General features: G+C 37.6%; 4 protein-coding genes across 4 annotated transcripts; 3 read left to right on the top strand and 1 right to left on the bottom strand.

Moving 5' to 3' along the window:
- Positions 1–16,672: 16,672 nt before the first annotated feature.
- LOC104212270 (formin-like protein 1) lies at positions 16,673–20,726 on the top strand. The gene is made up of 4 exons (XM_009761489.2): positions 16,673–18,041; positions 18,118–18,317; positions 19,120–19,364; positions 19,843–20,726. Exons 1-4 carry the CDS (start codon positions 16,732–16,734, stop codon positions 20,530–20,532), a joined length of 2,445 nt encoding a protein of 814 aa, XP_009759791.1. The 5' UTR covers positions 16,673–16,731; the 3' UTR covers positions 20,533–20,726.
- A 6,117-nt stretch (positions 20,727–26,843) lies between these two features.
- On the bottom strand, positions 26,844–28,060 carry LOC104231722 (mitogen-activated protein kinase kinase kinase 20-like). The gene has a single exon (XM_009784772.2). The coding sequence runs from the start codon at positions 28,021–28,023 to the stop codon at positions 27,022–27,024; it is 1,002 nt and encodes a 333-aa protein (XP_009783074.1). The 5' UTR covers positions 28,024–28,060; the 3' UTR covers positions 26,844–27,021.
- Positions 28,061–30,349: 2,289 nt separating this feature from the next.
- Positions 30,350–31,201, top strand: LOC138882904 (uncharacterized). Its single transcript, XM_070163546.1, has one exon. The coding sequence runs from the start codon at positions 30,350–30,352 to the stop codon at positions 31,199–31,201; it is 852 nt and encodes a 283-aa protein (XP_070019647.1).
- A 3,031-nt stretch (positions 31,202–34,232) lies between these two features.
- On the top strand, positions 34,233–34,667 carry LOC138882903 (uncharacterized). Its single transcript, XM_070163545.1, has one exon. It carries the CDS (start codon positions 34,233–34,235, stop codon positions 34,665–34,667), a length of 435 nt encoding a protein of 144 aa, XP_070019646.1.
- The last annotated feature ends 37,422 nt before the right edge of the window (positions 34,668–72,089 follow it).

The raw sequence follows: 72,089 nt of genomic DNA, 5'->3' as shown, positions 1-72,089 counted from the left end.
TTCTGTTCCACAGCAGAAAGGACTCTAATCTCCAGCAGAAAGAGTCATACCGGCGACACTCCAAATCCCCAGCTGGAAAGTGATAGAAATGAGAGAGTCTTATCGGTGAAAACCTTCACAGGCACCATAAGGTGATGAAAGCTGAGAGAAGAACCCAAAAATGAGAGAGACTTGATAGTGAAAACCCTTCGGGCACTGCAAGTCGAATAAGATTAAGAATCAGATGGGGAATCACCAATTGAAGATCTTGAAAGATGATTGACGGTAAAGGATAGGCCACATACGCATGTCATGGCCATTAGAGTCGGTATCTGCATTTGATATATTTTTATTTATAGTTTCTTTTGTAAAAGAGTCATCGTTTCCTTTGTCTTTTATTTTGTTTTCTTTTATCTTTCTCCTTTCATAGAAAAAAATTCCCCAATAAAGTCTGTCGGGCCAGAACAAGTATGAAATGACTTCAAATATGCCATCAGCTTTTCAAGATGAGATCTGACTAGTACATCCAAATGGTATAGTCAGCAAGGAACAAGCGCGAGGCTAGTGTCAATAAAGATATCCCCAGCAAAAGGGAATTGACAAAAGGATTGACGAGCGTCAAGAGGGATATCCTTGACAAAACCAAGGTTATAAACCTCAAAGACAAGACTCGTGAACAAAGCAAGGAGAGCAGTGAGCATGATTTGGCGAAATCCATACTAGACTAAAAGGTCGGGGAAATGCCAGTTTCCAAGCTATGCCACAAAAGAAGAGGGATATCCCCCAGCAGGAAGGGATTATCCCCAGCACATAATATCATCCCCAACAAGTTGTTGAACGCAGAGCAAGGAAGGAGAAAGGGAAAGCCATCCCAGTAGGAGTATCACAACCAACCACCATGTTTTAAACTAACAAATTTTGTTTGATTTGAAACAGGTAAAGGAAATGGCATTGATGCAGAAACGCATGCCACAAGGGATATTATCAAACTGGGGCAGAAAATTTTCCTTCCATTTAGAAAATTTTCTGGAAGTCAGGTACCCTCAGCTGATAACATTTTACCCCCAACAGGTAAGTAAATAATTCCTCAACAGTGTTATCCCTAGCAGTTGCGAGGGGTCCAACACAAGGTTGGAAAGTCGGTATCCTCAGCGGTTCCTTTCGGGGAAAGGCAAAACGACTCTCAAGGGAGGTAGTATTTGAAGGAAGAAGCTATGCAAAAAAAAAGAAAGAAAAAAGAAGAATAATAATAAAAAAAAAGAATAAAAAGATAATAATGAAAAAAAGGGGTAAAAAGTCATCCCCATCTAAATAATCCCCAACAGTTTCGAGGGAGGACAACACAGGTAAGTAAATAATTCAAAAAAAAAAAAGAAAGCGAAGGTTTCATTAATAGGAGACGCACTTCCTAGTTTGAAATCATTAGAGTTCTACCCATAGGAGATGCATTTCCTCCTAAGTTTAAGTTTTACCCATAGGAGACGCATTTCCTCCTAAGTTTAAGTTTTACCCATAGGAGACACATTTCCTCCTAAGTTTTAGTTTTACCCATATGAGATGCATTTCCTCCTAGGTTTGTTTTAGTTTCACCCATAGGAGACGCATTTCCTCCTAGGTTTGTTTCAGTTTCACCCATAGGAGACGCATTTCCTCCTAAGTTTAAGTTTTACCCATAGGAGACGCATTTCCTCCTAAGTTTAAGTTTCACCCATAGGAGATGCATTTCCTCCTAAGTTTGTTTTTACCCATAGGAGACGCATTTCCTCCTAAGTTTATGTTTTACCCATAGGAGATGCATTTCCTCCTAAGTGGTTGTTAAAGATATAAAAAAACAAAAAAAAAACAAGACCTAGTCTGATGAACCTTCTCCTAGGATCAAAATCTTAGTCTGACGAATTTTTCTCCTAAGATAGAGACCTAGTCTGACGAACCTTCTCCTAGGATCAAAATCTTAGTCTGACGAATTTTTCTCCTAAGATAGAGACCTAGTCTGACGAACCTTCTCCTAGGATCAAAATCTTAGTCTGATGAATCTTTCTCCTAAGATAACAAAAAGAAAAGACCTAGTCTGATGAACCTTCTCCTAGGATCAAAATCTTAGTCTGACGAATTTTTCTCCTAAGATAGAGACCTAGTCTGACGAACCTTCTCCTAGGATCAAAATCTTAGTCTGATGAATCTTTCTCCTAAGATAACAAAAAAAAAGACCTAGTCTGATGAACCTTCTCCTAGGATCAAAAGCTTAGTCTGACGAATTTTTCTCCTAAGATAGAGACCTAGTCTGACGAACCTTCTCCTAGGATCAAAATCTTAGTCTGACGAATTTTTCTCCTAAGATAGAGACCTAGTCTGATGAACCTTCTCCTAGGATCAAAATCTTAGTCTGATGAATCTTTCTCCTAAGATACCAAAAAGAAAAGACCTAGTCTGATGAACCTTCTCCTAGGATCAAAATCTTAGTCTGACGAATTTTTCTCCTAAGATAGAGACCTAGTCTGATGAACCTTCTCCTAGGATCAAAATCTTAGTCTGATGAATCTTTCTCCTAAGATACCAAAAAGAAAAGACCTAGTCTGATGAACCTTCTCCTAGGATCAAAATCTTAGTCTGACGAATTTTTCTCCTAAGATAGAGACCTAGTCTGATGAACCTTCTCCTAGGATCAAAATCTTAGTCTGATGAATCTTTCTCCTAAGATACCAAAAAGAAAAGACCTAGTCTGATGAACCTTCTCCTAGGATCAAAATCTTAGTCTGACGAATTTTTCTCCTAAGATAGAGACCTAGTCTGACGAACCTTCTCCTAGGATCAAAATCTTAGTCTGATGAATCTTTCTCCTAAGATACCAAAAAAACACCTGAATAACGAGAGGAATACATTTCAGTATTTGCATTTCATGTACCAGGCGCCCACCTGTATAACGAGAGGAATACATTTCAGTATTTGCATTCCTAAAACCAGGCACCCACCTGTATAACGAGAGGAATACATTTCAGTTTTACTTTCAAGTGTTGAAATTGGGAGCCCGCCCATAATAACAGAGGCATACATTCAGTTTTTATTTTCAAGTGTTGAAATTGGGAGCCCGCCCATAATAACAGAGGAATACATTCAGTCTTTACTTTCAAGTGTTGAAATTGGGAGCCCGCCCATAGAACAGAGGCATACATTCCAGTCTTTAAATTTCTTGTCAGGCGCCCACCTACATAACGAGTGGAATACTTTTCAGTCTTTAAATTTCTTTTCAGGTGCCCACCTGTATAACAAGAGGAATACCTTTTAGTCTTATACTGCAGATTTTGGAAATCAGTAACCCCACCGGAAGGTAGAAGGTTACAACGGGAATCCCCAGCTCCGGGGAGCAGAAGGCTACAACAAAAATCCCCAGCATTCAACCAAGTTATAAATAGCAGAATCTCGCCTCAAGAATGCGAGTCAACATCTGAGATGGTCGACAGAAGATGGACACAACATAAAAGAAAAAAAAAAGAGAAAAAGAAGAAGAACAAGAAAGGAGAAAAACAAAAAAAAAAGGAGAAAAATACGGAAGTGGAGAACAGATGTGATCTGTTCAAGAACTAGCGCCTACAACTAGCAAGTATCAAGATTCAAATCCAAAGTCTGTATGAAGCACCATTCAAGACTCAAGACCAAGTTTCAGAAGACTTAAAGATAGGAATCCTTGTAACAAGTAGCTGATAGGTTTAGTTAGTCTTTTTCAGTTTTCATTTTGTTGTAATGACAGGACCGCGGACCGGAACCTCAACGGAACGGCACCTCGATCGGCTCTTCACCTCGGTACACTTCACTATCTCTCTCATCCCGAACTACACGTGGCCTGATTCCTGTATAACCAAGGATATGTAGGCAGCTCAGATACCAGGGCTCGGTCACATTCCCTCCCTTTCCTTAAGTGTAGTCCGTCCAAGTAATGGTCGGGTCAAAAACACGTCTAGTCGTTCTTTGTCGGAAAACTCTTCGTGTTTCCAGTCAAAGAGGGGCAGCTGTAAGCACGTGATTTTTGACCCTCCCCGAGAATTTTCACATTTTTAGCGTGAATATGTGAAATTGGGTCTAGTATAGCTATTTTAACTATTTTTACTTTATTTCGTTGCAAAAAGAAAAATTTCAAAAAATATATATATAAATTTTAGTTTATGTATCTCTCATAAACTTGAAAAATACAAAAATTGCACTTTATTTTTGTACTTTATATAATTTCGAAAATTACAAAAAATATAGTTCTATTAAGGTTTTATAGTCATTTTTAACTTTGAAAAATACAAAAATATTACCTCATATTTTATCTTAATATTTAAAAAAACGAAAATTACAAAAAAATAGTTTTATTAATATTTTGTAGCTATTTTAAATCTTGAAAAATATTAAGAAAATAATAATATAGTTTTGTTTTAAATTAGTCTTATTTTAGTAGCTATTTTGCTTATATAGGACTAGTTAAGCAACGTCGTGTTCCTATTTCTCGGGTCCGGGCAAAAGAATAATATTCGGGTTCAAACTACCCGGTTTTAGGCCTAATTTCGGACCTAACCCATAATAAACCGTGTCCAGGACACATGGGGAACCCCACCACGCGTGGGGGACATAAGTCTCGAACCCCACCACGCGTGGGGCTCATTTTTCTGGGCAAACCCATTACAAAACACGGATGAAAACATTTGGACGGGGGACTTTTGAATTTTTGGAAAATTCGATACTGTTCATCATCTTCTTCTTCTTCAAAAGAAGAAGAAGCGAACCCTAGCGGAAAATGGACCACCCTCCTCCTCCCAGCTCCACCATCATCACTACCCAGCCCGACGAGTAGCAGCAGCGTCGTCACCTCCACTGTCCAAACACCACCCCGTCACCTTCCCCCAGCTCCCTCTCCGCCTCACGACCACCACCAAACGTCACCTTCCCGGTCGAAACCCCTACTCCATCGTCGACCACGTCCAAACACCAAGCAAAACCCAGCAGCCATCGTCGACCACTACCCACGACGACCCCCGTTGTCACTGTACTCCAAAACCACTGCCCAAACAGCCCGTCGCACCCCCCCGTCGCCATAACCACCACCCCTCGACGAAAAAAACCAGTCGCTACCAGCCCCTTCACATCCATCGTCCACTCCCCCACGTCCGGTGACCACAACCAGTCTCCCTCGCTGTTCCCTCGTCGTCCAGTCCTGGTCGATCAAACAGTCCCCCCTCGTCGTCATTGCCCATTGTCAACGGCAACTGCCCAAACGACCCTCCATAGCCTCCTTCCTCACATCCAAACGACCCCTTTGTTGCATTTTCTCGCACCAACCTGCTGCGTCGAGAAAAATCCAGCAGCAGGCAACATCTCGTGCGTTGGCAGTTTGGGACGAGCTTTCAGTTTCCATTGAGGTCATCGTTGCTCGTTGAGGTCCGGTTTGTCGAGTTTGTTCCGAGGTTTCATCATTGTTCCTCGTTTAGTGAGGTCCGGCTTGAGTTTCCGTCGGGGTCATGTTTGTCGTTCTGAGGTTGTCAAGGTTCAAAGGTTAGTAAACCTCGATGTATTAGATAAAGAAACTTTACGTTAAATGTTCGAAGAGGCAATATATAAATTGATATGATAATTTTCGACTTATGTTTTCATCGAATGCATTTTGCTCATTTTGCATTATGTGATTCTTGTTTATTCGATGTCATCCAATTAAGTTGGACTAGTTGTTTTATGACACAAGTTTGACGTTAATTTGTTCGTCCTTTCCTTCGCTTAGTTCATTCAAAAAATTTATTATTAGTACATGTTATTATTACTTCCGAAACACCCATTCACTAGACTCATTTTATTAAATTTTGACAAGTTATGAGATTTTAGTTGTAAAGAAGTTGTAAGGTTTAGTATTGTTAAAGGCGTAAAAATGGCATCCTTTTGAAAAATATAAAAAATAAAAAATAAATAATAATAATAAAAAACGAGGCAAGCTTCGCCAAAAAATAAAAATGCACAGATTGCGGAGCCCTCACAAAATATATGTATTAAATACTTAGTTTCCGGGACGGGCCGTTTAGCAAATTTTACGGCCTTCCCCAAAATAACAATACGTTAGTTGCTTTAGGCGCGTCTTAATAATTTATTTTTCTTAATTCGGGTGCACATTTATGTGACCCAAATCCAAATCTCAACCGAGTCGAGATATGTCAATAACCACGGGTGCATTGATGTAACGTGGTTCGAGGTATATTTTCACGACGTTGCAATTCTCGTAAAAAATAATAATAATAGCGGTCAAGAGTTTAAAACTTGCACATAGGTTTAACATGTATAAAATCAGATAATCAAGCCAAATATAACAGTTGAGAGACCGTGCTAGAACCACGGAACTCGGGAATGCCTAACACCTTCTCCCGGGTTAACAGAATTCCTTATCCGAATTTCTGGTACGCAGACTATAATATGGAGTCATTCATTTCCTCGATTCGGGATTAAAATTGGTGACTTGGGACACCCTAAATCTCCCAAGTGGCGACTCTGAAATAAATAAACAAATCCCGTTTCGATTGTCCTTTAATTGGAAAAAACTCCCTTGCGCCCTCGCGGGTGCGGAAAAAGGAGGTGTGACAATATTTAGATTATAAAATCCCAACACACCCCAATCAATTCATACCAAAAACGACGACTATAGTAGTGTCCAACACCCCGAAAATATTACAAAGAATGACTAATCCATTATTTTTCTATTACGTGGTGTTTCTCCACACCATTTATCCTCCAAAAACTACATTAAATAGCAGCAAAATATACAGCCCAAAAGGTACACGAAACAACCCAAAAACAACCCATAACAAGTCGAATAATTCGAACTCACGGCTTCCGATCACCGTTATGTGAGTTCTAGCTATTATGAAATATATTTATCAACCTTTCTTCATATTTGAAAGATTAAATACAGAAATAAGGCATTTTCTTAAATATTAAATATCTTCCAAAACTCAAGCTACAAAGAATAAGAGAGGCAATATAGTGATACTTAAGTCGTAGGGATCATTTTAATGTTATCGCTACTTGATTTCGTGCCCCGGATGATAATCTTATTGGAAACCCTTGTGGAGAGCTTGAGGGGAAGGTTAGGGGTATTATTTGGTCGTGCTCTCTGGAAAAATGGGGAAAGAGACGAGATAAGGGATGTAAATATCCCATTTTGTTGAAAAGTCAAACAGGTGCTACTTGGCACCATCTCATTGGCCCATTTTCAAACACTTGTATCTTTTTATTCGGATGTCGTATGAGAGAACGATTAAGAGTGTTGGAAACTACATTCCAAGAACTTCAATTTTGTATATAATATGTCCCAAAAAGTTCTCATATAGTACACAAAATTTATTACTCAAAAAGCTCCATTACAAGGCAAATCCTTAGTTGGTTTTTCCGCAACTTAAATCCGATTTTTCTCAAACTTATACTTCATATACAAACATCATATATAGTCATATCATGGCTTTAAACTCATTTAAATCATGATTAACAAGTCTCATATTAATCTTAACTTGCTTAACACTTCGGCAAACCTTTCTTGTCCTTGTAGAAGGATTTCATCTTTTTTGAGCTTACATCAATTGACTCACGATGTACTTTCAGGTACAAAAATATGGGTTATAACATTATTCCCCCCCTTGGAACATTCATCCTCGAATGTTGAGGGATGCGCTTCTTTTTCTCATACCATATGGCTCTTATGAATACTTTAATATTGTCCTTTGTCATCTAGGCAATTGTTCTGTGAATAAATTTAAAAACTAGGGCATTCCCCCCTTTAGGCCTATTCTCACCTCGCGAATTATGGCCGGAGTTCTTCCAATCTCGTAACTTTGACTACCTTCTATGATGTATCCTATATGACTATGTCCTTTTATGCACGACTCTTCTCTCCTTTTTCCTCTAGCTTTTTGCCAATCTCTTGGCTTCACTTTGTGAATACATGTATAGAACTACGACATGATGTCCCTCTGGGCATATATAGGTATATTTAAGCTCTTCGCTTGGTACTTTGCTGAATGTACGACTATTGCTATATTTCGTTTTATAGCCTTGGTATTATTACCGAGGTGTGCTACACAATTCTAGGTTACTTTCTCATTTCTTGTCCTATAACCTGCCGGCACAACCCTGCCATATTAGGAACATATAATCGACCTTAATATCTGAGGACTTCATCTCACCCTGCCACATTAGGAACATATAATCAACCTCGATATCTGAGGACTCCATCTCTTGTATTCTCAAATAGTATCTTCTTCTTTTGAGGGGTTGTTCTATATAATGATCTAGCACATGATCTTCATACTGGCATTCCTTCACTTCAGTTACTAAAGAGGAGGTTTCCATGTCCTAAGTAGTAACTCTGGTACCACCTGCATCTAATAATCGAATTCCAAGATTAGCTAGCAGATGAATCTCACAAGCTATCTCACTCTTCTATGCCTATAAATAAGATAGGCTACACATAGATCTACGATTGAGGGTGTTGACTACTATATTCGCCTTCCCTGGATGATATAAAATATAAACATCATAGTCTTTCACTAACTCCAACCATCGCCTCGGATGTAATACATTGTCACTAAGGCTCACGTCTCATCGGGGAACATCTGAAGTGATTTTCTTGATGCACCTGGGGACGATATTATACTTCAATAACTGCATTTTCATAACATCCCAACGTATTCATCTTACGGGGGCATTCTAATACCGTACCATCCATGAAATCCCTTTTCTTTAAATCATTACTCAATCGAAGGCCCAAACGTCATTCTCTTAACTATCACAATTACACCCTTATTCTACTACTATGATAGTATTCCATCTCTTCTAATTGCTCATGTTCTTAGACTCCTCTGAGTTTATTCAGAGTGTACCGAGCTTTCTATAGCTCATGGAAAGCATCAGCTCTCTTGTTTTGATGAGTTTAATCATTAGACCTTGAATATTATTGTCACCTTCTCACTCACATTTACCATACTTACCTTTAAATCTCGCACCGTATCTTCTATCGATTTCATAACCTCCATTCTACATTGGTGGAATTCACATCCATACCTTAAAGCTCTACTGTAATACTTGCAACCCTGGTGCATACACAATCTGGTGGGAGCTTCGTATTAACGTCTTATGAGGCTGGTACTCTTCTAATTGCTTTATCGTAGAGCTTTTATAGAATATGATTGTTGTACTATCTCTTTTATACCTCTGCTATTAAAAGTGTTCCTGCTATGGTTTGAGTCACGATTTCTATAATCATCTGGGTCTAACAATCAGACTCATGATGTAACTTTCGAGCTTCCTCTTCCTTCTCAGACTTTAATTAAGCTTAGGCTATCTTCCAATCTTCAGCTTAGGGTATTAGCTATTACATTAGCCTTTCATGGACTCTATGTAGCATCCATGGTATAATCTTCTAACAATTCAAGCCTTTATAGGTGACGTGGACTTAATTCTTTCTTTTAACTTATACCAGAGTCTCCTATAGCTGTATGAATGTCAACATATATGCTGCATGGATATAACTCTGAAGTCTTAAGTGCATTCACAACGTAATTAACTATGGATCATTGATTGAATAATTCCTTTCGTGCCTTCTCAATGTTCTTTAAATGTAAGGAATCACTTTTCCTGGTCGTTATGCCACTTGTTGCATGAATACTTGGCTTATCTTATTGCCCACCAATACTTGAATTTTCTATAACTCATATGATCTCAAATATCACTTTTGACTTCCCGTTCATTAGTCACGATATGTGCCACTTTCTTATGGAGTGTATACCATATTATAGTGAGACTATTGTTACAAGACCATTTCTTCTTTATATCGTTATGCTTAAGTTGAAGCCTTCTTCCTTATTTCCTCAGCTAGTCTTTCTTTGTAGTACTTAAGGAGACCTTCTGGATCTTGTAAAGTTACGATCTTGTTATACTGTTACCCGAAGGAATTTTCGATGTTCTTACTCGCCTACAAACATCCTTAGTTACATACCTTCGTGCCCTTGTGCTCGTACGGTTACTTCTAAACTCAGATTTTGATTGTCTCCTTGGTGGCACTCTCCATTATTTTCATAACACTTATACGGTACCTTTAGTAACCCAACTCCTAGCTAAATATTTCTCAAGGTTACGACATCATATCTGCGAGACTAAAGTTACTTGATTAGGATTCACTACGTTTATCTTGCATTATCTGCTGATTTGCTTATAACCCCTTGTATAGCCATAACTCGGCTCTTCCTAAATCAACTACAAACCACTCATTGGTCCATTCTCATATCTATATTCTGTGTAATCTCTCTTTAGTTATTTATTTTGTCTTAAGTTACCTCTCGCACTGGCTCCTTATGTATCAAGTGTTCAGTTGCACTTATTTATCAATATCATCGGGTGCGTATCCCTTACCGCTTCTCTCCAGCGTCATGCTTGCATAATGTTCAGGAGTCATATCATATCTATAGGATCTGAATAGATGCAATCTCATTCCTTTCACCCTTTTACCGGTTCCTCATTTACTATTCCATAGTTACCTCTTCATCTTGGTATTTTTTCACATCTTCACTAACATCTTACTCGTCTTGCGGTAACCTCTCTATACCAGGGATAATTGAATTTATTACGCACAAGGGTGACACTTAATGTAACTGGCACACTTAGTCCCTTAAGCTTAACTTTGCTCCGCATGCTTGCTTTAGGGAAGCATCTTCCTAAATGAACCTTAAAGGTTATTCTTTTATTGTCCATTACATTAATGTCGGAATGTTATCTCTGAAATTCACATGATATCAATTATTATAAAATCCTTCAGTCACTAATTCATGTTTAGTTTATCTTGTTCACCAGCCCATACTAATTTCTACTACTCTGGGGTCTAACCTTTCCTCCTGGTAATCACATTGAAGTCACCAACTCATTCTCGAAATAAGGATATGACTTTATGGCCTATACTCATTTATTGTCTCAAGACCTGTCACCTCTTGTATTTTCCTCCACTCGACTATAGACTCTATCATCGTGTCATATTTTGATTTACTGTTATCACCCATATATCATATCTTACTCATGATGCTTCATTTACTCTCTTCTTATTCTCCGGATATTATTTTTGTCTATCACTTTATTCTGAAACTTGAACAAAATGTTCTTTCACTTTTAGCTCCCCTTGCTTTATCTCACTGGATCTTCGGATCTTCCCTTTTTTTACTCGGGGCTGGAGTCATACTAAGGGAAATATTTTTCCCTTCTAGGATCCCACTACCTATCTTCTGAAATTTATGAATATTCTAGTATTCATATCTGATTGTACTATTCTAAAGTTCACCATCTAGGTGTCTCACAAGGAGATCCATTACCATATTTGCACTATCCTTTGGATACATTAGTTAATGATAACAATCCATCCATAATTTTTGGTTACTCTAACCCGAATTGAATCTTGATATCACCTTCTTCTTTTAAACTATATTTGTTAGCTCCCATAGGGCACAACTGAGATGGGTGTGGTCAATTGCATATATCACCGTTAATATTGAAGGTAACACCAATACTTATATTTCTCTGTCTGAATTGTAAATACTGATAATCTTCATTAACTAGGTACCTCTTACACTTCGTCATCTTGCTTGTTTTACTCGCTGAAACTTGTGTCTACTTTCCGATTCTCTTATTCCTTTTTTCCATACGAGTGGATATATATTCTTGCCTTATGACTCCTTATCAAGAAGCTTACACATCTTAATACACACATGATCAGTTGAAGACCCCACATTTGCTCATCATAAGCATGATGCAAAATCGAGTTCCTCTGACTCAACTCTTCCACAACCACATTCAATCTCATACCAACTATCTATTTGAATGAGGTATCGTTGTATTAAGAATACAATAGAATTTAGAAGTTTGAATTCTTACAATTGAGCTCTACAATACGATCTAGAGTAAGAAGAAAGAGTGATAGTCCTAAATGCCTTGTAGCCTCTTGCTTATAAGTGTGGTGCACAACACACCCATAAACAAGATTCTACTAGACACGACTTGTAGACTCCCTAGGACAGAACTGATCTGATACCACTTCTGTCACGACCCAAATCGAAGGGCAACGACGGGCACCCAGTGCCTTACTCAACCGAGTACCAGCATAACATATCTTTCTTATTATACTATCTTGAGTAAATGAGCCAGAAACCCATCATGAGATAACAAGAATAAAACGTAAGGGAATACTTAACATATGACGACCCAACATGATATACAAACTTATACATGTGACATACGGGCCTACAAGGCCGGCATGACCATTTGTAAACTCAACACATAGGCCAACAAGACTATACAAGTATCCATAAACCTGACATCTATCTACAAGTCTCTAAGAGTACATAAAATCATAAAGGTCGGGACATGGCTCTGCCATACCAATCAATACATATCCAAAGCATACTGACCAAATAGGCAACTCCGGAGCAAGTGGAGTGCACCAACACTTCCGCTGAGCTGATAGCCTACTCGGAGGAATGTCATCCTATCAACTGGGACCTGCGGGCATGAAACGCAGTGTCCCCAGGCAAAAGGGACGTCAGTACAAATAAAGTACCGAGTATGTAAAGCAGGAAAGCATAAACAAGAACAGTAATATAAAGAGAGATAGAGGAGATACAACCTGTAATATCTGCGTGCCTCTGGGGGCTACTGACATGAAATGCATAATACATATATATACATAAACTTTTAAAGACATACGCCTCTGTAGGCATCATCATCATCATCATCATATCATTCCCGACCTCAAAGAGGGCTCAATAAAAATGTACCCGACCATCATAAGGCTTAATAGAATCGTACCTGGCCACGTGGAGCTCGGTAAATCCAACTGATCAGTGGTTGCATAATAGGTGTCGTACCCGGCCTACTATAGCGCGACTCGGTAGAGTAAAATAGATGCTATATATAATGCATGTTAGACTCATGGAATCACGTTCTAAATTTTTTGGAGTGACTTAAGGTCGTTGCACCTTCGATTAACATTATGGATATCATACCATCAATATGAGCTTCTATAGGATTCAAGGATCATACATACTTGCTTAGAATAACTTTATAAGGAAAGAACAACATGGGCAACCTTAGTTTCTAGGAGTAGATCCGTTATGAAATAGCGTATTCATTTCACTTTAGATCATGCCAAAAGAAAGAGAGAAGTGCCTTAACATACCTTAACCACGTTGAGTCCTTAATACCTCCCAAGCAACTCTTCAAACAACTCAATTCAATCTAACACTGCATAAGGAGATTCAAAATCAATATTGAGTAAAGGCTAAGTCTGCAACATAAACTTGTAGCTCGTTTATATAAATTCGGGCAGTATCTCCCTTGTAACACGAGCCTACACCAATACCATATACCAACAACAATTACTAGAGAAATCTAGCAATACATAATTATCAATAACAAGACACCATAAAACAACAACAAGTCACAACTATTTTACGACGAGCGACAAGCTCCAATTGGAATTCGTATACCCCATATCATCCCTTATAGAATTTTTACTCTAACTTAATAGTATCATTAACATGATAATGAAGTCATTCATCAATAATTCCATCCTTATACCATATATCCATAACAAAGAAAATGATCCACAACTCCAATTATTTTTAATTAACAACTTTATACTCTAGTTCATGTCTAGTTCATCCATTTAACTTAACCAATGCCAAGATAACCTTAAGAGCTTGTAGGAACACAATATAATTACCTCCTACAGTGGATGCAAGTCGAAATCCATGTTATATTTAGATTACAACAGCCCAACACACCCCAATCAATTCATACCAAAAACGACGACTATAGTAGTGTCCAACACCCCGAAAATATTACAAAGAATGACTAATCCATCATTTTGACATTACGTGGTGTTTCTCCACACCATTTATCCTCCAAAAATTCCATTAAATAGCAGAAAAATATACAGTCCAAGAGCTACACGAAACATCCCAAAAATAGCCCACAACAAGGCGAATAATTCGAACTCACGGCTTCCGATCACCGTCCCGTGAGTTCTAGCTATTACGAAATGTATTTATCAACCTTCCTTCATATTTGAAAGCTTAAATAAAGAAATAAGGCATTTTCTTAGATATTAAATATCTTCCAAAACTCAAACTACAAAGAAAAAGAGAGACATTATAGCGATACTTACGTCGTAGGGATCGTTTTAATGTTATCGCTACTTGATTTCGTGCCCCGGATAATAATCTTATTGGAAACCCTTGTGGAGAGCTTGAGGGGAAGGTTAGGGGTGTTATTTGGTCGTGCTCTCCGGAAAAATGGGGAAAAAGACGAGATAAGGGATGTAAATATCCCATTTTGTTGAAAAGTCAAACAGGTGCTACTTGGCACCATCTCATTGGCCCTTTTTCAAACGCTTATATCTTTTCATTCGGATGTCGTATGAGCGAAAAATTAAGAGCGTTGGAAACTACATTCCAAGAACTTCAATTTGGTATATAATATGTCCAAAAAAGATTTCATATAGTACACGAAATTTATTACTCAAAAAGCTCCATTACAAGGCAAATATTTAGTCGGTTTTTCCGCAACTTAAATCCGATTTTTCTTAAACTTTATACTTCATATACAAACACATATATAGTCATATCATGGTTTTAAACTCATTTAAATCATGATTAACAAGTCTCATATTTATCTTAACTTGCTTAACACTTCGGCAAACCTTTCTTTTCCTTGTAGAAGGATTTCATCCTTTTTGAGCTTACATCAATTGACTCACGTTGTAAAACATGGGTTGTAACAAAAACCTAATCAATAGATTTTTTTTTTGAAAAATTTGTAAATGAATCAATTAGTCATACTAAAGTAAGAATAAATAAATTAAAGAGCCAATCTCATCTGTACTATTTAAAACCACTTTATTATCATGTAAAAGAAAAATATTCATATAAATTTGCCCCTATTTTTTATCCTTTAAAATTAGATTTTATATTTTAAAAAATTATCATTTAATTGTTTTTTTGTTATTTAATATTTTAAAAAATAACTCAATTTATTTGAATTAGGTAGTAGCTCCTAATATTTAGGTAAAAGATACTAACTTAATTTAGTTTTAGCTTTATGTGAAATAAACAAAAATTAAGACTTTAAAGGATAGTAAGAATTTTCAACTCTGTAAAATGTTATAGATATTTTCAGAATGTAGTCCTAACATTTTCTTTTAGTACGTGCGTATATTTTAGTACATTCCTTATTATAAAAGAAGTGTAATTAAGAATAACGATTCTTTGAAAGAAAATTGTGGACACACTTTTTTAATTCAAATAGGACCAACGTTGTAGGATCGGGTATATGTATAGTTTAATCGAAAAAGAATTCTATCATTAGATAATTTACCATTAGATCCTTAAATTATACAAATATTTAATGGCATAAAAGTCGATCAATATTCGGGGATATTTTAGTCGTTTAAAATTTAGCATAAATTATTCGTGCTTTTATAATAATATAGATATAGATAGATAGATAATATAGTATAGATAGATATAGATATATAGATTATTTGATGTTCTTAGACCATTTGTGTTTAGCTGCGTATATATTCAATTGTTATTTATTTTAAGGGTAAACAATTAGATTTGTAATTAAATTTCTAATACAATGCATGATGTAAGCAAAAGTTATTGAGTTGGTGACCCAAACTTAATATTGTAGTTTCGCCCTTATTTGGATCTAGCAATTCTTTCCTTGCTTTCTCCATTCCCACCATATTGTACAACCTTCCTTGTCTGCAGGAACATTCTCTTCTCATTCATGGCTTGTACCTTTTACATTTCTTTCACTGGCCTACCTCTAAACCACGAAGACCATTCACCCTCTCCTGACCCCCACTCCTTGTGCATGTAATGTTGAAAAGTAGCCATCAAATGTACAAACTTTCTACTTAATGAGCAAACCAAGGACAAGTCTGCTGCTATTCATATGATCAAGACTTTGTTTAAGTAGTTGCCTCTCCTCAAAGTAATAACCCCAGCCCAACCCCTACTATCCCCCACCCCCACTTACTTCTACTCTTTAAGAACTTAAATTCCCTACCAATTTAGAGGCGGAACTAGAGTATAGAGAGTGAGTTCAATTGAAAATATTATTTTTAGTCAAAGCGTAGATATCGGTGCGTTAAGCAGCGTGAAGGAGACCGAACCTCCTTTGCTGAAAAATTATACTATATAAATAGGATAAATATGATTTTTTGGTTATATTGAAATGTTAAATCTCCTTGACATGAAAAAAATTCAAGTACTATAGTGAAGGGGGTTCTAAAGTTGCTTTAAGACAGGTTTAAATCCCAAGTGTGGCTCCTAAAAGTTTTTTGAATCCCTTGTGTAAATTTTTGGTTCCACCATTATGTATATACGCACACATGTATTTGTGCCTGAGCACGTGAAAAATATTAGGACAAATTTAAGTTTTAAACTCCTATTTTTAAAAACTCAAAACTTAAAGTTATTACGTTTACACCTCTATTTCCCTGCACTTACTAGTTACCACTCTTCAAAGACCATAGCATTTACACCTCTCAATCTCATCCAACTCCTTATTACCCCCAGTGTCTATGTAATTAATATAATGTCCCCACTGTTATCAAAGTGCCTATCTTAGCTTTATTCTGTTTGATAGTTTTAAGTGACAGTACAATGAGATTTTTTCAGTCACAATTCACAACTGACAATGCGCTCTTCACTATTCAGCCTCATTCTAATCTTCACCTTCTTCCTTTTCACCTTCTCTACTACTGCCACTGCCACTACTATCCACTACCATCGCCGGCTTCTCCACCAACCGCTTTTCCCCTTTCATCGTCCTCTCGCGCCAACTTCAATTCCATCCATTAACACTAAACCTCCATTTCCTTCTCCTCAGTTTGATTATCCATATTTCACGCCTTTTCCTCCTCCTCCAATAACTTCTAAAGATCTTGCCACTTTCCCTGCTAACATTTCCTCTCTCATTCTACCACACTCCTCGCGTTCCTCTAAAAGTTCCATCACCAGCAAATTCATTGCCATTCTCGTCTCTGTCTCACTCCTCTCTGTTGCATTCGTCACTGCTTTTGTCCTCTTTTTCTTCCTTCATCGCCACCCTCACCGCGAAGACAAAAGCTATGATCACGAGAGAAGTGATAGTCGTCGCCTTGTTTCACCTAATGCAACCCCCTCTCATGTAGAATTTGGCAGTACACATTATCTTTACACACTTGAGAATTCTAGAAAAATCAATGAAGATGGTGCTCAATCTTCCACAGCAACAAATGACTGTGTTACACTACACTTCCAAATGTTAAGATCACCAGAACTCCACCCTCTCCCTCCATTGCCACGTCAAAATTTCAAACAAAATCATAAAAATGCTGATTCGGCAGGATCACCTGAATATGCCGAGGAGCAAGAATTCTTCTCCCCCGGAGGATCATCTGGGGATATATGTAGTTCCAATTTCTTTGAAAAGAGTCCCTATGCATATTTTGAAGGTTATTTCCATAACCTGAATGCATATCCGAATTCCAATTCTTCAAATGATTCATTATCCTATAGTCCTTCTGGAAAATCGAATTTGAGGTTTATTCTTCCACCAGTGGAACAAGGATCATTGTCATCGTCTTCGTTATCTTCTGGCAGTACTCGAATCTCCCCTCCTTGTGTTTCAAATTTCTCAGTCCAAATTCCAGAGTCTTCTATGAGGAAATTCAGCAATTCAGGGAGGTATGTATCGATAAAACTGCCACCTCCACCACCACTACCACCTAGGCCAAGGTTCTGTGAAGGTTCAACAGTCACAGAACCTCTAGTAGTCGAAAATTGTGAGCGATCAGTGCCAGTTTTAATCAAGAAAGCTACTGGAAATTCTGAAAGTTCAGAAGCTGTTGAAAGGAGGAATGAAGAAAATATGAAGCCAAAGCTCAAGCCTTTGCATTGGGATAAAGTCAGGGCCAGTTCAGATAGAGCAATGGTTTGGGATCAACTGAATTCTAGCACTTTCCAGTAAGATTTACATCATTCGAAGTACTTAATCCGAGCTATATACTTGCCTAATTTTGAAGTGTGGTTGTGGTTGTAGGTTAAATGAGGAAATGATTCAAACATTATTCACTGTAAATTCTTCAAATTTGAATTCAAAAGATGTCGTAAGGCGCCCAATGATCCCAGTAATGAATCAAGAGAATCAGGTGCTTGATTTGAAGAAGTCTCAGAATATTGCAATTTTGTTGAGGGCAATTCAGATCACTAGTGATGAAGTTTGTGAAGCACTTTTAGAAGGTAAATAAATAGATTTTTGCTTTTAGACATACTCAGAAATGTTCCCAAATTAGTAATTTGAGACGCCTTTTGTATTGCACTTAATCAGATAGCTTATTCAGATTATGATAACTTGTTAATGAAATGAAAATCCAAGCCTTTTTATGGTATTTTCCCAGAAGGAAGGAACATGATTTTGTGGTCCTATATTCTGCCTTTGGTGGTTTCACATTCTAGTTTTTAAATGAAGGAAAAGCAAATTTGGCATTATAACGTGGTGACATTTAATTCTGGTTCTATCAAGTGATGTGGCCATCATTCATGTATTGAGACACAGCTACTATTTCATTGGGATGTCACTTTCAAGTTTATGAATGAACTTTGATGTTCATCTGATCTGGTTCTACATCTTTACTTATAATAAAAAGAAAATTATTATAAAAACATGTGACCGCGCACCATGCAATACGCCACAGGTGCATTAGTGCACGGACATAGGCACATGGTGCATGGTGCACAGGCAATGGTGCAGTGTCAATGACACAAACGACCTTGAAAAGAGCAGGTCTTGAACTTTTGACTTTTGGGATAGGCCATCTGGCCAATGGGCAAAACTTGACTTTTGACCTTGAAGGTTTGCCCGTTGATCAGGTGACCTGCCCCGAAGATCAAAAATTCAAGACCACCCCTTATTTCTTCCATTTCTGACAGGTGCACCGCTGCAACATGCGTGTGCATTTCCATATGTAATGATCTTTAAATTAAGTGGATTTTGCATTAGGGAACTACTTATGAATCTTCTTTGTAATAAAACAAAAACCAGGTGACGCAGACACACTGGGAGCGGAGCTACTGGAGAGTCTAATAAAGATGGCTCCTACAAAAGAAGAAGAGCGGAAGCTGAAGGTTTTCAAAGATGAATCATCATTCAAACTAGGCCCTGCTGAGAAATTTCTCAAGGGAGTTCTTGATATACCTTTTGCATTCAAGAGGGTGGATGCAATGCTTTACATGTGTTGTTTTGATTCAGACTTTGAATACCTTAGGACATCATTTCAGACGCTAGAGGTATGGGATTGCTTTTGCCATTATTCCTGTATGTAAATGCAGCAATTCTGCTGATATGATGTGTGCATTGGCACACAAGTCTAGTTATCAACAGATTGGTATCTCAAATCTTTCATTCAACTTTTATATATCTGTCCCATTACTATCTGAAGTAACTAAAGTCTAAAAGTTTGACAATGGTTCATAGACATGGCCATTCTAGTAGGGGCGGATGTAGCATATGAATATTGGGTTCATCTGAACCCGGTACTTTCAACGTCGAGCGTAAATTTATGTGTAAAAATTGATTAAAATTACAATGAATAGTAGATATGAACCCATAAAGTTTAAATCCTGGATGCGTCTGCATTCTAGACCTCATTTAAGCCAAAGCAAAGATGATAAAAGCTGATCATATAACCTTGGAATCCAATTTATGCAGTTAAAAACACCATTCCCTAAAAGCCTTTTATCTCTAACATTCAATGTGCCATTGCAGACTGCATGTGAAGAACTAAGGAATAGTAGGATATTCTTAAAGCTTCTAGAAGCTGTACTCAGAACTGGTAACCGCATGAACGTTGGAACGAACAGAGGAGATGCTCGTGCCTTCAAGCTCGACACGCTTCTTAAGCTTGTAGATATTAAAGGTGCTGATGGGAAGACAACCCTTTTGCATTTTGTTCTTCATGAAACTATTCGAGCAGAAGGTTCTCATCTTTCTGTTGCTGATCTAAATCCAAATGTTGAAAAGAATCAGCAATCTGTCGTTTGCGATAAGGCTGAGTTTAAAAAAAATTTCCTTGAGGTTTTTTCTGGCTTGAGCCATGAGCTTGCCAATGTGAAGAAAGCAGCTGTTATGGAGACTGATATTCTTAGCAATGAAGTTGCAAAACTAGCAACTGGAGTTACAAAAATTACTGATGTCCTAAAGCTGAATGAAGAGTTGGTTTTGAGTGAAAGTAGCAGAAAGTTTTTCGAGTCGATGAATGGATATTTGAAGAAGGCACAGGAAGAAATTATCAATATACAAGCTCAAGAGGATGTTGCTTTATCCATGGTAAAGGAGCTAACAGAATATTTCTATGGTGATTCGGCCAAGGAAGAAGCTCGACCGATTAGGATATTTATGGTAGTTAGGGACTTCCTCTCTATCCTTGATCAAGTGTGCAAAGATTTGAGCAAATAACACAGAGAACATTGCTAGTAAATACTGGCCTTTCCATTGCTAGATGGTCAAAGCAATTAGATATGCCTGTTTGATGTCCCTTGTGGATTTTCTTCTTCTATTTTGTACTTTATATATCATATCCAGGTAAATCCTCATCCGTGTATGTATTTTTATGTGTTATACTGAGAAAGTGGAAGAATATCATTGATTAACATTATGATGTTATAGTTTATGGATGGTTGAAGTTAGTGTTGATTTTGGCAAATCCCACATCGGTGGGTTAGCCATTTGGTAGGGATATTTTTCCTATAAAAGGAGGCCTAATGTTTAGGATTTAAACACACCTCTCATTTGTCTTCTTATCTTCTTAAGACATTTGTATCTTCTCTCTTTAGTATTATTTCACTTGTATTTTTGGAGTGTAATAAAATATTGGTTGTGTCCGAGGAGTAGGCAAAATTAGCCGAACCTTGTAAATTCTGGTGTTCCTTTTATTGTTCCTTTATTGTCTTATTTATTATTTGGTGGCTGTCATAATTTTTGGTATAGTAGTTGTGACTTATTTACACTATATACATTTGGCTTCCACAACAATTGGTATCAGAGCCAAGGTACTGTCTAAGTATGCTCTGTGGTTGCAGCATAGTCTGATCTTCCACATCAGAAAAGATTTATTTTGGAAACTGAGTCAAGGTTGTGTCTGAGTATGCTCTGTGGTTGCAGCTTAGTCTGATCTTCTACATCAGAAAGGAAATAATCTTGATTTGTGTCGTCAGCTATTAAATAATATTTGTGTCAAATATGAGAGACAATAAACAAGAAGAATCTACATCAAGTGTCAACAATACGTCATCATTGGCATCTTCGCTTATGACAAGAATTGTGTCAAATGCGAAATTTGCGGTAGAAATTTTTGACGGGTCCGAGCATTTTGGGATGTGGCAAGGCGAGGTTCTAGATGTCCTTTTTCAACAAGGGATAGATCTTGCCATTGAAGAAAAGAGACCAGATGTTATTGGAGAAGAAGATTGGAAAATTATCAACCGTGTTGCTTGCGGTACCATTCGATCCTACCTTGCTAGAGAGCAGAAATATCCATACACAAAGAAAACTTCTGCAAGTAAATTATGGAAAGCACTGGAGGATAAATTTTTGAAGAAAACAGTCAAAATAAATTGTACATGAAGAAGAGACTGTTTCACTTCACCTATGTTCCTGGTACCACGATGAATGAACATATCACTAGTTTCAATAAGTTGGTCACAGATTTGCAAAATATGGATACAACTTATGATGATGGTGACTTGGCCTTGATGTTGTTGGCGTCACTTCCTTATGAGTACGAACACCTTGAAACTACTCTACTCCATGGAAATGACGAACTCAGAGAAGTTTGTTCGGCTTTGTACAGCTATGAACAAAGAAAGCGAGAAAAACAGAAGGGCGGAGAAGGAGAAGCACTATTTATGAGGGGTCGTCCTCAAAATCAAACGAGGACAAAGAAGGGAAGATCCAAGTCAAGATCCAAACCCAGCAAAGATGAATGTGCCTTTTGTCGAGAAAAGGGGCACTGGAACAAAGACTGTCCGAAGTTGAAGAATAAAGCCAAACATAACAATGGAAAGACCATTATGGATTTAAATGTAACTGATTGTGATGATTAAAACTTCTCATTAGTTACAACAGAGTCATCAACATCATCATACATATGGTTGATGGACTCGGCTTGTAGCTATCATATGTGTCCCAACAGGGACTGGTTCGTGGATTTTCAAAAGGGAAAATATGGAGTCATCCACACAGCGGACAACAACCCTCTTACCTCATATGGAATTGGTTCAATACGATTAAGGAACCATGATGGAATGATCAGAACATTAACAGATGTTCGATATGTACCGGATTTGAAGAAGAATCTCATCTCTGTAGGAGCCCTCAAATCAAAAGGGTTCAAAATCATTGCATAAAATGGAGTGATGAGAGTATGCTCCGGTGCACTAGTGGTAATGAAGGCTAATCGGAAGAATAATAATATGTACCGCTATCATGGCAGTACAGTTATTGGGACAGCGACAGTGACATCCAGTGATGACAAAGAGGCAGAAGCAACCAAACTATGGCACATGCGCTTCAGACATGCTGGAGGAAAATCCTTGAAAACTCTATCAGATCAAGGATTGTTAAAAGGACTAAAGGCTTGCAATTTGGAGTTTTGTGAGCATTGTGTCAAAGGGAAACAGACAAGGGTTACATTTGGTACAACATTCCATAATACTAAAGGCATTTTGGATTATGTACACTCTGATGTTTGGGGTCCTTCCAAAACACCTTCATTAGGTGGGAAACACTATTTTGTAACCTTTGTTGATGATTTTTCCCGAAGAGTGTGGGTGTATACAATGAAGAGCAAAGATGAAGTGTTGAGAATTTTTCTCAAATAGAAGACGATGGTGGAGAATCAAACAGGCAAGAGGATTAAGTGTATTCGCACAGACAATGAAGGTGAATACAAAAATGATCATTTCAATAAGGTCTGTGAAAATGATGGCATCGTCTGATACTTCACTGTCAGACATACACCACAACAGAATGGAGTGGCAGAACGTATGAACCGGACCTTGTTGAAGAAGGTACGGTGTATGTTGTCCAATGCTGGCTTGGGCAAAGAATTTTGGGCTGAGGCAATTACATATGCATGCCACCTCATCAATCGCTTATCATCTGTTGTTGTTGATGGCAAGACACCATTTGAAAAATGGTATGGAAAGCCTGCTGTAGATTATGTCTCTTTGCACGTGTTTGGCTCAACTGTATATTATCATGTGACAGAGTCAAAATTGGATCCAAGGGCAAAGAAGGCTATTTTTATGGGAATTACTTCTGGAGTCAAATGATATCGCTTATGGTGTCCTATGACAAAGAAAGTAATATTCAGCAGGGATGTTACCTTTGATGAATCTGCTATGGTAAATAAGGTAACAGAAGATACCAAAAAAAATGAAGATGCTTCTAAGTAGGTGGAGTTTGAGGGAAAATTTATTTTTCCTACACAAGAAGCAGAGGAGGAAACAAATGAAGATTATCCTCTGGAGGAGTTCCAGTAGAGGAGATTCCAACTCAGTAACCTCAACAACAACTTGAATCAATAACAACAAGCAGGCCAAAAAGGAAAATAACGAAACCTGTTCGTCTCATAGAGACAGTTGCTTGTGCAACCTCAATTGTAGCTGATGATGTTCCTACCACTTATAAAAATGCAGTCCAAAGTTCAGAAGAATATAAGTGGAGGATTGCCATGAATGATGAAATACAGTCCCTTCATCAGAATCATACATGGAGATTGGCCAATCTCCCAAAGGGAAAGAAAGCAATTGGGTGCAAATGGGTATTTGCAAAGAAGGAAGGATTTCCTAACCAAGTAGATGTTCGCTACAAAGCAAGATTGGTGGCCAAAGGATATGCTCAAAAGGAGGGAATTGATTATAATGAAGTGTTTTCTCCAGTTGTAAAACATTCCTCCATTAGAATTATGTTGGCTTTGGTAGCACAGTTGGATTTGGAACTAGTTCATATGGATGTAAAAACTGCGTTTTTACATGGAATCTTGGAGGAGGAAATCTACATGACTCAGCCAGAAGGATTCAAAGTTGTTGGAAAAGAAAATATGATGTGCAAACTTGAAAAATCGTTGTACGGATTGAAACAATCTTCTAGACAATGGTACAAACGATTTGACGAGTTTATGTTACGGCAAGGGTACAAGAGAAGCAAATACGATCATTGTGTATATTTGCACAAGCTTAAAGATGGTTCCTTTGTGTATCTTCTCCTATATGTTGATGATATGTTGATAGCTTCCAAGAATTTGGAAGAAATTGATAAGTTGAAGATTCAACTGAAGAAGGAGTTCGAGATGAATGATCTGGGTGAGGCAAAGAAAATTCTTGGCATGGAGATAATAAGAGATAGACGTTCAAAGAAACTCTGTTTATCTCAGAAGAATATTTGAAAAGAATACTACAGCGTTTTGGCATAGATGAAAAGACTAAGCCAGTTAGTACTCTACTTACTCCCAATTTTAAGCTTAGTATTACTATGTCGCCAAAAGATGAAGCTGAACGAGAGTATATGTCAAATGTACCATACACAAATATTGTTGGTAGCTTGATGTATGCAATGGTCTGTACGAGACATGACATTTCACAAGCTGTTGGAGTTATTAACAGATATATGTATAATCCAGGAAAGGAGCATTGACAAGCTGTGAAGTGGATTCTACGGTATATTCATAATACTGTAGATGTTGGGTTAGTTTTTGAGCAGGAATGCAATCAGTCTGTAATTGGATATTGTGACTCAGATTTTGCGGGTGATCTGGACAAACGAAGATCAACTACTGGTTATGTGTTTACTTTTGCAAAGACACCAGTTAGTTGGAAGTCTACTTTGCAGTCAACAGTTGCTTTGTCTACAACAGAGGCAGAGTACATGGCTATTACAGAGGCTGTAAAGGAGGCAATTTGGCTTCAAGGATTGCTAAAGGAGCTTGGTGTTGAACAAAAAGGTATCACAATTTTTTGTGATAGTCAAAGTACTATTCAATTAGCGAAGAACCAAGTTTATCATGCAAGGTCGAAGCAAATTGATGTTTGGTATCATTTCGTACGAGAAATCATAGAAGAAGGTGGAGTCACGGTGAAGAAAATTCCTACTACAGAGAATCCTGTTGATATGCTGACAAAGGTGGTAACTACGATCAAGTTTCAACATTGTTTGGATTTGATCAACATTGTTGAACACTGAAGATTGAAGATGAAGACATAACCAAAATTTGTTATTGAGAGAAAAATTGAAGATGTGGAATTTTGCCAAGGTGGAGATTTGTTGAATTTGGCAAATCCCACATCGGTGGGTTAGCCATTTGGTAGGGATATTTTTCCTATAAAAGGAGGCCTAATGTTTAGAATTTAAACACACCTCTCATTTGCCTTCTTATCTTCTTAAGACATTTGTATCTTCTCTCTTTAGTATTATTTCACTTGTATTTTTGGAGTGGAATAAAATATTGGTTGTGTCCGAGGAGTAGGCAAAATTAGCCGAACCTCGTAAATTCTGGTGTTCCTTTTATTGTTGCTTTATTGTCTTATTTATTATTTGGTGGCTGTCATAATTTTTGGTATAGTAGTTGTGACTTATTCACACTATATACATTTGACTTCCGCAACAGTTAGCTTGTTATGTTTTTAGTTTATGCTCTTGAAATTGGAGTTTACTATTAGCATATAGGCGAATCTAAGATGTAAAGTTGTGGGTTCAGAATGGGTGTAATCTTACTATATGTGTACATTATAAGGAGTTCGTCCTACCTATCTTGTTGATTCTGCATCTTCCAAATAATGCTAGTCAATAACCATCATGCTATTATTTCTCAATAGCAATCTGTCAAACAGCAGAGAACAACAAAAGTCATAAGCTGAGGAAATGTTTTCTATATATTTACTTATTTATTATAACGATGGTATCCAGACCAATTCGCACACTTCGACTATCCCACTGGTTACCAGCAGCTACGTCCAACTAGCACATTTAGCAGGTAACTTTGCCCACCACAACTTAGACAAATGGGATGAAATTATCTTGTGTATTTTGTCTGTGCTGGAACTCGAACCCAAGTCTTCCATAATTTCTTATATTGATAGAACAACTTCTAGTTAAAAATCACTACTCAATATATGAGATGCTAGTGAGTCCGAAACAAAGAATAAAAGGATATTAGAGGCATTAGAGGCTTGGAATGTCAATTGGTGGAGCAAAAGACCTTGTCAAACGAGCATGATTGTCATGTCTGATTGATAGTTGAGAAATACCACCTCCCGAAAATCATACTTTAGGACTATTTTTCACCGTTGAAGGACATAGTTCATGATATTAAGGTGATAATGCCAGCAAAATAGCGCCCCCCCCCCCCCCCCCCAACCCCAAATTTAAAGGCCAAAGGGAATTAGTTGGACCTGCAATTTCCAATATTCAGTTTACAGCTATATGCTGTGTTTTTAAAAGTTTTTGGAAAGAATGATTCAGGATATGGGAACTTCTACAGTTTAGGATCATAAATGTACGTACATATCAATAGGTAAGCAATTTTTACTGTTTCAATAAAAAAATCTCTTGTTCCATCTCAATTTATTCTTACTAATCAGTGGATCAAATGTCCTTGTAAATTCATTTGAGTTCTATTGTCAGCCTAAGCACATTCAAAGTAAAATTTGGAAAGAGATCAATGCACTACAATTGCTAGCCAAATTTACTTGGCAAAAAACCTCTTTGTACAGATTGTTCAATTATAAAGAGAACCAACACACAATTGTTTTTGTTTAATACAAGGGGCTGGACCTGATCATCTTTTTCTTGATTACAGGCTGCCTACGTACCCCCAACTAAACTCCTATCGGGATCAAGCCCAAACATAGTTCTTTACATTAGTATAATTCTAATCAAAATTGATAATCAACATCCTTCTAGTAGCTTTCTTCTTTTGTTGGATCTGCAATTCAATAGCTTCATTGGTTTCAGCTTTGTACTATTGCAAAAATCATCGGTCAATGGATCACTTTCTCTTGCTATTTCTATAAACAAAAGTGGGTTGAGTTCCTTTTTTCTTGTCTGCTCACGAACGACAACATTATCGGATAAAAGAAACGGATGCTTCAATAACATATCAGCAGTCCATCGCGATCTCGGCTCCTTAACAAGACACTTTTTCAGAAAATCTTCAGCCTCTTTTGATAATCTTTCGTTCTGCAAATCCGGTGATCCCATTCCAATTTTGCATAACAGATAAACAATATCGTCAGCTTCACTGCAATCCCAAACTGTCTTCCCTGTAATCATCTCGAAAACAGTGCACCCGAAAGCCCAAATATCAGCTTCAGGTCCGTACTCGTTATCAAGAACTGATTCTGGCGCCATATACATACGCGTGCCCTTGAGTCCGCGCTTTCTTTTCTGACTCTTTCCAACCTTCTTCGCGAACCCGAAATCAGCAATTTTGGCAACTTTTTCGGTACCCACAAGAAGAATGTTATCCGGTTTAATATCAAGGTGAACGAAACCTCTTCCATGAATATCACTAAGCCCCAACAGAATCGATTTCGCGTACTGCTTTACCTCAAAATCCCCCAACCATTGCCCCGAATTTTGACCAATCCGATCAGCTAAACTTCCACCAGATGCGTACTCGAGCAACATGTTGTACAACATCTTTCCACCTTCTTCAGTAACATCAGCTCCGAAACATCGAATAACCTGATCACAATCTTGAAACTCGTGTAATAGTTCTCTCTCTTTCTGTAACGACTTTGAACGCGAAAACAAGGCAGATTTTATTGCGATTGTCGATGGAATATCAACGGAGGAGTTTGTTGTCGTTGCTAAAGTGACGATGCCAAAACTGCCTCTCCCGATGGTTTTGCCTCTCGTCCACATTACTGCATCGCTAATCGCCGTCATTGAATCAATTGTTCTCTTGCTCTTAATAGTAAGTGATAACCTGGTTTTTGTTTTTTTTGGTAACTTTCTGATATTGTTTTCCTTATGTATTAGTACGAGTTACTTTGTTTTCCTTTTCCGTATCTACGTATGATTACGTGTTTCTTGAGTTACAAGGTTTTAGGGCCGACAAACTAAAGTTTTAAAGTTTCCAAAATTTGTTTCTTTTTTCTGTGTTGTAACTTGTAACAGATTAATTACCACTTTTCCAAGTAATCTTACAAATTGCTGTTAATTAATTAATAGGTACGAACTTGATGAGAAGTTCACATATCTCTATATTGGTAAAAATAAATATTACACGTGGATTTACGTGAATGGCTGATAAGACAAGACACGTGGATCATTGAGAAAGCGACAGCTGGAGAAATGCATTAAAAGAGGCACGAGTCGTAACAAATATGAACAAATCACCCACGGGAGGAGAAGATATGATCGTTCAAGTTTAAATAGTTAAAGGTACCGGCGGAATGAATCAAGACAATAAAAAGGAAAGATTCGTGGATCAGCTATTAGTGAGCGTGAATGATCTCAAACGTTACATAATCTTCATGAACAATTACGATTGCCAATTATAACGTCTCATTAATGTCATTAATGCTCATAATGATTAGGTCATAAAAGGGGAAAGACGTTATACTCATATATTCCTATAAAAAAGAAAGAGATCATTTGTACATACACGTTCTGGTTATTATTGGAATACAATTACTTTCTTTTGCTTTCTATTGATTACTTTGCTATTTCATATTCTAATTTCCTTTCTTATTGCAAGAATATTGATTTTCTTGATTATCAGTAACCCGAGTACTTCTAAAAATAGGCTTTGACCGGAATTTCTATTTTTTGGTTAAACAAATTGGTTCCGTTACCGAGAATCTGATAATCTTTTCACTTTCCAATTTCATTTTTCCGTCAAAAAAATCATGTCGACCGCTAACGACAACAATCAACAAAACCTACAAAACCAACAAGACTAGCTGAACCAATAGAATCAATAAGAGAATGCCACCTCAATCCCTTCACCTTAAAATTCTCCTCGACACTCCCGAGACAACTCACCTAATAAATCAACATTACATATGAATAATCAACAAGGGAACGGTCAAAATGTTGATGATGCATTGAAGCAACTAATTGCAGAACACTTGAACAATGCTCTTTAAGCTTTCGTTAGCGGATTACCAACTGTACCACCATATCCGCCTCCAAACAACACCGCAACCATAGAGAATCTATGCTCAGGACTTACTAATTCGGGTAGCGGATGAACTCCCAGTGAATGTCGTGATGGAGGGTCAGGTATCCCAATTAATTCTGATTTACAAAGTTTAGTACTAACTTTGCAAAAACAACTAAAGGAGCAGAACGATCATATAGAATAGATACCTGGTGTTCCACCTATAATCAAAGGAGTGGATATGGATATATATTCTCAACAACCCTAGAAGCCAAGTGCCGCTCCTTTTCCTATTCCAAAAAAATTTAAGATAGCTGATATCCCGAAGTATGATGGGAAAACCGATCCACGAGATCATGTAACTGCATTTACAACTGGCGTGAAAGGCAACGACTTGACCAAGTAAGAGATTGAATTAGTGCTGGTAAAACAATTCGGTGAAACACTCACAAAGGGAGCACTAACATGGTATTCTCTTTTAATTGAAAATTCCATTGATTCTTTTGTTGAGCTTGCAGATTAATTTATAAAAGCACACTCCGGAGCTCAAAAAGTTGAAAAGAGGATGGATGACACCTTCAAAATAAAACAAGGAGATACAGAGCTACTCATGGAATTCGTAGATAGATTCCAGTGTGAAAGAATGATGTTACCACATGTACCTAACAATTAGGTGGCTATGACATTTGCAAGTAATCTAAATGAAAAAAACTCAGAAGCCACGAAGAGACTCAAAGAAAGCTTACGAGAATTCCCTGCAACAACTTGGAATGATATTTACAATAGGTATAACACGAAACTGCGGATAGAAGAAGATACTATCACTTAGTCCTGGGGAGATGAAAGAGTAAGTTTGAGGCGACCAAAAAATGAAAAAGGTCCGATAAGAATAGGTACGAACCTTACACGGGACCAGCAGGAAGGGATTCACATTCAAAACAAGAGAGCCTGAGGTATGATTCTAGATCAAGGGATAGAAATTCGGGTTTGTCGTCCAGTTTTGGAAAAGAGTGAGACACGCGGGACAACGACAGAAGTTCAAAAACAAAGATTGGTGGTTACAATTTCAATGTTAGCACATCTGAATTGGTAGATGTTTTAAGAAGCATGGGAGATAAGGTGCGGTGGCCAAAGGAAATGAGATCGAACCCAAATAGAAGAAACCCTGATTTCTGGTGCGAGTTCACTGATCACAGTCACAAAAAAATAGATTGCAGATTGCTACAAGGTGAAATAGAGCACTTATTAAAACAAGGCTACTTAACCGATTTGTTTACTGAGAAGGGTAAGCAAGTATATATGAAGAATAGACAGGAGCCACCAAAACCTCTGTCTCCAAATAAAATAGTTAATGTCATAAGCGGAGGGGAGGAGGTCAATGGCGTGACATATACGTCTGTAAAGAAGGTGTCAAAAATCACAGTCACCCACGAGAAGCGAGTTTGCCAAGTTTTGGAAGAAGACAGTATAAAATTTGATGATGCAGATGCAAATGATGTGTTGATCCCACACAATGATGCACTGGTAATATCTTTACTTGTACATGATACTAATGGGAAACGAGTTTTGATTGATCCAGGTAGCTCTGTAAATATAATTCTTTTAAGAGTGGTAAACGAGATGCAAGCTGATGACAAATTTGTACCCAAAGCACGTACGTTATCTGGATTTGACAATTCAAGAGTTGTCACAAAAGGGGAGATAATAGTCACCACATTTGCAGAAGGAGTAGTTAATGATACAAAATTTCAAGTAATAGATATGGATATGGCGTACAATATTATCCTCGGTAGACCTTGGATTCACGAGATGGATGTTGTTCCATCTACTTTACATCAGGTTGTTAAGTTCCTTTCACAATGGGAAATTAAGCAAATCCGTGGTGATCAGCAGGCTTTTAAAAGTATCAAGTCAGTGGTGGATTCAAGCATACAAAATGACGTTGTAGATGTGAAATAGCAATTACAGAATTCGATTGAGGGTTTAACAACTCAAACCTCAATTGAAGATAGACAAACGGATGTAAACTCAAGACCTGATACTATTTAAGAGCCAGAAGAGAACAAAAACATCAAAACAGCAATTGAGAAACTCGAAGCGGTGGTGCTGTTTATACATTGGCCAGATAGAAAAGTTTACATCGGAACCAACCTGAGCCCAGAGATGAAAAGTAAGTTAATTGAATTTTTAAAAGCTAACGCAGATTTCTTTGCTTGTTCACATTCAGATATGACAGTTATACCACTGGAGGTGATGACCTATAAGCTGAATGAAGATCCAACGTATCCACCTGTCAAACAAACGAAAAGGAAGCGAGGATCCTTCAAAGACCAGGTGATTCGGGATGAGGTACAAAAGCTTTTAAAAATCGGGTTTATCCGTGAGGTAAAATATCTTAATTGGCTGGCTGATAGTGTAGTGGTATCAAAAAGAGTGGTAAGTGGCAAGTTTGTATAGATTATACTGACTTAAATAAAGCTTGCCCGAAAGATTCTTTTCCTTTACCATACATAGATCAACTAATTGATGTTACTGCAGGGCACGAATTGTTGAGTTTTTTAGATGCTTATTCAGGATATATCCAGATAAAAATGGATCCTTCAAATGAGGAAAAAACTTATTCCATTACAGACAGGGGGACTTACTGTTATAAAGTCATGCCCTTCGATCTAAAGAATGTTGGGGCCACATACCAGAGGTTAGTAACAAAGATGTTTCAAGAACATCTGGGAAAAATCATGGAAGTCTACATTGATGACATGTTAGTCAAGTCAGCACAGGCGGGGGATCATATCCAACATTTGTCAGATACTTTTCAAATTATCTGCAAATTCAATATGAAGTTAAATCCCGAAAAGTGTGCATTTGGCGTGTCTTCAGGTAAGTTTTTAGGTTTCCTAGTTTCTAACCGAAGAATTGAAGTAAATCCAGTGCAGATTAAACCATTTAAGAAATATCGGATATACTCACGAGCATTAAAAAAGTGTAGAGGTTGACAGGTAGGATGACATCATTGGAAAGATTTATTTCTAAATCTTCAGATAAAAGCTTTAAGTTCTTCTCAGTGTTGAAAAAGCAAAATCAATTTGAATGGACAAAAGAATGCCAACAAGCGCTCAAAAATCTGAAAACATACTTGTCAAACTCGCCGTTGCTGGCTAAACCAAAGGACGGTGAAAGGTTACTCATCTATCTCGCTATGTCAGAAATGGAGGTAATTGCAGTGTTAGTTCGAGAAGATAAAGGTAAACAATCTCCAATTTATTATGTTAGCAAGTCCTATTGAAACTCGATATCCTCATTTAGAAAATCTTGCTTTAGCACTAATTATGACATCTAGAAAGTTAAGGCCTTATTTTTAATGTCATCCTATTTCTGTAGTGACCGCCTACCCCTTACGAAATATAGTGTATAAGCAAGAGTTATCAGGTAGAGTAGCCAAATGGGCCGTAGAACTAAGTGAATATAAAATTCAGTTAACTTCTATATTTAATTGTTTGGTTGACTTTAATGGAATTGGATAGTTATTAGTTGGCTTACCTAGCAGGTTGGGTTAGGTGCCATCAAGACTAGTGGATTTTGGATCGTGACAGATTCAACCTAGAATTGCGATATAATCACAGGTCTTAGCAGATTTTTTGACAGACTTTAGCCCAGGGATGGTAACAAAAGAAGAAAAAGAACTGCAGGTATTTAACGGGTCTAATCCGGGTACTTGGACCCTATTTACCGATGGCTCCTCGAATGTTAAAGGAACGGGTTTGGGCATTATTCTAATCCCACCTCGGGAGAAACTATAAGGCAAGCCATAAAGTGCCATCCTATTACTAATATTGAAGCCGAATACAAAGCTGTTATTGTAGGTTTAAAATTGACACGAGAGCTCGGAATATAGCAGGTTATAATCAAAAGCGATACGCAGCTCGTAGTTAATCAAATACAGGGGACTTATATAACTAGAGAGGCGAGGATGCAACAATATTTGGAAAAGGCACGAGATTTGATCAGGCAATTCCAATCTTAGAAAATCGTGCAGATACTTAGGGAAGAAAATGTCGAAGCAGACAAGTTGGCTAATTTTGCATCCGATGCAGAACTAACAAATGAAGAAAATGCTTCCGTAATACATTTGTTTCATTCGACACTCGACCAAGATGGAAATGAGGTCAATTTCAATAATTTAATCCGGGATTGGAGAAACAAGATTGTTAATTTTTTGCAATACGGAATTCTACCTGAAGATAAGAAAAAGGCTGAGGCACTTTGACGAAAAGCTGCAGGTTATTATTTGGATCGAGGCAATTTATATCGAAAGATGTTCGGTGGTCCTTTAGCAAGGTGTCTCAGACCTTCTCAAATAGAATATGTGATGAGAGAAGTACATGAAGGACATTGTGAAAATCACGCAGGAGGAAGATCCTTGATAAAAACTCTAATTAGAGCAGGGTATTACTGGACAAAAATGGAAGAAAAGGCAGAAATCTTTGTGGCCAACTATGACAAGTTCCAAAGATATGGTAACAACATGCATCGACCAGCAGAGTTATTACATCGGATTGTTGCACCGTAACCTTTTATGAAGGTGGGTATGGATATCGCGGGTCCATTACCACAAGCCAAAGGAAAGGTACGATTTTTATTAGTACTCAGTGATTATTTTACTAAATGGGTAGAAGCAGGTGCCTTCAAACAGGTATGAGAAAAAGAAGTCAGGGACTTCATTTGGCAAAATATTATATGTCGGTTTGGGGTTCCAAAAGAAATCGTGTGTGATAATGGCCCGCATTTCATAGGTACAAAAATCACAGAATTCTTTTAGAGTTGGCAAATTAAAAGGATTACTTCAACACCTTATCATCCTGTGGCCAATGGACAAGCTGAATCAACGAACAAAGTTATTATTAATAACTTAAAGAAAAGGCTAGAGGAGTCAAAAGGTAAGTGGCCAAAAGTGTTACTGGAGTTTTGTGTGCTTATCGAACAAAAAAAAATGAGTACGGGAGAGGCACCATTTTCACTTGTGTACGGTGCTGAAGACTTGATTCCGGATGAAATAGGTGAACCAAGTACGAGATACACCCAAGCAACTGAAGAGTCAAGTGAGGAGGAGATGCAAATAAATCTCGATTTGCTTGAAGAAAGGAGAGAAACAACCTTGATAAGGATGGCTGCGCAGAAGCAAATTATTGAGCGATATTATAATCGGAAAGCTCATCTTAGGTTCTTCAAGATTAGGGACTTCATACTCAAGAAAGATTTTCAATCAACGAAAGCAGCCAATACAGGAAACTTGAGTCCAAATTGGGAAGGACCTTACAAGATTCGAGGTATCATTGGAAAATGTGCCTATGAGTTAGAAACCATGGATGGAAAGGTTATACCCTCAAGTTGGAATGTTGTTCATTTGAAGAAGTACTATTCCTAAGCAAAAGAAATACCCACAGTTAGGTATCGCTCAATTATGATTTTTATTTTGTATAGTTAAAATTATACTAACAATTTTAGTTGATAGGCAAAAAGCTAGCCCACACCAAATGATGATATTAGACCTGAAAGACACGCGGAAGTAACATAATTCCCGGTCTAAGTTTACAACCTTTTTGATGGAAATATAAAGGGTTAAGCAGTCATCATCTAAATTATATATATACCTCTGAGTCCCATACGTTTTTCCTTTTTCAGGAAAAGGACTACATGGAAGGAATAATCAAGTGCTCGAGATTTTATACTTCAAAGCTCAAACACTTGTGGGACTATATATATAAGAAAGGCAAAGAAGAATAGAAAAATCAGAATTCTAGTCAAGCCTAAGGTTTATCCAACAAATCAAAAGTTCACAGCAAAGTCACGAGCCAAAAAGGCAAGCCTGATTCAAAAACCTGTGAAGAATACACTCGTGGATGTAAATTTCAAAATCTTACGAATGTTTAGGTTAAAGGCAATATTTAATCATGGGTTGCAAGATATACCGTTGAATTTTTTACAAATCTGTTATAAAGAAAACAGTTGTTGTTGTTGTTGTTGTTGTTATAAAGAAAACAGTTACGAAAGAATTATAGATGGTACTTAAATATATGTAAAGTATTATATAATTTAAAAGTTCGAATGATACGAAACTTTCCTCAAAGTTATTCAAAGAAACGTGTGTGTTCCTATTTCTTATTTCGTATGTTTATACCATTATGAAGTTGAGACGTTTTCTTCATTAAGTGTCGTTCATAAAAGGGCCCTCTTTTATAAATCGTGCTTGTTTCAAAAAGTCAGGAAGTACTGAAGCATTTTTAGTGCATAATAAAAGAATAGTACAGAAACTCAAAATAAAATATCAGAGAAGTTGAACAAAAAACTTAGAAGATGATATTATAATAACTTGGTTAAAACTAAGTATGAACTTAGTTTCAACCTGACTGTCTTATACAAAAAACCCCAAATGGGACCAAGGGTAAACTTCCAAACATTCCACCAGTAAAAAAAATGAAACAACACTTTAAACTTTTCAAACTTTCACAATGGGGCAAAATCTGAACCAATAGGGTAAAGAATGGCATCGTCAGAAGAAAGAGGAACAACTTGAGCAGGAGGAGATTGAACATCAACTTCACTAGGAGTAACTTCATCACCCTCGGGAATATCTGCCGCTGGTGAAGAAAATCTCTGACTTTGTTGGGTTTTCTCAATAGTTTTTTTGATCTTTGCAATCTTAGCAACTAAGTCAAAGCCTTCCCGGCTTGCCTCTATTAAAGTGTCATGGCGTGTGTTCAAGAAAGCCCAACTAACTTCAATAACGGCCTTATCTTCAAGAGTTTCGTAATCTCTTTCCCAATGCTCAATCTCACTTCTTAGCTCTTCTTCTCAGTCAAGACTGCATTATAAGAAACATGTAAAGGGGTAAGTGAACTCTCTAAAAATTGAACTCTGTTAGAAGACACTCGGAGATCTTCTTGAGCTTGGGTGAGCATTTGAACAAGCTCACCGGCGTAAACTTCTTTCTGGTTTAGTAGTTCCTTCAGACCCCTAATCTCTTCAGTGGCTTTAGAAAGTTGTTCAGTAAATGAAGAATCGAGAAGGTTTTTATCTTTGCCCGCCTGATTAGAAGAGGCTCTCTCAACTTCCAATTCTGCTGCCATTACTTTCAACTGTTGCTCCAAGGTACACTTTTCTTCTTCTAAGATATCTTTTTCAAGTTGAAGGCCATCGAACTGCTCTTTCCAGTTGTCTGCCTCGATGTGATAATCATTCATTAACTGCTCTGTGTGAACAATCCTCTTCATCATCTCTGTGCCAATGAGGTTGATCTACACAAAGGAAAGAAAAATGTGGTACCCATGAAAAGGAAATCACGTACAAAATAAAAAGCTAAGGCTTATACCTTTAAAGATGAGTGTAAGATATCATTCATCCACGTTAAAGAACTATGGCTCTCTAATTTTGTCTTCTCAACTGGGCCAATCAATGGTTTCAGCCATACATCAGCTTGGCCAGATTTCTTCAAAAGATTACCATCCTTAGGAACCTCGATGGTAACTTTTTCATTGCCCTACTAGAAGAACCAACTTCAGTATGAGAAGTTGTAATAGTAGGAATAGTCTAGGGAGTCAAAATAGCCACGGTCGGAGCAGTGGCAGTAGCAATAGGTGCGGGGAGTTGAGGATCGATTGGAACAGACACGGGAAAAGAAGCTAGAGGCATTTCTTTAGAAATAAAGCCAAAGTCTTTATCAAACTCACGTGAAAAGAGTTGTTCAATAGAACCGCGGGAAGCAACATGCATCTCATCATCAGAACTCACTAAGGTAGTACCTTCGGGTTTGTGCATGGGAACAGAATTGGGAGGAGGAGTAGTTTCATCATCTGAAATGATAGCTCTCCTAGCTCGAGGCTTACGAACCAACGAGCCTTCATCCCTCTCCTCTTCACTCCTAAAACTGGGTGCTCTATCAGCTTTTCTTTTTTGATGAGGAACTCAAGATTATATCTTGAGCCATTAACATAGAGAGTCGCTAAGCAGAAATTGATGCAATATTCACACCTCTAATAGGAAACCCTAATAAAGAAAAGGGTTAATAAGTTCCAAGATAAACATGAAAATAAAGAAGAAAGTGAAAGAGAAAGTTACCGTGAGTCTTAACTTTCCATCCAAATATATTTGAAAGGTATTTCCATGGCCTTTCTTCCCTTGGAGCAACTATTAACAATTTTCTACCCAACCCCGAAAACTAGAAATTTCCTGAACAGTTCCCATGGTTGCTGAAAAGGAAAAGTAAAACAGTTACGAGAGTACAAGTTCTTCACAAAAAAAGAAGAGAAATAAAAGATTGGAAGAGAAATTTACGTGCAAAATTCCACTTCTCTAGGAAAGGCATATTTTTTTCACCTACTAACCCACTTGTAGGAGCAGCAACAAATCTGGCATACCAGCCACGATCTTTGTCATCTCCAGGGCTAACCAAAACCCTTTTACTTCTAGCCATAAGAGTAAACACCCCAGAATAAAATAACTTGAGGGAATAAAGATGAATCAGATGATAAAAGGTGAAAGGTAAAGCAGTCGAGTTTGACAAGTATCTAAGGCATGCCAAGGCCCTCCATATAATAGGACCAATTTATCCTAAACAAACATTTGAAAAAATGACAAAACTCTATGATGACTGGGTCAATGGAAGGTCTAAAACCCAACATAAAAGGCTATGTATATACAAAAGAATAGCCATCTTTGAACGAGGTGATTCTTTGATTTGCATTAGGAACTAAAATTGGGAAATCAAATTTCCAGTGACAGTCTCTACGTACAATGGAAATCAAACCCTCAGTAATCTGGGAGAGGTAAACATCAGCACGATCATGAGAAGTCATGGAAATGACTTGATTCCTAATCAATTCTGTATCTGTAAAGAAGGAAAGTTCAGCATGAATGATCTCATCAACAGTGGGTTCACGAAGCGGTTCACTAGAATCCTTACTTCTAACAAAAGATCTGTGTGAAGAAGAAGCCCTAGTTCTAGATGACGACGGAGGAGTAATACTGGGATGAGAAATAGAGCTACAGATAGAAACAGATCCTAAACTACGTAACCTGCCACCTCTTCTACTTTTGGTAGGGGCAGAGGAAGGGGGAAGATCATCCACCATAACAATTTTACGAGGATCAGGATTTGAAGAAGACATAGTTGTATGAAGAAGTAGAACGTATTGAAGAACAAAAATATGTTGTAAATAAAGAATACTGAAGAAAGTTTTTTGTGAATGCAAAGGAAAATGATGTATTTACATGTAGAAGCAATCATCATATAAAAAAGGTAATGATGGAAACGTCATTATGAAAACTATCACTTCGTGATTGATGCAGTCGCAAAAAGCCTTAAAACCATGTAACAACCCGGCCGGTCGTTTCATGAGTTACCGCTCCGTTTCCCCCATTTATGCTTTTTATTGTCTTGTTCAGCCGTATTATATGTTATCGGGTTGGTTGGTTCGGGTTCGGAGAGGTTTTGGTAAGGTTTGAGACACTTAGTCCTTTTTGAGTAATCTTAAATTGAAAAAATCAATCGAATGTTGACTTATGTGAAAGAGGGCTCAGATGTAAATTCCGATGGTTCGTATAATATTGAGAGGTGATTTTGGACTTAGGATCATGATCGGAATGTGTTTTGGAGGTCCGCAGTAGATGTAGGCTTGAATTGGCGAAATTGGAATTTTTGGCGTTTTCCGGTTGTTAGGTGAGATTTTAATTATGGGGCTCAGAATGGAATACCGGAAGTTGGAGTAGGTCCATTGTGTCATTTGTGATGTGTGCACAAAATTTCAGGTCATTCGGACGAGGTTTGATAGACTTTTTGATCAAACGCGGAATTCAGAAGATTTTGGAACCTTAGGCTTGAATCCGATGTTATTTGGTTGATTCGATATTATTTGAGATGTTTTGAAGATTGGTATAAGTTTGGATAGTGGTATATGACTTGTTCGTGCTTTTGGTTGAGGTCCCGGGGTCTCAGGGTGATTTTGGATGGTTGATGGGAAGTTTGGAGTTGGGAAGGTGTAGCTGAAGCTGTTGAGTTTTCTGTCATAATTGCACTTGTGTCTTGGGGACCACAGGTGCGAGCCTGCAAAAGCGGAAGTGAAGTCGCAGATGCGGCCAAGAGAGGGAAAGGCTGGAGCCCGCAGAAGTAGAACTTTGGGCGCAACTGCGAAGGCGCAGGTGTGGGAATTTGACCGCAGGTGCAGTGGCTGGGCGGACAAGTGAATTCTGCAGATGCGCACTTGGGACTGCAGGTGCGGGTCCGTAGGTATGATAATTGGACCGCAAATGCGATTTTGCTGGGTCAAAACATATATATGCACACTTCGCGAATTTGAGTTATTTTTCATGACATTCCAAACGGGAAGAAGCTTTGGAGAGCTAATTGAAGGGAGAATTCAAGAGGGTTTCTTAGAGGTAAGGTCCTTGGTCCCTAAAATCGTTTTTATGATGATCTTTAAGGTTGTAAGCTTGAAATCTATGGGAAAATTAGTAGCAAATTGGGGGTTAGGGATTGGAAATTGGAGACCTAAAATTTGGAATTTGAGGGGTCATATGTGGGCGGATTTTGGTACTTTTGATATGAGTGAACTCGTGGGGGAATAAGGATTCCACTGATGTGAATTTTGTCGGATTTTGAGACGTGGGACCGAGGGTCGGGTTAGGTCAATTTCGGGATTTGTGTTGTAATTTGATTATTTTCGAGTGGGCTTTGTTCCCTTAGCATATTTTGATGGTTATATACTAATTTTTGGAAAGATTCGGGGCATTTGGAGGCCGAATCGATAGGAAAAGGCGTCGCGAGATAGGATTTGGCCTGGCTTGAGATAAGTAACGCTTCCAAACTTGGTTTTGAGGGTTCAAAACCCCGGACTATGTGTTCTATGATTACTATTGAGGTGACGCAAATGCCAAGTGACGGGCGTGTGGGCGTGCACCGTGAGAAATGCGGCCTGTATCATTCCATGGCACCGCTTAGTGACTCTTTTATGTTGATATTATGCTGTAATTATGTGATTAAGTTGATAAGCTGCAAAATCATGCTAAATATCATGTTAGGGCTTCACGCCAATACTGTTGAGACCCGAGAGGTCGTTTCTTGCTGTCATGTCATTAGTTTCATGTATATTCTATACTCAGTCCTGATCATGCATATTATATCATGCCTCAGTCTCTATTATTTCTATTTAACATATGATATCATTGTTCGGGCTTGTATCACGACATCTTAGACCATGTGTGTGAGATTGGAGAGTATTGACTGAGTGAGGCCGAAGCCTGATATTGATTGACAGTATGGGATCGGGCTGCACGCCGCAACAAGATACTAATCATGCTTTCACTGGCATTGATATAATTCTTAGTCTCAGAGAAGCCCCTCCGGAGTCTTTACACCCCAGTGAGCATAGTAGTTGACGATATTGAGGGATGGATCTTCCTTGGACATGGATCTTGTCCGAAGTATTGGTATGAAGATGGATCTTCTCCACGAGGGTGGATTGGTATGTATTTCCTTTGTACTGGGTGACTTATAGTCTATGATGTACGTACATTCCGGGATGGATCTTCCCTGGGCCGAGTGGGTCGTATACAGTACCGAGTAGTTGAGCACTATAAGTGGAGATATCATGCGTGACATTGATCATGCTATCTGTGCATTGGTACTTATATTTTTTTAGCTTTATACTCTGTATTGTTCATGCTATATTTGGTTATTTCTAAGAAGATACATGAACTGTAAGCATGTCTAATTTTCTGTGCAATTATTTGTTGCAACCTGTATGAGGTTTGGTTCGTCACTACCATCAGTCTATAGTGTAGACTTGTTACTTACTGAGTTGGTGTACTCACGTTACCCCCTTCACCTCTGTGTGTAGATCTAGGTATCTCGGGGCAAGGTAGCGGTTAATGATCTTGCCAGTTGAGGACTTTCTGTGGAGATTTGCGAGGTACCTGCTTGGCGACCGTAGTTCTGCCTTCCCCTTCCTTATCTTCCTTATATTACTTTTATTCAGACATTCTCAGACTATATAGTCTTTTACATTTTAGACAGTTATAGTATGTCGCTCGTGACTTAGTGACACCTGAGGTCGGGATTATGTATTTATTTTCGGTGGATTTGAATTCTATCTTTATCTTATTGGGTTTCTGTTTAAAAATATGATTTTTCTTAAGTCTTAAATTTGGAAAACGGAGTGAATAGGTAATAATTAGCTGGCCTAGTATCATGATAGGCGCCATCATGACGTTGTTAGATTTTGGGTCGTGACATGTTGGTATCAGTGCCTAGGTTAGATAGGTCTCACGGGTCATGAGCAAGTTTAGTAGAGTCTCGCGGATCTGTACAGAGACGTCTGTATTTATCCCTGGGAGGCTGCAGAACCTTTAGGAAAACTTCATATTCTTGAATTCTTGTCATGCCAATCTATTAATCTGAGTACTAAACTTTTGTTCTAATAATCTCTCATAGATGGTGAGGACACGTGCTACCGGTCAGGATGGACGACCACAAATACCACCAGTTGGGGCCGCTAGAAGCCGAGGATGCAGTCGAGGCCATGGTAGGGGCAGGGGTGTGGCCAGCACAACAGCTAGGGAAACACTTGCAGATCCACCCGCCGCCCTAGTTCATGATCAGGCTCCATCGGTGGATGCTCCAGCAGTACCAGCTCAGGCACTGACTGTGCCTATTGTCATTTCGGGTATTCAGGAGACTTTGGCTCTGATTCTGATTGTGTGCACCAGTCTTGCTCAGGCAGTCGCAGTTTCTACTACAGCAGCTACTTCTCAGGCTGGGGGAGGCACTCAGACTCCTACCGCCCATACACCTAAGCAGGTTGTTCAGGGACTCCAGACACCGGAGGCACCACTAGCCCAACCGGTTGCACCTGATCAGGATTTTGTGGTTCCAATTATGCCTGATGACGAGCAACATCGATTGGAGAGGTTTGGTAGATTTCAGCCTCCGACTTTCAGTGGTGTAGAGGGCGAGGATGCCCATGGTTTCTTAGATAAGTGTCAGAGGATGTTGCGTACAGCGGGTATTCTGGAGACTAGTGGGGTCTCATTTACTACTTTTCAGTTTTCTAGGGCTGCCTTCACTTGGTGAGAGGCTTATGAGAGGCGTAGGCCTGTTGGTGCACCACCCCTTACCTGACATCAGTTCTCCATTCTCTTCTTAGAGAAGTATGTACCGCATTCCCGTAAGGAGAAGCTGCGCAAGGAGTTCGAGCAGCTTTGTTAAAAGGGTTTGTCCGTGGCGCAGTATGAGATGAGATTTTCCGAGTTAGCCCGTCATGCTATTTGGATAGTTCCCACAGACAAGGCAAGGATCAAAAGGTTCATTGATGACCTCAACTATCAACTACAGATTTTCTGACCAGAAAGAGAGTTTCTAGCGCTTCTTATGAGGAGGTGGTTGACATTACTAGAGAGATTGAATCATCTCGTCGCTAGGATATAGAGGAGAGGGAGGCCAACAAGCCTCAGGGATCTGGTAGTTTTGGGGGTTCTTCTTCGGGAGGCTAGTTTCAGCACGGCAAAGGCCGTTCATTCAGACATGCTGAACCCGCCCGTCCAGGTCACCGTGGTGGGTTATCTGGCCATGGTTCTCACAGTTCACATCAGGTCACTCATATCTCAGTGCCCTTCCATCTCAGAGTTCAACTCAGGCACCATCAGTTTAGGGCTCATCTATGTCTGGTTCTTCTAGTGGGCATCCCAGTGCACGGGGCTTCCTTCAATCCCCACCGCCACTTGATACGAGGGGTTGCTTTGAGTGTGGAGATTTGGGTCATATCAAGAGGTTCTGTCCCCGTCTTATGGGAGGTTCATCCCAGCAGAGGAGTCAACCTTCGATTTCAACACCAGTTACTTCCCCACCCGCTCAGTCAGCTCAAGGTGGAGGTCAGTCAGTTAGGGGTCACCCTAAAGGGGGAGGTCGATTAGGTGGTGGTTAGGCTCGTTTCTATGCCCTCCCATCCAGACCAGATGCTATTGCTTCAGAGGCTGTGATTACAGGTATTATCTTAGTTTGCCACAAAGATGACTCTATATTATTTGATCCAGGTTCCACCTTTTCTTATGTGTCATCATATTTTGCCCATTATTTGGATATGCCCCGCGAGTCTCTTGTTTCATCTGTTCATGAATCTACTCTGGTGGGTGATACTATTATTGTGGACCGTGTATATCGGTCGTGTGTAGTGACTATTGGGGTTTTGGATACCCGAGTGGATCCCTTGTTACTTAGTATGGTTGATTTCGATGTGATATTGGGCATGGATTGATATCTTCGTGTCATGCTATTTTGGACTGTCATGCTAAGACACATTGGCTATCCAGGGGTGCTACGGATTGAGTGGCGAGGTTCGACTAATTATGTTCCCAGTAGGGTAATTTCATTTCTAAAGGCCTAGCGGATCGTAGGGAAGGGTTGTCTTTCATACTTAGTATTTTTGAGGGATGTTAATGCAGAGACTCCCAGTATTGATTTTGTTTCAGTTGTGAGGGATTTTTCCGATGTGTTTCCTGCAAACCTGTTGGGCATGCCACCGGATAAGGATATTGATTTTGGTATTGACCTGGTGCCGGACACTCAACCCATCTCTATTCCACCATATCGTATGGCACCAGCGGAGCTGAAGGAGTTGAAGGATCAGCTTCAGAAACTCCTTGATAAGGGGTTCATTCGGCCTAGTGTTTTGCCATGGGGTGCTCCTGTACTATTTGTGAAGAAGAAGGATTGTACTCTAAGGATGTGCATCAATTATAGGTAGTTGAACAAGGTTACCATTAAGAACAAGTATTCCCTACCTCGCATTGATGATTTGTTTGACCAGCTCTAGGGAGCGAGAGTGTTCTCCAAGATTGATCTTCATTCAGGGTATCATAAGCTGAAGATCAGGGACTCGGATATTCTTAAGATAGCTTTTAGGACCAGATATGGTCATTATGAGTTCCCTGTGATGTCTTTTGGGCTGACCAATGCCCCAATAACTTTCATGCATTTGATGAACAACGTGTTTCGGCCTTATCTTGACTCATTTGTCATAGTTTTCATTGATGATATTCTGGTGTATTCGCGTAGTCAGGAGGAGCATGCAGAGCATTTGAGAGTTGTGTTACAGAGAATGAGGGAGGAGACGCTTTATGTAAAGTTCTCCAAATGTGCGTTTTGGCTCAGTTTAGTGGATTTCTTGGGGCACGTGGTGTCCATTGAGGGTATTCAGGTTGATCCAAAGAAAATAGAGGCGGTTCAGAGTTGGTCCAAACCGTCCTCAGCCATAGAGATTCATAGCTTTCTTAGTTTTGGGGGTTATTACCGCCGGTTCGTTTAGGGATTTTCATCTATAGCATCGCCCTTGACCAAGTTGACTTAGAAGGGTGCTCCATTCATGTGGTCAGATAAGTGTGAGGCGAGCTTTCAGAAGCTCAAGACTGCCTTGACCACACCTCCAGTGTTAGTTTTGCCATCAGCTTCAGGTTCATATACCGTGTATTGTGATGCTTCGAGATTTGGTATCGGATGTGTGTTGATATAAGAGGGTAGAGTTATTGCTGATGCTTCTCATCAGTTGAATCCCCATGAGAAGAACTATCCCATTCATGATTTGGAGTTGGCTGCGATCATTCATGCATTGAAGATTTGGAAGCATTATCTGTATGGCATGTCTTGTGAGGTGCTTACTGATCATCTTAGCCTCCAACACTTGTTCAAACAGAAGGATCTCAATTTGAGGCAGCGGAGATGGTTGGAGCTACTAAAGGATTATGATATTACTATCTTGTACCATCCGGGAAAGGCCAATATGGTGGCCGATGCCTTGAGTAGGAAGGCGGTGACTATGGGGAGTTTGACATATATTTCAGTTGGGGAGAGACCTCTTGTAGTTGATGTTCAGGCCTTGGCCAATCGGTTCATGAGGTTAGATATTTCGGAGCCTAGTCGGGTATTGGCTCGTGTGATTTCTCGGTCATTCTTATTTGATCGCATAAGAGAGTGCCAATATGATGATCCTCATTTTCTTGTCCTAAAGGACAAATTTCAGCATGATGATGCCAGGGATATGATTATTAGTGATGATGGGGTGTTGAGGATGTAGGGCAGGATATGTGTGCCCAATGTAGATAGACTTCGTGAGTTGATTCTAGAGGAGACTCATAGTTTGGGGTACTCTATTCATCCAGGTGTCGCGAAGATGTATCAGGATCTGAGACAACATTATTGGTGGAGGAGAATGAAGAAGGATATTGTAGAATTTGTAGCTCGGTGTCTCAATTGTCAGCAGCTAAAGTATGAGCATCAGAGACCGGGTGACTTACTTCAGCAGATAGATATTCCAGAGTGGAAGTGGGAGCGGATCACCATGGACTTTGTAGTTGGGCTCCCACGGACTTTGAAGAAGTTCAATGCTATTTGGGTGATTGTGGATCGACTGACCAAGTTCGTGCACTTCATTCCTATGTGTACTACCTATTCTTCGGAGTGGTTGGCAGAGATCTATATCCCAGAGGTTGTTCGGTTACATGGTGTCCCAATTTCCATCATTTTAGATAGAGGTACTCAGTTTACTTTACAGTTTTGGAGGTCTGTATAGCGAGAGTTGGGTACTCAGGTTGAGTTGAGCACAACTTTTCACCCTCAGACGGATGGACAGTCCGAACGCACTATTCAGATATTGGAGGACATGTTGCGCGCTTGTGTCATTGGTTTTGGAGGGTCATGGGATCAGTTTCTACCGCTCGCAGAGTTTGCTTATAACAACAACTATCAGTCGAGTATTCAGATGGCTCCATATGAGGCTTTGTATGGTAGACAATGTAGATCTCCAGATGGTTAGTTTGAGCATGGCGAGGCTAGGCTATTGGGTACAAACATGGTGCAGGATGCTTGAGATAGGGTGAAGGTGATTCAGGAGAGGCTTCATACAGGGCAGTTAAGACAAAAGAGTTATGCGGACATGAAGGTTTGTGATGTGTCTTACATGGTTGGTGAGAAGGTTCTATTGAAGGTTTTGCCCATGAAGGGCATTATGAGATATGGTAAGAATGGTAAATTGAGTCCTCGGTTCATTGGGCCTTTTGAGGTGCTTCAGAGGATTGGGGATGTGGCTTATGAGCTTGACTTACCACCCAGCTTATCGAGTATGCATCTGGTATTTCATATTTCTATGCTCAGGAAGTCTATTGACGATCCGTCTCATGTTTTGGATTTCAGCACAGTTCAGTTATATGATGATTTGACTTATGATGTGGAGCCAGTAGCTATTGTGGAGCGTCAGGTTCGAAAGTTGAGGTCAAAGGATATAGCTTCAGTAAAAGTGCAGTAGAGAGGTCGGCTCGTGGAGGAGGCTACCTGGGAGACTGAGCGGGAGATGCAAAGCAAATATCCTCACCTATTTGGGACTTCAGGTATGTTTCTTCACCCATTCGAGGACGAACGTTTGTTTAAGAGGGGGAGGATGTAACGACCCGGCCGGTCGTTTCACGAGTTACCACTCCGTTTCCCCCATTTCTGCTTCTTATTGTCTTGTTCAGCCGCATTATGTGTTATCGGGTTGGTTGGTTCGGGTTCAGAGAGGTTTTGGTAAGGTTTGAGACACTTAGTCTCTTTTAAGTAAGCTTAAGTTAGAAAAGTCAACCGGATGTTGACTTATGTGAAAGAAGGCTCAGATGTGAATTCCGATTGTTCGGATAACTTCGGGAGGTGATTTGGGACTTAGGTGCGTGATCGGAATGTATTTTGGAGGTCCAGAGTAGATTTAGGTTTGAATTGGCGAAATTGGAATTTTTGGCATTTTCTGGTTGTTAGGTGAGATTTTGATATAGGGGTCGGAATGGAATTCCGGAAGTTAGAGTAGGTCCATTGTGTCATTTGTGACATGTGTGCAAAATTTCAGGTCATTCGGACGTGGTTTGATAGACTTTTTGATCAAAAGAGGAATTCGAAAGATTTTGGAACCTTAGGCTTGAATCCGATGTTATTTAGTTGATTAGATGTTGCCTGAGGTCTTTTGAAGATTGGTATAAGTTTGGATAGTGGTATATGACTTGTTCGTGCTTTTGGTTGAGGTCCCGGGGGCCTCGGGGTGATTTTAGATGGTTGACGGGAAGTTTGGAGTTGGGAAGTTGCATCTGAAGCTACTGAGTTTTCTGTCATAACCGCAACTGCGTCTTGGGGACCGTAGGTGTGAGCCCACAGAAGCAGAAGTGAAGTCGCAGATGTGGCCAAGAGAGGGAAAGGCTGGAACCTATACAAGCAGAACTTTGGGCACACCTGCGATGGCGCAGGTGCGGGAATTTGACCACAGGTGCAGTGGCTGGGCGGATAAGTGAATTCCGCAAATGCGTACCTGGGACCGCAGGTGTAGGTCCACAGGTGCAATAATTGGACCGCAGATGCGGTTTTGCTGGGTCAGAAAATTTATATTGCACACTTCGCAAATTTGAGTTATTTTTCATAACATTCCAAATGGGAAGAAGCTTTGGAGAGCTAATTGAAGGGAGAATACAAGAGGGTTTCTTAGAGGTAAGGTCCTTGGTCCCTATACTCATTTTTATGATGATCTTTAAGGTTGTAAGTTTGAAATCTATGGGAAAATCAGTAGCAAATTGGGGGTTAGGTCTTGGAAAATTGGAAACCTAAAATTTGGGATTTGAGGGGTCATTTGTGGGCGGATTTTGGTAGTTCTGATATAAATGAACTCATGGGGGAATAAGGATTCCATTGATGTGAATTTTGTCGAATTCCAAGACGTGGGTCTGGGGGTCGGGTTTGGTCAATTTCAGAATTTGTGTTGTAATTTGATTATTTTCGAGTGGGCTTTATTCCCTTAGAATATTTTGATGGTAATATACTGATTTTTAGATAGATTCGGGGCATTTGGAGGCTGAATCGAGAGGAAAAGGTGTCGCGGGCTAGGATTTAGCTTGGCTTGAGGTAAGTAACGCTTCCAAACTTGGTTTTGAGGGTTCAAAACTCCAAACTATGTGTTCTATGATTACTATTGAGGTGACGCAAATGCCAAGTGACGGGTGTGTAGGCGTGCACCGTGAGAAATGCGGCCTGGATCATTTCATAGCACCGCTTAGTGACTCTTTTATGTTGATATTGTGCTGTAATTATGTGATTAAGTTGATAAGATGCAAAATCATGCTAAATATCATGTTAGGGCTTCACGCCAATACTGTTGAGACCCGAGATGTCGTTTCTTGCTGTCATATCATTAGTTTCATATATATTCTATACTCAGTCCTGTTCATGCATATTATATCATCCCTCAGTCTCGATTATTGCTATTTGACAAATCATATTATTGTTCGGGCTTGTATCATGACATCTTAGTCCATGCGTCTGAGATTGGAAAGTATTGACTGAGTGAGGCCGAGAGCCTGATATTGATTGATAGTATGGGATCGAGCTGCACGCTGCAGCAAGATATTAATCATGCCTTCGCTGGCATTGATATAGCGCTTGGGCTCAGAGAAGCCCCCCCGGAGTCTTTACACCCTCAGTGAGCGCAGTAGTTGGCGATATTGAGGGATGGATCTTCCTTGTACATAGATGTTGTCCGAAGTATTGTTATGGAGATGGATCTTCTCCATGAGGCTGGATTGGCCTGCCTTTCCTCGGTACTGGGTGACTTATAGTCTATGATCTACGTACATTCCGGGATGGATCTTCCCTAGGCTGAGTGGGCCGTATACAGTACCGAGTGGTTGAGCACTGTGAGTGGAGATATCATAGGTGACAACGATCATGCTATCTGTGCATTGGTACTTAGATTTTTCCGAGCTTTATACTCTGTATTGTTCATACTGTGTTTGGTTATTTCTGAGAAGATACATGAACTATAAGCATGTATATTTTTCTGTACAATTATCTGTTGCAACCCGTATGGGGTTTGGTTCGTCACTACCATCAGTCCGTAGTTTGGACTTGTTACTTACTGAGTTGGTGTACTCACGTTACCGCCTGCACCTCTATGTGCAGATCTAGGTATCTCTGGGCACGGTAGCGATTACTGATCTTGCCAATTGAGGACTTTCTGTGGAAACTTTCGAGGTAGCTGCTTGGCGAGCGCAGTTCCGCCTTCCCCTTCCTTATCTTCCTTATAGTACTTTTATTCAGATATTCTCAAACTATGTAGTCTTTTACATTTCAGACAGTTATAGTATGTCGCTAGTGACTTACTAACACCCGAGGTCAGGATTATGTATTTCTTTCCGCTGGACTTGAATTCTATCTTTATCTTATTGGGTTTTTGTTTAAAAATATGATTTTTCTTAAGTCTTAAATTTGGAAACGGAGTGAATGGGTAATAATTAGCTGGCCTAGTATCACGATAGACGCCATCACGACGTGGTTAGATTTTGGGCCGTGGAAAACCCGCTGAAGAGTTGCAGAGTCAATCGATGACTGCCGCATGTCATATGCATTAAATGGAAGTGACATACGACACATTGGTTCAGAAGAAGATACAATGGTATGTGGGAAACGACGGCAAAAATTCCCACCATAAATACATACCACTTCCCAAATATTCAATTGTAGAATATTCGGCAAGTGGGGGGACTATCTGTATTGGTAAAAATAAATATTATACGTGAATTTATGTGAATGGCTGATAAGACAAGACACGTGGATCATTGAGAAAGCGACAGTTGAAAAAATGCATTAAAAGAGGCACAAGTCGTAACAGATACGAGCAAATCACCCACGAGAGGAGAAGATATGGTCGTTCAAGTTTAAACAGTTATATGAAGAGGTACTGGCGGAATGAATCAAGACAGTAAAAAGGAAAGATTCGTGAATCAGCCATTAATGAGCGTGAATGATCTCAAACGTTACAAAATCTTCATGAACAGTTACGATTATCAATTATAACGTCTCATTAATGTCATTAATGCTCATAATGATTCGGTCATAAAAGAGGAAAGACATTATACTCATAAATTCCTATAAAAAGGAAAGAGATATTATTTGTACATACACATTCTAATTATTATTGGAATACAATTACTTTCTTTTGCTTTCTATTGATTACTTTGCTATTTCATATTCTAATTTCCTTTCTTATTGCAAGAATATTAATTTTCTTGATTATCAGTAACCCAAGTACTTTTAAAAATAGGCTTTGATCGAAATTTATATTTTTTGGTTAAACAATCTCTACAAGGAAGATTTCCAGCATCAAAACTCCAGCTGCTCGTTAAGGTAATCACGGCTTTCACAAAGGGCTCACAATTGTCGATTTATTAATATTCCAACAACCTTGTTCACTTTTCTGAGCAATTAATAAAAAATATCAATGGAAGCCAATGAAAAAATTTGAGCTCCTAAGCAGGATAAAGGATAACATTTCAGTTTCAATTGCTGCGTTAAACATCGAGCAAGTCTTAACCCCAAAGCGCATTTAACCCGAAATAGTTCGAATTAAAATCGCGATTAAGTAATGCGACTCATAGAGCGCAATCATCATGATACTATGCGACTATAATTCGCAATTCGTCCTATAAGCTGCAATTGAGGAATTCGACTTATGAGTCGTGATTGAGAAGGCGAGTTATAAATCGCGATTGATAGCTGCAACTAATTATATATCGCAATTGTGGCATATGCAATTTATGACCTGTTTTATTGAGGACTTCCGTCTATTTTTTCCGTTATCGTTTATCCTTAAGTGCATTCTACTACAAATGTGTTTTGCATATTTCTAGTATTCCTATAAAAACGACACACCACAAGAATTCTTAAGCCAAAAAGTGCACGTTGGGGGGGGGGGGGAAGGGGTATGATTGGACATTCATGTCATAAATAGGCGATTCGTCAACTATTGGCATGATAATTAATATTAGTTGTAAAATCAGGGGCGGATCTAGCATGTAATCTACGGGTTCCCGTAAGCTACCAAACAATGTAAATGTGTTCTAAAAATTCATTAAATATCTACAAATATTTAAATGTGAACCCAGTTACTATTGAAAATTTACTCGAAATCGTTTCAGGAATCCATGAATATTAAATTTTGGATCCTCCTCTGTGTAAAATACGTTTAAGTTGCAAGTTGTAGCATGGTAATCCGAGGTAAAGAAACTTCCATTCTACTACGGCTGCATGTGTGGTTATCCACTTTGGTATACAATGAAATATATATTGTACTTTGAGAAGTGTAGCTAGTACAAAAGAAATATGTTGTGAATACTATGTTGCTTTGCCATTTTGACATGAAAGGTGTGATGTGAATACCTTTGTTTACTAATGAGCCCCAAACAAAGGATAAAAGGACATTAGCGGCATAGGAGAGCACTCTTTTTTTCTTCCTAGAAGGGTAAGTTGACCCTTATGAAAGTTTTTTATTTAATTATTTTGAATGTTGGTGGCGCCAAAAACTTTATCAAGTATACATTATTGTCATGTTGATTGATAGTTGAGAAATACTATTTCCCCGGTAGACCTTTATACTTCAGGCCTATATTTCACAGTCGAAGGGACATGGTTTAATGTACCAATTGAATTTTTCTCTCATTCAGCTATCCAAAAATAAAACAAATTGGGTCACCTCAAACATAAATTGGAAGATTGACAAGATTAAGTAAATATTTCGTTTTAAGTATTCTTTGTAGGAATGTGAGTAGAAGATGTTTGGTGATAAAAGTACGGAAAATGGCCAAAAATATCTTTGAACTATTCGAAATAGCTCAAAAATATCCTCGGTTTGTTTTTGGTGCCAAAAATATCCCTGCCGTCTATGTTTTGGACCACAAATGCCCTAAAACCGTTAGTCTTGACATGGAAACTGTTTAGAGGCATTTGTGGTCCAAAACATAGATGACAGTGATATTTTTGGCACCAAAAACAAACAGAGGATATTTTTGAGCTATTTCGAATAGTTCAAGGACATTTTTTGCCCTTTTCCGATAAAAGTATTCTACCTTGCCGAAAGAAAAAAAAGTAGAAACGAAAAATATGTCATTTTTCTAATCTATAACTTTGGAAATAAACAGACATTTTCTCCCTTTAATCAAGTTTAAAAAAAGCTTATTTTATCCTAAATGATAACCCTCAACTTTGTATTTCTTTTTAATATAATGATACTTTTTTCCTTTTCTAATCTACGTTGTCACTCACTATATAATAAATCATACTTTATTTTTAAAGGTAAACACGTAAATAACTAAAACAATCAAATATTTGTAGTTAATAATTTAAATAATAAAAGAACTTCGAGTAACAAAATATAATTTTAATATATAAATAAAGTTGCTCATATTAGTAGTCTATATATTATTAAAAGAAGTAAGAAAATGCATATACGTTATATTAAAAGAAGAGTAGTGAAGTTGATGAAACGTCATATTAGTAATGAAGTAATACTGAATAGTGGATCATGTAATAATGAAATTAAGAAACAACATAGTTAATCAATAACTATACGATTTGTTTTCTTTAGTTTCAATTTAGTTATTGAGTTCATTGCACTGAGACACAAGTTAAAACTTTGTTAAAGCGACATGTATGATCTAATCTATATATTATTAAAAGCAGAAGACAAAAGCACCTCATGAAGCCAAATGGCAGAACAATAGAATGACACATGGCATAATTAGTTATTAAATTAGTTATTGGTTATTCTTTTTAATTTAAATATATCTAAAAAATAAAAATAAAAAAAAAACTACCATATATATGTGTATATATATATATATATATAAATAAAAAATATATATATAAAAATCTATCTATAATTAAAAGCAGAAGACAAAAGCACCTCATGAAGCCAAATGGCAGAACAATAGAATGACACATGGCATAATTAGTTATTAAATTAGTTATTGGTTATTCTTTTTAATTTAAATATATCTAAAAAATGAAAATAATAAAAAAAACTACCATATATATATATATATATATATATATATATATATATATATAATTGGTTACTTTAATTTAATTAATAAATATAGATTTCTTATCTATATCTATATTAATAATTAACTATAATAAAAAAATATATCTAAAAAAATAACTACCCATTCAAATTGGGTGGGAGTAGTTTCAAGTTGGAATTTTTAAATTATTTTAAAATCAAAAAACAAAAAAAAAAGCTATAAAAAACGAAAAATAAAACAGAAGAAAAACTACCCATTCAAATCGGGGAATAGTTTCAAGTTGGAGTTTTAAAATAATTAAAATAAAAAAGATATCTTATAATTAACTATAATAAAAAAATGAAAATATAAATATATAAGAAAATAACTACCCATTCAAATTGGTAGTTATTTTTAATTAATAATTAGTTATTGGTTATTATTTTTGAATTTAAATATATATAAAAAACACAAAATAAAAAATACAAAACTACCATATATATATATATATATTGGTTACTTTAATTGAATTAATAAATATAGATATCTTATAATTAACTATAATAAAAAAATCAAAATATAAATATATGTAAAAATAACTACCCATTCAAATTGGGTGGGATTAGTTTAAAGTTGGAGTTTTTAAATTATTTTAAAATAAAAAAAACAAAAAAAAGAGAAGAAAAATAACTCATTCAAATCATGGAGTAGTTTCAAATTAGTGTTTTAAAATAATTTTAAAATAAAAATAGATATCTTATAATTAACTATAATAAAAAAACGAAAATATAAATATATAAGAAAATAACTACCCATTCAAATTGGTAGTTATTTTAATTAATAATTAGTTATTGGTTATTATTTTTGAATTTAAATATATATAAAAAACGAAAATAAAAAAAATACAAAACTACCATATATATATATATATATATATATATATATATATATATATATATATATGTGTGTGTGTGTGTGTGTGTGTGTGTGTGTGTATATATATATATTGGTTACTTTATTTAAATTAATAAATATAGATATCTTATAATTAACTATAATATAAAAACGAAAATATAAATATATAAAAAAATAACTACCCATTCAAATTGGGTGGGAGTATTTTCAAGTTGGAGCTTTTAAATTATTTTTTTTTAAAAAGCAAAAAAAAAAAAGAAGCTATAAAAAACGAAAAAAGAGAAGAAAAACTACCCATCCAAATCGGGAGTAGTTTCAAATGTGAGATTTAAAATAAAAAACGAAATTAAAAAAATAATAAATTATCAATTCAAATTGGGGAGTAGTTTTAAGTTGGAGTTTTAAAATTATTTGAAAATAAAAAAACAAAAATAAAGAAATAAAAAAAACTTCAGAGAAAAATATTAAATAAAGTAATATGCTAATGAAACTTTCTATTAACAATATAGTAGCATTAAATATTTGAAAATATAATAAAGAAAAATACATAACAAAAAAGTTATTCGATGCGCTGCCTGTATAAGTCCCGTTAGTTTAACAAAGATTTTATTCACTAAAATTTTATATAAATTATATATGTTGTAGTTGAGGAAAAATCCCTTTCGTTAAGCCAAGTGGCAGCCTAAAAAAAAGCCACATGACATAATTAGTTACTAAATTTATTATTTAGTTAATAATTAATTATTGGTTATTCTTTTTGAATTTAAATATATATAAAAAAACGAAAATAATAAAAAAATATAAAACTACAATATATATGAATATATTCATATATATATAAATTAATTGATTACTTTATTTGAATTAATAAATATAGATATCTTATAATTAACTATATAAAAAACGAAAATATAAATATAAAATAAAACTACCCATTCAAATTGGGTGGGAGTAGTTTCAAGTTGGAGTTTTAAAATTATTTTAAAATAAAAAAGCAAAAAAAAATCTATAAAAAAAAAAAAAAACTACCCATTCAAATCGGGGAGTAGTTTCAAGTTGGAGTTTTTAAATAATTTTAAAATAAAATAGATATCTTATAATTAACTATAATTAGAAAATGAAAATATAAATATATAAAAAAGTAACTACCCGTTCAAATTGGATGGGAGTAGTTTCAAGTTGGAGTTTTTAAATTATTTTAAAATAAAAAAGCTATAAAAAACTAAAAAAAGAGAAAAAAAATTACCCATTCAAATTGGGGAGTAGTTCAAGTTGGAGTTTTAATATAATTTTAATATAAAAAACAAAATTAAAAAAATAATAAATTACCAATTCAAATTGGGGAGTAGTTTTAAGTTGGAGTTTTAAAATTATTTAAAAATAAAAAAATAAAAATAAAGTAATAAAAAAACTTCAGAGAAAAATATTAAATAACGTAGTATGCTAATGAAACTTTCTATTAACAAAGTAATAGTATTAAATATTGAAAGATATAATAAAGAAAAATACATAACAAAAACGTTATTCGATGCGTTGCATGTATAAGTCCCGTTAGTTTAACATAGATTTTATTCACTAAAATTTAGATAATATTATTAAGAACAACAAAATAAAATTTAAAATAAAAAAAAATTCAATAGTAATAAATTATATATCTTCTCATATATTACAAAACGAAAGCGAATACTAAATATTGTTCAATATAATAAAGAAAAATAGAATAAAAAAGTTATTCACTGACTATATAAGTACGTTTGATTTAATAGAGATTTCATTATTGGGTATATCGTATTGACAAAGAAGATGACAATTGAATTTTATTAAAGCAATACGATCTAATAGGATCAAACAAGCCTGATCATAATTTAATTTAATTAATATTTTTTTAATATTGACCGTGCATCGCGCGAGTGCGACTACTAGTGTGTTTAAAAAGCCAGATCACAATTTTACATGACTAATATATTTTTTACTCAACTAGTTTTTTGAACATGTGCGTTGCCCATATATTTCATACTAAATAACACTAAATGGTGTTGCTTAAGAAAAGTTTGCAAAAACAACAATAGACGATTTAATGATTGACAAAGGAGAAATAGAACTTACCTGTTAAATTTGCAATCTTAATGCTTTCCTCTGTTTTTTCTTCCCTTTGTTATGCATGTGTGACTTTGAATCCAGATTGTAAGATAAAATGAAGTTGGAAAGAAGGAGCAATTTTATTAGTTAATAGGATTCGAATTAATAACGCGCATTGTAGCTAAAATTAATATTTTAGAGACTGCTTTAATAAAGAACAAGAGGCGTTTTATTATTATAAATAAATAAAATTTTAGTAGAGGTTTATAGGCTTAGTTATTTATGTCATATCGCCTTCCGTTCCTGTTAAAATATTGTTTATAAATAATAGTATTGATCGTTGTAAATAACAATATTTATTAGTAATTGTATTTAGAGACTTCAAATGTATGTGTAACATATGTTTTCTCATACTGTTAGAGCCCAATCTGATAGCTCTTCTACACAACAGGCCCAATAGATATTTGTATAAGACCCGGACCCAATTCACATTTTATAATTTTCCATTACACTTTATAGTTGTAAATATAAATACCCATTATTGAATAATAAAATTCAGATGGCTTATTTTCTCTTTACATATTTCTCTGTCTCTCTCTCTCTCTTCTTCTCAACCCTTCTAGGGCTTTCTTATTTCTTTATCCTCCATAGCTTATTTGAGCTTCGATCTAACATGGTATCAGAGCGGGAATTCCGATTCTCCGCATTATAAGCTTCATTTCTAATGGAGATTTACTCAAAGATCACAATGAAGTCGGTTTGTGGCCAAATCGGGGATTCTGTTCGAGTTCTTCATTTCTGGTCCGAAAAGTTTGGGGTTTCACTTCAAATCGTCATCTAGCACACTCGTTTTGAAGAGAAGTTACAATTTTACGAAGAAATTTAATTGAAAATTTGGATCGTTTTCAAGCTAGGGTTTCTACGGTATACACAAAACCTTACTTCTTCGAGTTTTCAGAAGAAGACTGGTAATATCACTTTAATCTACATACTTTAGGACTAATTTGATATGCTTTAGAGTTTAAACCGTATGAGTTAGCTGTTTGCATGTCAACATTGTTCAAGTTGTTCTCAAAATTGTATGAATAAGGATTTCTTTTGGTAGCTAGTTCTAATTAGTAGATGCTATGGGTAATACTGGTGATAGTTCAATTTCTACACCTGAGGGATTTATACCTTTTACACTCAATCCTTCTCATCCACTCTATGTGCTTCCCTCTGATAGTCCTGGTAGCCAATTGGTACATGTGCCATTTGATGGCCATGGTTTTGTGCTTTGGAGGAGCAATATGCTCACTTCTCTTTCAGCCAAAAGTAAGTTAGGGCTTTTAGATGGTAAAATTAATCAACCCAGCACTGATTCACCTTATTACCCATACTGGGAGAGATGCAACGACATGGTGAAAGCTTGGATCACCAATTCTGTATCTCGAGATATTGCTATTAGTGTTATATGCTTCAGAACTGCCAAAGAATTTTGGACTGATATCAAGGAGAGATTTGGCCAATCCAATGGATCCAAATATCTCCAAATTCTGAGAGAAATAAGTGGAATTGTTCAGGGATCCTCAGACATTGCCACATATTTCACCAAACTTAGAAACCTTTGGGATGAGTTGAACTCCTCATATGTAGGACCTACATGTTCTTGTGGAGCCCTTCCCAAATTCATAGAGGATCAACAACTTTTCCAATTCTTAAATGGCCTCAATGACTCCTACTCCACCGTGAAGAGTGAAATAATGATCATGAGTCCCCTACCACCTATCAGCAAGGCTTACTCTCTTCTACAACAAGATGCAAGTCAAAGGGAAATTCTATCTACCACTCCAAACTTCTCCACTGATTCTTCTTCTTTCTCTGTATCTTCAACTCCTCACACCACAAATAGAACTTTCACACAAAAGGTGAATTTTGATTCCAGGAAGAATATGTCTTCGGTTTCTTGCAAATATTGCAAGAAACCTGATCATACTGTGGACAAGTGCTACAGGCTAGATGGGTTCCCTGCAGACTTCAAATTCACCAAGAGCAAGAAGTCAGACTCTTGTGTTCAAAGTGACATTTCCCATGGTTTGCCAAGTATTTCTGCATCCCAGCCTTCTGACAACTCTCCTCATGGGTTCACAAAAGAACAGTATCAACATCTGATGTCCTTATTTCAACAAGTTCAAGTGTCTCCTGGTCCTAATTCTAAAGCTTTTTTTTGGCTGAAAACTCTGGATTTGCTCATTTTGCAGGTTTGTTTACTGCTTATGCTATTAATTCTGACAATTCTCATGTATGTGCAACTTCTCAGTTAGACATAAATCCTTAGATATTAGACTCAGGGGCGACTAACTACATGAACCCACATAAACACTTACTTCACAATCTTGTTCCCTTACCTAAGCCTTTTCTGGTTACCTTACCTAATGGATATAAAGTTAAGGTAGTGTCAACTGGTTCTCTCCACCTTAGACATGACATTATCTTACTTAACGTCCTTCTTGTGCCATCTTTCCATTTCAATTTGATTTCTATACATCAGTTGATTCCTCAATTGGATTGTATATCTATTTTTACCAAGTTCAATTGTTCTTTACAGGTCCCTTCTCTGAAGAGGCCACTGGTAATTGGTAAGGCTGCTGGAAGGTTGTACTACCTTCATCCTGATGCTGATTTGTTTCCTGATTCAACCAATGTTTCTTTTTCCAGTTCTGTGTCATGTAATAAGTCTGACTCCACCATCTCTTCTGTAAATACTATTCCATGTAATCAGACACCTATTGTAAATAAAATGGATCTGTTTTGGCATCAAAGATTGGGGCATATGCCTTTTCATAGAATGAAGTCTATTCTTTTCATATCTAATGAAGTTTCCTCTACATAATCTTTTATTTTCTCAGTATGTCCAATAGCAAGACAACAAAGGTTACCTTTCTCTGATAGTCAAATTCACTCTACTGCCCCATTTCAATTGGTACACATTGATATTTGGGGGCCTTATAACTCTAAAACTTACAATGGTTTCAAATATTTCTTAACTTTAGTTGATGATTTCAGTAAAGCCACCTGGACTCACCTATTATCATGTAAAAGCAATGCCCTCTCTATCCTCAAAGCTTTTACTTCCATGGTTAAAGTCTATTTTTATTCCTCTGTTCAAACTTTCAGATCTGATAATGCTTATGAACTTGGCAGCAGTCATGAAACTACTTCCCTATTTGCTGACCAAGGGATTCTGCATCAAACCACCATTCCTCACACTCCCCAACAAAATGGGGTTGTGGAATGAAACATAAAAATCTCCTAGAAGTGTCTAGGGGTCTTCTTTTACAGTCCAACCTACCTCTCAAGTACTGGGGAGACTGTGTCTTGACTTCCATATACCTCATAAATAGAATTCCTTTAGCTACTTTGAACAACATTTCTCCTTTTGAAAAACTGCATGGTCACCAACCTCCTTATGCTCATTTAAGGTCTTTTGGTTGTTTGTGTTTTGCCACTTCTCCCAGGTTTGGCAGAGATAAATTTCAATCTAGGGCCATCCCTAGCCTCTTCCTGGGTTATCCTTGTGGCAAAAAGGGTTACAAGCTCCTTAATCTCTCCACTTATTCTATTTTTCACTCTAGGGATATTGTGTTTCATGAAAATATCTTCCCCGTTCACTCTTCTAACCATCCTGTTTCTCATCCTCCTCATCCTACACCCTTTGTGGATGTTTATTCTCCACCTGTTTCTTCCCCTCCTCCTTTTGTTTCTTCATCACCTTCTTCTACCAATCTTCCCATTTCTCCTTGTCCCACCCTTTCTACACCTTCACTCCATCCTCCTTTAACTTCTACACCTGTCCAGGCTGTCAGAAAATCCACTAGGACTGTCACTCAACCCTCTTACCTCAAGGATTACATTTGTTCTTCTATCCTACCCCATGTTCCTGCCCCTAAGGTGTCCCAATCTGAGTTGCATATGCATGAACCTCAGTTTTACCAACATGTAACTTCACATCCTGCTCGGCAAGAGGCCATGCTAAAGGAATTTCAAGCTCTTGAGTCCAACCAGACTTGAGACATTTTTCCTATTCCTCCAAACAAGAAGGCCACTCCTTGTGAGTGGGTTTATAAAATTAAACAGAGGGCAAATAGTTCCCTTGAGAGATACAAGGCCAGGTTGGTTATCAAGGGTGATACTCAAAAAGAGGGTATTGATTTCATTGAAACCTTCTCCCTTGTTGTTAAATTGACCACCATCAAGTGTCTTATTACTCTGGCTGTTAAGAGGGGTTGGACTGTTTATCAGTTGGATGTCGACAATGGTTTTCTGCATGGTAACCTTCATGAGGAGGTTTATATGAAGATTCCTCCTGGTTTGGATGTCTCTTCTATTTTTGCCTCTCCTCGATTGGCTTGTAGACTTAAGAAATCTTTGTATGGCCTCATGCAGGCTTCCAGACAGTGGTTTTCTAAACTATCTGAAGCTCTGCACTCTAGGGCTACATTTTAGTCTCAATGACTATTCCATATTCACCAAGTCCTCTTCTAGTTCTCTTATTGTCCTGGCTGTTTATGTTGATGACATTCTCTGGGCTGGGGATGATGTTGCTGAATTGGATTCCTTGAAGTTATTTCTGGACTCCCGGTTTAAAATCAAGGATTTGGGCACAGTTCATTATTTTATTGGCTTGGAGATCTCCTATACTCCTCAAGGTTACCTTATGTCTCTGTCCAAGTATACCACTGACCTCCTAGCTGAGTTCAACTGCCAGCATTTTTCTCCTGTGTCCACACCTCTACATCCTTCTTTCAAACTTCTTTAAGATATGAGAGCACCTGTTTCTGATCCTAGTTTGTACATGAGGCTCATTGGGAAGTTGAATTTTTTATAATATACTAGACTTGACATCTCTTTCTCTGTTCAGCATCTCAGTCAATTCCTTCAGCATCCTCAGGTTCCACACATGTTGGCTGCACTTCATGTTTTGAGATATCTCATGAATGACCCTGCCCAGGGTATCTTACTCTCCAACTCTCCTGATATGTCTCTTATGGGGTTTTCTAATTCTGATTAGGGTTCTTACTCTAATTCTCACAAGTTTGTCAGTGGTTATTATATAACTCTTGGTGACCGTCTTGTCTCTTGGAAGAGCAAAAAACAACCTACTATTTCTTTGTCTTCAGCAGAGGCTAAGTATAGAGCTCTAAGGAAAGCTGCCACTAAAATAGCTTGGTTGATCAGATTGCTGGGTGACCTTAGCCTGCCTATTACTGCTCCTGTTCCTATGTATTGTTATAGTCAAGCTGCCTTACATATTGCAAAAAATCCAGTTTTCCACGAACGCACAAAGTATATTGAAATTGATTGCCATTATGTGCGTGAATGTTTACATGTTGTTCTTCTCTCTTTGCACTTTGTTTCAAGTACTGCTCAGTTGGCTGACATCATGACCAAGGATTTATCTACTCAGCTCCATTATGGCATTCTTGGCAAGCTTGGTGTTTCCTCACCCTCAAGCTTGAAGGGGGGGGGGGGTGTTAGAGCCCAATCTGATAGCTCTTCTAGACAACATGCACAATAGATATTTGTATGGGACCCCGACCTAATTCACATTTTATAGTTTTCCATTACACTTTATAGTTGTAAATATAAATACCTATTATTGAATAATAAAATTTAGATGGCATATTTTCTCTTTACATATTTCTCTGTCTCTCTCTCTTCTTCTCGACCCTTTGTCACGACCCAAATCGGAGGGGCGCGATAGGCACCCGGTTCTTTACTCTACCGAGTACCAATGTAACGTATCTTTCTTATTATACCATCATGGGTAAATGGGCCGAAAGGGCTGTCATGATATAACAAGAATAAAACATAAGGGAATACTTGACATAGGACGACCCAACATGTAATACAAACTTATACATGTGACATACGGTCCTATAAGACCAAAATGAACACTTGTACACTGAACATAGGCCGCCAAGGCCATACAATCTTTCATATACATGACATCTATATACAAGCCTCTAAGAGTACATACGCACCATAAATGTCGGGATAGGGCCCAGCCATACCAATAAATACATATCCAAATCATACTGACCAAATAGGCAACTCCGGAGCAAGTGGAGTGCACCAACACCTTTCCTTGAGCTGATAGCCTAATAGGAGGAATGTCAACCTGTCTATCGGGACCTGCGGTCATGAAACAGAGCATCCCCAGGCAAATGGGATGTCAGTACAAATAAAGTACCGAGCATGTAAGGTAGGAAAGCATAAACATGAACAGTAATGTAATGAGAGATAGAGGAGATACAACCTGTAACATACGAGTGCCTCTGGGGCTACTGATATGAAATGCATAATACATATATATACATAAACTTTTAAAAATATTCATCTTTGTGGGAATCATCATCATCATATCGTGCCCGACCTCAAAGAGGACTCGGTAAAAATGTACCCGGCTATCATAAGTCTCGGTACGTACCCGGCCACGTGGAGCACGGTAAACCCAACTGATCAGTCGTTGAACAATTGGTGCCTTACCCGGCCGACTATAGCGCAGCTCAATAGAGTAAAATAGATACTATATATAATGCATGCTAGACTCATGGAATCACATTCTAAACCTTTCGGAATGACTTAAGGTCATTGCACCTTCAATTAAGATTATGGACATCCATGCCCTCAATATGAACCTTAGTAGGATTCAAGGATCATACACACTTGCTTAGAATAACTTTATAAGGAAAGAACAACATGGACAACCTTAGTTGCTAGGAGTAGATCCGTTATGAAATAGCGTATTCATTTCACTTTAGATCATGCCAAAAGAAAGAAGGAAATGCCTTAACATTCCTTAAACCCGTTGATTCCTTAATCCCTTCCAAGCAAATTTTCAAACAAGTTAACTCAATCTATCATAGTATAAGGAGATTCAAAATCAGTGTTGAGCAAAGGCTAAGTCTGTAACTTAAGCTAGTAGCTCATTTACGTAAATTCGGGCATCATCTCCCCTGTAACAAGGGCCTCCTCCAATACCATATACCAACAACAACAACCAGATAAATCCAGCAATACATAATTATCAATAACAAGACACCATAAAACAACAACAAGTCACAACTATTTTACGACGAGCGGCAAGCTCCAATTGAAATTTGTATATCCCATACCACCCCTTATAAACATTTTACTTTAACTTAATAATATCATTAGCATGATAATTAAGTCATTCATCAATAATTACAGCCTCATACCATATATCCATAACAATGAAAACGATCCACAACTCCAATTATTCTAAATTAGCAACTTTATTCACTAGTTCATGTCTACTTCATCCAATTAACTTAACCAATGTCAAGATAACCTTAAGCACCTGTAGGAACACAATATAATTACCTCCTAAAGTATATACAAGTTGAAATCCATATTATATTTAGCTTACAATATCCCAACACACCCCAATCGATTCATACCCAAAACGACAACTATAGTAGTGTCAAATACCCCGAAAATATTACAAAGAATGACTAATCCATCATTTCGCCATTATGTTCCTCCAAAAAATTTATTTAACAGAAGCAAAATAGACAGCCCAAAAGCTACTCAAAACAGCCCATGAAATAGTCCATTACAAGTCAAATAACTCAAACTCGCGGCTTCCAATCAACATCCCGTGAGTTCTAACTATTATGAAATGAACTAATCAATCTTCATTGATGTTTAAGAGATTGAAATCAGAAATTATGCATTTTTATTAACTTCAAAATACCTTCCAAAACTCAAACTACAAAGAAAAAGAGAGGCAATATAACGATACTTACGCTGTGAGGATCGTTCTAGTGTTATTGCTTCTTGATTTTATGCCCGGGATGATGGTATTGTTTGAAATCCTTGTATAGGGATTAAGGGTGATGTTAGGGGTCTTATTTTGTAGAGATCTCTAGAACTATGCAGAAAGAGACGAGATAAAGGAGATAATCTCCATTTTGTTGAAAAGTCAAAAGGTGCTACATGGCACCCTATAATTGGCTTGTCTTCCAATGCTTATAACTTTTTATTCGGGCTTCGTATGAGAAAACGGCTAAGAGCGTTGGAAACTAAATTCCAAGACCTTAAATTTGGTATATGATACGTCTAAAAAAGACCTCATATAGGACACGAAATTTATTACTCAAAAAGCTCCATTACAAGGCAAATCCTTAGTCGGTTTTTCCGCAACCTAAATCTGATTTTTCTCAAACTTTATACTTCATATACAAACATTATATATAGTCATATCATGGGTTTAAACTTATTTAAATCATGATTAACAAGTCTCATATTCGTCTTAACTTGCTTAACACTTCGGCAAACCTTTCTTATCCTTGTAGAAGGATTTTATTCTTTTTGAGCTTACATTAGATAATCCTATAATAATAGTGATAGACATTAAATAATCTTGCCCTATGTTTTGATGATCTAACAAACTTCCTGTCAAGAACCAGATAGGGAACTTGACCTACTTGTAATGATGTAAGCTTTAGCAGATTCCAGCTAAAGGTGAACTGCTACAACTTTAGGAGCTAGGAACCCACACAAGGACTTGATGCTCTTATGGTTTCCTCATAGAAGTACAGAGTCCATTGGACACAGCTGGAAATGAAGTGACTGCCGGTACTATTTCTGCCGTACTGCACTACACTGTCCGCCCACTCATTCTCTAACCAAATAAAGTACTCACATCATTTCAAGTGATGTGATCAAGATGTACCCAATGAGCTTTATACAAAAATATTACTGGAAGGTTTCTGTTTCTCACTCAAGCCTCTTGCAAAAAACAGAGAAATCAATCCTCACAAGCTTGAAGAACAAGGTTGAACACTACTATGGATCAGTTCCTAAAAGATAAACTGTTGTTGTCCTAGTTGAGTTGTAACCTTGTTATTGTACTTATTGTATCTCCTAAATTGCTTACCTAGATGAATTTTGATTAGGAATCCTCTTGTAAATGCGTAAACTCCTTGAGTTTATGTTGTGACTAGATTTAGTCATAAGAAAAGTCTTTGTAATTGTAGAGTTACAAAGTGGCTTGTGGTGATAGCATCACAAGTTAGAAAAAGCCTTTGTAACTAGGATAGTCACAAAGTGGTTTGTGGTAAAGGTAACACAAGTTAGTTGAGTAAATCATTTGCAATAGAAATTATTGTAAAATGGCTTGTAATAGGTAGATTATAAGTTAGTGAAGTTAAAAGCCTACAGGTGTAGGTCGTGGTTTGTTGAACCCCTTGTGTGGGATTTTTCCACGTAAAAATCCTCTGTCTCATTTACATACTGTTTTATTAAGTACTTTCAGTAGAACCTTGTAGAGGACCAGGTACTCTACGATTTGGTGGACCCATACAAGCTAACAATTGGTATCAGAGCAGGTTCCTCCTATCAGGCTAACACCTAGGAAGGATCCTCATAGCGACTCCACTAAATTTTGAAGAAGGTCAATCCATATACCGACCCTCCAAGTTTGATGGAAAATGCTATTGGTGGTGGAAAGATAGAATGCACGATTTCATCATGGCTGAGGATTGTGAGCTATGGGATATCATTTGCGATGGTCCTTATGTTCCAATCAAGGTACTAGATGAATTTCCATTTTCGATGGAAAAAAACCAGCAAAGAATACACTGAAGCAGACAAGAAAGCTGTGGAGAAGAATTTTCGTACCAAGAAAATTATGGTATGTGGAATGGGACCTAAAGAGTACGATAGAATCTCTATCTGCGACACTGCAAAGGAAATATGGGAGGCTTTGCAAACAGCTCATGAGGGAACTACACAAGCAAAACAATCTGAAGATAAACCTAATACTGGTGATAGTTCCATGATGGCAGTTGAAGGCGAGGAGATTGTGTATGACTTAACTTTTGCTTTGATGGCTCAATCAGATGATGATGAAGACAATGGCAACAAAGAGGTAAAATTTAGGGATGTTCAGAGAAATCTAAAATCCTATTCTCCAAAAAAAACTCATGTGTTTAGCTGATGTTTTAATCACTGCCTTTTGTAGTCTTGCGGAGGATAGGGATTCCTTGATCTTAGAACTAGAAGAATCTGAATATACTAGAGAAGACTTAGTGGCTACAGTTACTGACCATAAGAAAACCATTAAAATCTTTAGAAAAGAAAAGAGTGATCTGTTGGCAGAAATTGCCTACCAAAGGGAAACAATAGTAAAACCATGGACTAAGTCAAAACTTGAAAGTTTTGAAAGAGGAAAGGAGATAGCAAGTGAGGAATACCTCAGGCTTGAAGATGAGGTAAAAGCTATCAGATTTAGGATGTGTGCTGAAATTGAGAAAAACGAGCTCCTCCAAACCAATCGAGAAAGAGTAATGAATGATCTTGAAATGTCTCTAAAGTGGACCTGCTCCTCAGAAGCTACCACTGCCTTGCTTACTAATGATTAAGGGTATATAAAGAAAACCGACAAACCGCACCAACCCGATAATCCGAGTCAAACCGGAAAAAAAAACCCGACTATGGTTTGGTTTGATATTGAAAAAAAAACCCGACCATAATTGGTTTGGTTTGGTTTTAACTAAAGAAAGTCAAATTGAAACCAAACCAACCCTACATTACATATATAATTTTTTTTGATATATTTAATATATAAATATACTTATTATGATGTTATTTATAAATATTTCTTAAAAAAATTCATAATTTTATCTTTTAAAGTATTATTTCAAGGTTGGAGTTAGAACTTTTAAATGTTCCAATAAGTTTTATAGCCATTAATTAGTAAATTAAATAATGCTAACAAAAGCCCAAATCAAAATCAAATCAATACTAATGCTAACAAAAGACATTCAATTTAATACTACGAACGAGAATGTATTGAATATCTATTTTTTATTTTGAAATAATTTAAATAAAAATGCATAACCTATTTTTATTTTTAGCGTTTAGTCATGTAATTAATACTCCCTTATTAGTCTACTTATTTTAGCATGACTTAGTACTTTTATATTATGTTTATTTTTATTATGGCTTTTTAATTAGCAATATTGATATTACATGTCTTTATTGTTGAATATTTTAGGATAAGCCATGACACATCTCATATTTTGTATTATTTTCTTGGAAAATACTTTATATAGTTGTATCTTACTAGGATTAAAGAAATATTTTTAGCACAAGTTATATGTTTTGTTCTACGAGGATTTTATCGGAAAAAACCCCGAAAAAATCCGAATAACCCGAAAACCCGAGATTGAAAAACCCGAGTTTTATTGGTTTGGTTTGGTCTTTAGATTTAATGACCCGAAACAATTGGTTTGGTTTGGTAATTATAAAATCCAAACCAACCCGAACTATGTACACCCCTACTAATGATAGTGAAAAAAGGTAGGGAGCAGGGTTCCAAAGGGAGAGAACTCCTCACAACCCTCACTGTAAGTGCGTCACTGTCTCTGATAATTGGCCTACAAGGAGCTTTCACTAAAAGCCCTACAAGGAGGGAGTGCATCCTTTGGCAATGGCAAAAAGGGGTATATTCTTGGAGTTCGAAAAGTTGGGAAGTCACTCACTCATTATATTGAAAATGTGTACTATTTCAATGGGCTTAAGTATAGTCTCCTGAGTGTTTCTCAAATCTGTGATAAAGGAAACAAGGTGAAATTCTTATCCAAAATATGTACAGTCATGGACCTTATGACTAGTGAAATAGTACTGGTGGCCAAAAAATACAAGAATATCTATGTTGCTGATTTTGAATCTTTACAGAGTGGTGATCTGAGTTGTCTGAAAGTGGATGACGATGATGCTGAACTATGGCACAAAAGTCTGGGCCATGCAAGCTTTTCCCTTCTGAACAAACTAATTCAGAAAGACCTGGTCCATAGTCTGGCTATGTCAAAATTCAAGATTCAAAAAGTCTGTGATGCATGTGCTAGAGGAAAACATGTGAAATCCTCCTTTAAGTCTAAAAGAGATGTGAGCACCTCAAAGCCACTTGAGCTCCTGCATATGGATCTATGTGGACCTATGAGGGTGCAAAGCAGAGGAGGAAAGAGATACATTTTCGTAATTGTGGATGGCTATTCCATATTCACATAGACTCTGTTTCTCAGAACAAAAGATGAAACCGTAGAAGTATTGTGGCCTTAGTGAAGAAAATCCAGGTGAAGATGGAGTCTAGAGTTGTATGCATTAGATCAGATCATGAGACAGAATTTGACAATGTCAAATTTGATGAATTCTGTAATAAAAATGGCATCACTCATAACTTTTCAGCTCCCAGAACTCCCAAGCAAAATGGAGTAGTAGAAAGAAAGAACAGAACTCTGGAAGAAATGGCAAGAACAATGTTGATTGACAGTGGAATTGCAAAGAATTTCTGGCTGAAGCTGTCAACACTACCTGCTACTTAGTGAACAAGTGCATGTTAAGACCACTTCTGAATAAGACCCCGTATGAATTGTTGAATGGAAAAAAACCCAAGCTAACTCATCTAAGAACATTTGGATGTAAATGTTATGTTCTCAATAATGGAAAGAATCAGCTTGATAAATTCGATGCCAAGAGTGATGAATGAATATTTCTTGGGTACTCTTCTCAAAGCAAGGGTTACAAGATATATAATAAGCGGACTCAATATGTTAAGGAGAGTGTACATGTTATCTTTGATGAATCTTATCCATCATTTGAGAAGAGTGCTGAGGAAGATCAAGATGGAGAACCCTTACTCGTTCCTGGTGAAGTCATTAACATGACAAACAGAAAGTCAGATACGATGAGTCAAGTAAAGGAGAAAAATAAAGACAACACTGCCTCATCATCAACAGAACTAAACACCTCAATTACAACCACATAAGCTGAGGAAAGGGTGGTTGATGTAGTTCAAGGAACTCCACGAGCACCTAAAAGAAGGATAGAGGAAAATAAGCCAAACATACCTTCCTCCTCTCAGAATGAACCTCAGGCGTCTAACTGGAGACACCAAAGCTCTCATCCTATAGACAACATCATCACTCCTCTGGATTCTGGAGTACAAACTAGGTCAAGAGCCAGAAATTCACTTACCTTCTCAACCTTTCTCTGCTAGATAGAACCTAAAAACATCAAGGAAGCCTTGAAAGATGCATACTGGATTACAGCCATGCAAGACGAGCTGCATCAGTTTGAGAGAAACAATGTGTGGCACCTTGTACCTAGACCCCCAGATCGAACCATTATAGGAACCAGGCGGGTATTCAGAAACAAGCTCGATGAACATGGAATTACTACAAGGAACAAGGCCAGACTAGTGGTCCAAGGATACAATAAAGAGGATGGAATTAACTATGATGAAACATTTGCTCCAGTGGCCCGCATGGAAGCTATCAGAATTCTAATTGCTTTTGCATCTCATATGGAATTTACCCTATTCCAATTGGATGTCAAGAGTGCATTTTTGAATGGACTCCTTAAGGAAGAAGTCTATGTGAAGCAAACCCCAGGGTTTGAATGTCATGAGCACCCTGAATTTGTGTTCAAACTGGACAAAGCTCTGTATGGGCTAAAGTAGGCTCCTCGATCTTGGTATGAAAGACTGTCAAAGTTCCTCTTAGAAAATGGGTTTAAAAGAGGGAGAATTGACAACACTCTTTTCTTAAAGAAACGAGGAAGGAACCTGCTCATTGTTCAGGTTTATGTTGATGATATCATTTTTGGAGCAACAACTGACTCTGTGTGTGAAGAATTTGCAAAACTTATGGGAAACGAATTTGAAATGAGCATGATGGGGGAGTTAAAATTCTTCTTGGGTCTTCAAGTAAAACAGTCCCCAAAGGGTACTTCCATTTGTCAGCAAAAATACATCAGGGAACTCTTGAAGACATGAAAGCATCAAAGGTGATAGACACTCCCATTGCAATTTCCACTTGACTGGACATGGATGAAACTGGATCTCCTATGAATCAAACAATGTATAGAGGCATTATTCGGTCTCTCCTCTATCTCGCTGCCAGTCGACCTGATATTATTTTCAGCGTGGGCCTATGTGTAAGGTTTCAATAAAATCCCAAGGAATCTCACTTGAAGGCTGCCAAAAGAATATTGAGATATCTCAAAGGAAGATAGGACCTGGTGTTGTATTATCCATCAGGTGATAGTTTTAATTTGATTGGGTATACTGATGCAGACTATGCAGGTTATTTTGTGGACAGAAAAAGCACCTCTGGAATGACTCACTTCTTAGGTTCATATCTTATCTCTTGGAGAACAAGGAAGTAGAATTCAGTGGCTCTGTCAACAGCTGAAGCTAAATATGTAGCTACAACATCCTGGTGTGCTCAATTTCTATGGATCAAGCAACAACTGGAGGATTTTGGGGTACTCACTGAGAGTGTGCCCCTACTATATGGCAACACCAGTGCACTCAACATGGCCAAGAATCCAGTTCAACATAAAAGGACAAAACATATTGATGTGAGGCATCATTTTCTGAGAGATAATGTGGAGAAAGGGTTGATATGTAGGAAGTTCTGCAGCACAGACGATCAAATTGTAGACATTTTCACCAAGGCACTAAGTAAAGAATAGTTTGAAAGAAACAGAATAAAGCTAGGACTGTTGAAGCCAAATTAAGAACTTGATTCCTTTTTGGCTGGCTCGTATCCTTAAGAAATAACTGGCTTAAAGTGTTTTCTGGCCTTGTCTAACTCACTTCAATACCGTTGCAGGTAAACATGCATGATGAGCTTAGCGGTGATAGATGCAGTGCATGACTGATAAAAGAGGATTGATTCATTTCAAAAAAAAAAAATTTCAAGAATTAGGTTCTTGTACTAAAGGTTAGTAGTTCTATGTATCCTTTTAATACACGTCTTAAAAAGGGTACAAAATACAACTGCCATGTCATCAACTTCTCAGATCCTGCTATCACGTCCCTTCAATTCAAAATGTCCCATCTCCCTCTGAAACATCACAATTCTCCACGCCCAAGTGCCTTTTTAGAACCAGTGCCTATTCTTCTCCCTTCATAATTGTATTCTCTTTTTAAAAACCCTCTCTTCTGCTCTTCGTAACCATAAGTCCTACTCTAAATTCACCCAAAAGAGAAGTATCGTTGCACCACCTCTTCCAATGGCTGAGAAAACTTCTGATCTCTCTGCCTCAGCTGTAATTACCACTGACCCATCTATGGAACCTCTCGTTCTCACTAAGCCCTCATCACCCTCTATCACTCCTATTGCTGCATTCACACCTTCTCCAGTTTTCCAATCTCTTTCCAACTCAGAAACCCTTGAAACTACTATTAAGGTCTCCCCATCATCTGCTGTTCATACCAGTCAAACACTAAGTGGAGAACAAGGTCAAAATACTGAGTTCACATAGGGTTCTGCCATCGTTGCCACCAATTCCATGGTTGTGGAAGCACTGGTTGAAGAAGATAAAGATGTCATAACTGTGTTTATAGTATCCGCTAATGGGGTATTGCATGAAATTACTTCCTAGAAAAATAAGACACACAGTGTGGAGGAAGAAGGGGCCATTGTGGCTATTGAAGGGGATGCAGTAGCAGATACTACTAGGGTATCACATGAGGAACCTGATCCCTCTCCGGAGGACCCAGGTCAGGGCTCTCATCCCCAGGATAGTACTGTTCCTGCATTTGATGTTGTGACTCTGGAATGTCAAGCACCTAAAATGCGATCTAGTGATGAAGAAGACCTTGACAATGTGGATCTTGATGCGTTCATCAGTAAGTGAAGGGTTGTATCCACCCCTGTGTCTGAAATCAAACAACCTACTACCAGGCATCTAGTCAAAGTGGATTACGACTCTGCTTTTCAAAAGAGCAAGAAGAGTAGTAAGAAGAAAGGTGGTGAAGGATGGTGTACTTGTAAGTGATGAGGCTATCCCTGTAGTTGAGGTGGAAGAAGGAACTCCAGAGGAACCTGGTTCACTTGTTAGGTGGTCCTCAAAAAAGGCAGAGCCTGTTTCAATGGAGAAAGGGTCA

Source organism: Nicotiana sylvestris, chromosome 12 (genome assembly GCF_000393655.2).
Source record: "Nicotiana sylvestris chromosome 12, ASM39365v2, whole genome shotgun sequence".
NCBI classification, from domain to species: domain Eukaryota; kingdom Viridiplantae; phylum Streptophyta; class Magnoliopsida; order Solanales; family Solanaceae; genus Nicotiana; species Nicotiana sylvestris.
This window is presented reverse-complemented; position numbering and strand designations above follow the sequence as displayed.

Bases quoted from the DNA above. Each gene is read 5' to 3' on its own strand.
- LOC138882903 (XM_070163545.1), top strand. From the start codon at position 34,233: ATGAGTACGGGAGAGGCACCATTTTCACTTGTGTACGGTGCTGAAGAC.
- LOC104231722 (XM_009784772.2), bottom strand. From the start codon at position 28,023: ATGACGGCGATTAGCGATGCAGTAATGTGGACGAGAGGCAAAACCATC.
- LOC104212270 (XM_009761489.2), top strand. From the start codon at position 16,732: ATGCGCTCTTCACTATTCAGCCTCATTCTAATCTTCACCTTCTTCCTT. The intron at 18,042-18,117 runs GTAAGATTTACA...TTGTGGTTGTAG, and splicing joins CTGAATTCTAGCACTTTCCA to GTTAAATGAGGAAATGATTC. The intron at 18,318-19,119 runs GTAAATAAATAG...AACAAAAACCAG, and splicing joins TTGTGAAGCACTTTTAGAAG to GTGACGCAGACACACTGGGA.
- LOC138882904 (XM_070163546.1), top strand. From the start codon at position 30,350: ATGGGAGATAAGGTGCGGTGGCCAAAGGAAATGAGATCGAACCCAAAT.